This window comes from Onychostruthus taczanowskii, unplaced genomic scaffold, assembly GCF_017590055.1.
Source record: "Onychostruthus taczanowskii isolate IOZ18803 unplaced genomic scaffold, ASM1759005v1 scaffold131, whole genome shotgun sequence".
In the NCBI taxonomy this organism is placed as follows: domain Eukaryota; kingdom Metazoa; phylum Chordata; class Aves; order Passeriformes; family Passeridae; genus Onychostruthus; species Onychostruthus taczanowskii.
In genome coordinates, this window is record NW_024498474.1 from 290852 (window position 1) to 362940 (window position 72089).

General features: G+C 44.6%; 1 protein-coding gene across 1 annotated transcript; it reads left to right on the plus strand.

The window, feature by feature from the left end:
* Positions 1–2792: 2792 nt before the first annotated feature.
* LOC121331958 (bifunctional heparan sulfate N-deacetylase/N-sulfotransferase 4) lies at positions 2793–53566 on the plus strand. Its single transcript, XM_041396805.1, has 13 exons — positions 2793–3773; positions 22675–22762; positions 27142–27296; positions 33167–33352; positions 34270–34398; positions 45176–45358; positions 46263–46359; positions 46461–46584; positions 47458–47632; positions 48519–48689; positions 49752–49861; positions 52726–52828; positions 53044–53566. The coding sequence occupies exons 1-13, from the start codon at positions 2793–2795 to the stop codon at positions 53161–53163; spliced, it is 2622 nt and encodes an 873-aa protein (XP_041252739.1). The 3' UTR covers positions 53164–53566.
* The last annotated feature ends 18523 nt before the right edge of the window (positions 53567–72089 follow it).

Consider the following 72089-nt stretch of genomic DNA (forward strand, 5'->3'; position numbering starts at 1 on the left):
TTGGAGAAATGGCTAATTTAGCTGATTTATTTTCATAACCTTTAATTACTTCACACCATTTTTTTTTTTTACTCAACAGTGTAATCAGTTCAACAGAGCCCTTCAAAAACAATGTGCAGACTAAAAAAGGTCTGCTCCAATGCCAGGTTTCCTTATGAAGGTTTAAAATCTTTATCAATTTTATGTAATTATACATCTCAATAATTGGGAATACTTGCATTTAATTATAACATCTACATACAACAGATAGTAGCTAACATGCAATCTGATTATTATTATTTTATCTCGATAAGATTTTTCCAGTGTTATTGGGAGGAACCAGTTAGGGATGAACACATAGTTTTGTTTTGACTAGTATAAAGTCAGGAGCTTCTGCTGTTTTAATAACACAAGGTGTAATATTCGTGAAGTTTATTGTTTTGGCAGCTTGCAATACCAGCACCCAGGAGATCCAGCAGGGCCAAACACTGGGGGAAAACCGTGCCATTTTAGGTCTTCTCACAAGCTATTCCCTCGTGCCACAGGTGGAGGCTGAAACCTTTGCAAAGCATCCAGCGTGATCCAGCGGCACATTTCTTCCAGCAGAACTCCTGGCTTTTATTTAAATTTAAACATCGGAGGTTTAATTAAGGTGTTTTACGTGCCCTGGGGATTTCCGAAGCCTTCTGGCAGGGCCGTGGAGAGCGAGGGGAGAGCAGGTGCTGCCTCGCAAATGCAAGAAGCGATTGCCCTCTAGTGCCCAAAGCAAGCCGAGGATGCACAGCCCGGGAGGAGAAATTCAAGATTCTTTCCCAGTTACCTGGCTGGCTGGTGCTGAGCGAACAGGCTTTTTGCAGTCAGCTGTTTGGGGTGGGGGACACATCACCCAGCCCTGGAGGCTGCCCCTCCCAGGAAGAGCAGGAGTCCCGATCTGATAAACCCTCGGAGTCAGGCTGAGTGAGTCCTCAATGTCACCCAAACTCCAACACCGCCTTGCAGAGGATGCTTCACTTGATCCAGTGTTATCTTTTGAAGAAATCTTAATTGGAGGTTTAATAAGAAGTGAAATCCCAGCAAGCAGACAATTGCAGAACAAGGGAGGCACCAGAGCAGGTTAAATACTCTTAAGATTATCAGGATGACTTCAATTTCCTAATGGTAGCTTGTGATTCTTCTTACATTTGTTCTCTCACACATAAGAAATTAGTAAATGCAGAAGAGGTTTCTTATTTCTGTCCCTACCTCACTCCCCTCTTAGGCAGTTTTGTGACACAGCAGGGTCACTGCTGGAATAGCCCACGATCCAGGGATATCAATATCTCCTTCCAAGCTTCCAGCTGAGGAAGGTAAATCAGATAAGAGCTTGAACCTGCCAGAGTCACAAATGGTCTCAGAAAACAACTCCTCCTTTCTAAATGCATCTTACAAGCATTTTCCACTTTTAGGTGCAAACCTTAAGACGAATAAATAGTTTTCAGAACACAAGTCAAAAGTGTAATCTGAGTTAATGGAAGAGGACACGTCAGCTGGGAAGGATCTGCCTGGAAAAAGCATTTCTTCCCTGCAGTTCCAAAACCATTCATTGTTTACTGTCTCGCATTGTTCCAATAGACAAACAATATCAATAATTCACAAAGATGTTAATTCCTACTTAAATCCATAGAGCAGCATGGGCTATTTATTTAGTTAGCTTTAACTGCCTCTGAATCACAGGGTTTACTGTTACCACTGGCAATTTCTCATGAATTTAGTCAGAACTGCCAGGAATTGCACAAGGACTTGAGAGCAATGGGGTTTAAGCACCTCATACTTCATCCATACAGGAGCAGACCAGAGGCCGAGGGCTTCAGCCAGAGGTGTCATGGACCAGCACATCCCCCACCTACCTGCCCACCTAGCACTAAAACAGCTTCCTTGAGGTACTTCTCCTTCTACACAGCACCTCCCATTGATCCCTGATGGGGGCAGAGCCAAGCCCAGCTGCACCCCACAGTAGCAGCAGCCTGCTCATTCCCTTGGAAAATCCCCAGAGAATCTCTATAGTACTTAAACTGGATCATGAACTCAGGTGGTTCCAAGTGCAGAATAGAAACTGGAGAGAAAGCCCTACAAATCTCTCCTCAAACTCCTGTCGTGTCTTTCACTTTGGTCACAATAGTTTTCCAATCCAACACAGAATTTATGTCTTATGCAGTTTGAATTCGACACAGAACATAGTCCCAGATCTAACAAAGACTCACTTTGTCCACATTTTGCCCCTAAAATCTTCCATTGTTCACATTTGCAACAGCAACAATGCATTTTAGATAAGAGCAGCTGATAAGTAGATGCACACCCTCAACGAGTTTTTTTGTATCCTAAGAACACAGGGGAGCTGTTTAATGCAGCTTATCTTAATGCACCAAGAAAGCAAGTGACACTGAGTGCTCCTTGAACTACTCAGAAACTTCCCTCTTTACTCACATTACCAGTATCAATCACCGGCCTTATTAATGTGTGTTTTTAATTGCTTTATAGATTTTGTTTTACTTACTCTTCTTTTACTTCTTGTTGCAGATAATGTTAAGAGTCCTCATCATTGATTATTGGCAGCAGCTGCGCTCTGAGAAAACCTCTTTCAATTTGTCTTTCCGGATCCTTTGACTTCCCCCTCCGACAGCCTTACAACCTCCCTGAACACCTCATAAATGCACTGCAATGGTCACATGAACGCCTTGGAAGGGGAACCTCCACAACTCCTCGTTCCCATGGCACTTTAGGAGGAGCACCCAGAAGAGCTTCAAGTCCAGCAGGAGCTGGAGGCCCTGCGGAAGATGAATCTCATCGGGAAGCTCCGCAGAAGCTTCCGAACGCTGGTCATTCTCCTGGCCACCTTCTGCTTGGCAAGTATTGTCATCTCTGCCTATTTCCTCTACACTGGCTACAAGCAGGAGATGGCCCTCGTGGAAACCACTGGGCAAGCAGAGTGCGAGGACCTCAAACTTCTGCCCTACAGGTCTGCGGAGCTGAGAACACCTAAGCCAATTGATCCCTCTAGGACTGACCCCACTGTGCTCCTGTTCGTGGAAAGCCAGTACTCCCAGCTGGGGCAAGACATCATAGCCATCCTTGAGTCCAGCAAATTTCAGTACCACATGGTCATTGCACCAGCCAAGGGGGACATTCCCCCTCTCACAGACAACGGGAGAGGGAAGTACACGATTGTTATATACGAGAATATTTTAAAGTACGTGTCCATGGACTCGTGGAATAGAGACCTTCTGGAAAAATACTGTGTGGAATACAGTGTTAGCATAATTGGTTTTCATAAAGCCAACGAGAACAGCTCCCCGAGCACCAGGCTGAAAGGGCTGCCTTTACAGCTGTACAACAACGTGGCCCTCCGAGACTGCGTGGTGAACCCCCGCTCGCCCCTGCTGCGCATCACCAAAGCGCCCAGGGTGGAGCAGGGCCCGCTGCCCGGCGAGGACTGGACAGTGTTCCAGTTCAACCACTCCACCTTCCAGCCCGTGCTGCTGAGCGAGCTGCAGCCCGCCAGGCCCACCCCCGCCACGCTGCCCAGGGCCGCTCTCTATGCAACCGTCATCCAGGACCTGGGCCTGCACGACGGCATCCAGAGAGTCCTCTTTGGGAACAACCTGACCTTCTGGCTCCACAAGCTCATCTTCCTCGACGCCATCTCCTTCCTGTCGGGAAAGAAGCTGACGCTCTCCTTGGAGAGGTACATTCTGGTTGACATCGACGACATTTTTGTCGGGAAGGAGGGGACCAGGATGAACATCAACGATGTGAAGGTAAGGCAGGAACTGGGGGATACCATCCCAGATGTGTGTGTGTGTGCTAAGGGGTGTTTATAAGGAGGCAAAGCTTGAAAAAGCTGAGAAGCTTTTTTTCCTGGTAAGGGCTGGAAGTGCACAGGTGCAGCCAGCAGATAGATAAACCACAAGTTGAGATTAAAAGCCATTTTCCCCACATACATGCATTGATGGATGTTTATACATAGGGGCATACACATGTATGTTGCACATATATATATATATACCTTCTAGAGGCCTGTTCTGTATTATTTCTCTCACCATTGCTGTAAAGTGGCCAGAACAGCACAAGACTGATGCCTTTTTAAACATCACCATCACTGAATTTTAAAAAAACAAAAAGAGCAAAAGGAAAAAAAAAGAGCCTGAAGAAGTCACAGTCCCAGCATGACTTCTAAGAGGTAGCAGGAGAATTTTCATTACCAGACTAGCAGGTAAGCATTTAGAGTTACCAGTTACAGGGTGGAAACACAGCGTGCACTTGAGCAAGTGACATAACCATCTGAGAGAGTGAAAGGCCCACAGACTGCTCACTGGGGGCTCTTCTACACTTATTTTCCTGATTTGTTGTATCCAGGGACACCATTAAATTTGTTCAGAGTAATTTTCAAAGATGTGTGCAACTTGGAAAGAATAGACAGAGCTCAACAGCATGACAGTTATTTCTTGTCATTTTCCACATGTGGGAATCATAGTCAGAGATTAATTGAATCCCTAGGCATGCAATATCACAATCTCCAGCCTTTATTCTGGAGGGTTTTTCCTGTAAATACCCAATGCTTTCAGGAACAATAAGCAAGCCTTTTGTTTTTTAAAAGCAGATTTCTATTTAATTTCTAAACCCTTATTTCCATTTCTACAATTTCTATATTCATCTGCCTCCTCTACAGACCATTGGAATATCCAAATACCCAGCAAGAGCAGTAGCCTCACATACAATTGAAACAATTTTGCACATCAGAACACTTGGGGTAATTCCATTAGCCAAACCAGGTGTATGAATGCTCATCAGGGCTGATTCTGAGCACCAAGCATTTGGAGTGCCTGGTGCCTTTGAGATCTGAGCACTGTGCACAAGCCCAGCAATCAAGTGCTCTCTCTCTGGAAACACATGGGGAAATGCTCTGAGCAAGGGCACGTACACAGGAGGAAATTCACTCCAAAGGCACTTGTGAAACAAGTTTTTCAGCAATAGCTCCCTGCCTGCACCTTTTTGAGAGCGTCTGAGTGGCTTGCTGCACTAAGGAAGCCTGTCACTGTTCCACAGCAGCTCAAGGGCCCCCACTGCCAGCAGATCAGTGTCCACACAGGGTTGAGACTCAGAGCTGAGCTCTCACTGGAATCACCTCATTATGCAGAAAAAAACCAAAGCCACCCCCATTACTATCCAGCAGTCAACAGCACTGCTAGGCAAACTTCCCAGCTGTGCTTGGCACAGCAGCCACTCTTCCATGCTGATTATAGGAGACACAGCAGAAAACTCCACATCCAGGGGCTGCAGTAAGAGCTGGATGCTGTTAAAAGCATTAAGAATTATATTTATGTGCTGCATGCTTTTTTCTGTCTGAAAACCAACCAGTCCACACGGCTAAATATCTAGACAATAACATGAAAAAAAACATCTGCTGGGATTCAGACCTTTTTAATTTATTTTTTTTCAAGCAATGCATGGTGAGCCTTCTTTCAGTCAGCGTACAAAGGGAAGCACTCATTCTTCTCATATTGCTCCAGTTCCAAATTAGCAGCCAACTTTTCTCACAAAAACACCAAAAGTGCCACTCACAGCATAAATCCCCCCTTCAGCTCACACAAGTGATCATGCCACAAACACAAACCACAGGCAGAAATCTTCTGCAAGCACAGGCTCAGAGCCAACCTTCCCCTCAAGCTCTCTTTCAGGGACAATAAAAAGTTTATCTCCCCTTTTCAGGTGAATGTTTCACACAAATCCACCCTGCAACTTGAGCACCCATAGATTCTCTGTCCTCAACATTATGAATTTCATTTTGGATCAGTTACCTGGCACAGATTATCTCACAAACACTTGCTAGACAAATCAGCCTGTTCCTGCAGAGTGGACATTCCCAGCATACATTAACCCACAGAACAGAATCCTGCTAATGAACGTAACACCCAAAGCAGAGTGCACTGTGGTTAGTTTACAGAAAAGGTAATTACAGCCAGTTAGAGAACAATCTCCCAGGTCACTGGGGAAGGAGGCAATTAAAAACCAGCAGACCTGCCTTCACCCTTTAAAGCACAGCAGCTTTGCTTGAGAGGCAAAAATAACTACTTAGGAGGCTGATATTTCAGTGATGGCAAAGCCTTGCCCTGCCTTTGGGAGGAGGGACTGTGGCTGCTCACAGAGAGCAGAGATTTAGGGACTCTGCTAGGATCTCCAAAGGTGCCATGCCCACCCAAATCCCTCAGGAATGCTTTAATATACAGCCAGTCTCCTGATAGCAATATTGGCATGTAACACTAATCAAGCAAGTCAACCTGTGCCTGTGTAATTACTTCCTGCAACCCAAATGTTCTTATTCCTTCACAAAGCCATTTCTCAATTAGGTGCCTCAGGGAGATATATATACACACACTTTTATAAAGGGTGGCATCAGCTACAGGAGCAGAGATTAGAGAACAGGGTTATTATGGGCTCTGTTTACCACAGAAGATCTCCTAGTCCCTGGTGTTGAAGAAGTTGTGCAAGGTCATGTCTGGCTAAGTAATGAACAGGAACTCAGCAGAGCCACAGAAAGCTGTTTTTCCCAGCTTAGTGGAGTTCTATCTTGAGCCTAGCGAGCCTCTGCAAATTAATTTCTCCCTTTCCTGCCTGCCAATATATTCTCTCAGTGCTTGATTTTCAAAGGCAAAAGAATTCTTCAGCTAATTTGCAGAAACAGTGACTTTGTGTACTTGTCAATGATACTGGTTCCCAGCCACACGAGTCCGGTATCACTGGCATCAGTAATTTGCAAAAAAAACCATAGAAATGTCTTTTTATGCTGTCTCTGAGAGAGCCACACAGAAAAAATACAAACCTTTCACCTTTAAAGTTTGCCTTTAACTGAGCACAAAGAGGGCTGCGCTACCCAAACAAGGAGTAAGAACTTGCTGAAGTATTGCTATTTTTTCTGTTGCCATAGCATGAGCCAGTACAATATTTACTCACCCAGGAAGAGCTCAAGGCAGCCACCAGGGCTTTTCCAACACCTTTCACAAATACACATCCTATTGTCAGCTCAAAAGCCCTTCAAGCTAAGGCATTTATCTTTTCATAAATAAAACAAATAAAAAACCACTCCAAATGAAGCAAAAAGCTTTAGCCTTTCACTTTCTACCCTCCTCTCAGCTCTAGAATTTAGACTGGAACACACCACCTTCTGGGTGGACTCAGGAACCACCCATTCCCTTTTCTTCTCCCACTCTCCCAGCTGGAGCTGATAAGATAATCAAGGAGAAATTGCCTGTCCCAGCACCACCATATCCCAGAGCCCCCTTCTCTAAAACCTCCATTTCCCCTTTCTGTAATCCCTCTAACTGTCACTATAGGGATGGGAGGACCCAAAATCCTTGGACTTTCTGAGCTGCAGTGAAATGATGGAGTCATGCCTGGCAATGTCCTTTGTGTTAGTGCTGACTGCAGGCCTCCCTTCTCTGTCCACTTCCTGCAGTGGAAATAACAATTTGTCTCTGACACCCCCTCACTGCCACAGTCTGCACTTTGTTTTTGACCTTCACCATCATTAAAATGCCTGGAACACTTAAAGCCTGTGATTTCTGGCTCATTTTAGTGTTTTAAAGACAAGAATTCATGTTGGACTTGCATCTTTCCTGGCAATTCCAAATTAAAAAGTACTGGCACAGCAGGGAGCTGAGCTCAAGCACTCCATCTCTCCAGCATATGATTATCCCTGGCTTTTTGTGCAAGGACAGCTGCTTCCAGGTGGAACTACTGCAAGTGTCTGGGCCACATCATCAGGCATGGCAGAATGGTCAGTCCTGAGGTAACACAGTCACCCTGCTATCCTTTTATTCATAATAAGCCCCTTGCAGTAAATTAACCCTAGCCATGGCCAGCCCAGGGAGAAGCTGAGGCCAGGAGATATGTGAGCACAGGAGCCCAGAGCAGACAGCCAGGCATTAGTCACTGCAGGCTGGGGGGCACTTCTGTCACCTTTTGGAGCACTTGAGAGTGACAGTGAAGAACACAATGGAGTTCTGCAGCTCCCACGTTTGGACGGTCTTAAAGTCTTAAAAAATGAATTCAAAAAGCAGCTGAGAGGCATTACGTGAAAACTTCAATAATCTTTTTTTTTTAAAATGGGAGTGCCTGCTCCATTCTGCTTCATCAGAGATGACAGTTAATTCAATATTTTCCTTGTTCAGGTCTCTTGAATCACCCAGTTCTTTCTGTAATAATTTGAGTGTTGAATACCGCTCAAGTGCCTTGTCAAGACACATCAGACAGAAGGTTTCATACTTCTTTTGTTTCAACAGGGCCTGTTCTTTCATTCACAACTTCAGTAGCAGTATAGTTAAAAACCACAATTCCCTTGCCATTAGCAGAACTTGTATTCTCCTTGGCAGCCTGATGGATTGTCTATCCAAGGACCCTCCCTGAATTCTAATAGATGTGGGGTTCCCTCATCTGCCAGCTTCCCACTCCAAACTAGGTGGTCTTGACAGTGTTTCCAACAGTCTTGCCAGAAAACAGATTCTGGTGGCTCAAATTTTCTACCTCTTGAATTTATTGAACAATTATGTCCCTAGCAAGATTTTCCTCAATGTTTGAAAACTCGCTTGGTATTCTTCTGTCTCAGGCAACACACTGGTTTTTGGCCTGTAGGGTTCAATTTGGCATTGTTTGTACAAGCAATTAATCTCAGATATTAATCTCAGAATAATCTGTTAATCACAGAATTAATCTCAGATGTTTAGGGGTTTTTTCCCCCATGGAAAAAAGTCTAACATTCCACAAAAAAACAAATTAGTTATTGGGGAAAAAAAAAAAAAAAAGGGAGATAAATCATCCTTCATTCTGGCTATAAGAACTCAAGAGAACTTAATTTTGAAAAACATTTTAAAATTTGATGTTTTAAAAAGTGTCACAATACACTTTGTAGTATAGAAATAGCAGGTTTTCTAGATCAAATTCAGAGATTTCTAGGACTCACATCCTGTGCCAAGCTGACTTGTGGCACATTGCTTTTCTACACTTGCACTGATTTCCTGGATTTGTACTTATTTCTTGAATCCTTTCTCCAAGAGAATTCTCAAGTCACAGGTTATATCAAAATGGAATATATTTCCAGGATACATGTGGTACTCTATTTAATTTAGCCTCACTTAGGGAATGCATAGGAGCCAAAAAACACATCTGCTTAATATCAACCCCTCAAGAGACCTGCATTAACCTGAGCTTTAAAACAACACATATTAGTTAAAAAAGGAGCCCTAGCAGTTGCTTCCTGCACAGAAAACAACGCTCTGAGATGATGGAATAGCCTTGTAGAAGGGCCAGGCAGTGCAGAGTGCAAGAGCAGTCATAATTATTGCCTTAAAAGCACTTGAAGCAGCAATAAACACATTAACAGGAGCCCATCCATAATGCAGCTCCTTCAGGAGCAGCGTTCCTTAAGTGACTTTAAATAAGCCTTTGTCATCCAAATGGGAGCAGGAGGAACACTTAGAGCAAAAGCTCAATTTAGCACTCTTGGCATTATTCAAATGATGTGCAAGTGGCAGTGCCCAGGAAAAGGGTGGGTACAGGGAGGGATGGACAAACAGGTGAGGAACTGAGGAAATCTCCAAGAGAAAAGGAGAAATTTGAGACTTCAGTTGTTTAGCAATAATTAACCAGGCGTTTTCTGTCAACCTCTTTGTCACAATGAAGTATAAAGCCAAATATCTGACTAAGTCTGCCTTCAAATCCTTAGATATATTCACCTATCCATCCACCCCTATAGCTTTATATACATCTCCTCACAGAAATGACATCTTATGGTCTTTGTCTTTTCTGTGAACATGGCCAAAGATCCCTTCAATTACTGCTTTTAATTCCAGTGTTCTACACCTCCACCGGTCTTCTTTCCATCCAGGCAGAAAAAAAACCAACAAAGTACTAAAGAGCTTTTTCACCTCATGGGAAATTCTAACATAAGACTATTTAGCAATTTAATTTTTTTCATTTTGCATCAACAAAATTTCTAATGTTAAATATGGTAACTTATAACTTCAATAGTTACACTCATTTTATAGATAATATCTTAAGATATTAACTTAAGTTAGCTCAGAATTTCTCTCCAGAAATGTCAAGGAGAAAACAAAACAATTTTTATTTAATTCCATTAAGAATTTGATTTTCAAAATTTACCAGAAAATTAAAGGACAAGCTAATAACAATTTCCTATAAATCAGTGTATTAGTTCAAACACTTCATGGCCTTCTTTAGGAAATAAAGCCATGGATCAAGTATTCTTTTCCCCTTCAGAAGCACAAATTACAAATGTCCTTTACCAAGCCATGAAAATTTTCTCTAAATATTTGTAAGCCTTAGTCTTTTCTGTGTTTCTGTTCTTTCTGCTAATTACCAGCACTCTCTTAGTCTGCTGCTCCCATTTTTCATCCAGACAGCACCTGAACACAAGTGGGATCTCTGGCCTGGGACACAGCTCCTCTAGCACATCCCATCCCCGCTATTTTAACACTCCTGATTGGAAAAGGATGAATCCCTTATCTCAGAATTTAATTTTTTAAATTGATGTCATAATTTAATTGGCATTTTAGGATTTAGTTTTAAAAAGCCACAAAGTAAATCTATTGAATGCCACCTTCCCAATACTTTCTGACCAAGGCATGGAAAAATTCAAAGAGTTACAGGTTAGGATTTTCATTTTCCTTCCATCCTACTTGTTTAGCCATTTATCCTTATAAATGGTGGAAAATCTTCCAAAATGGCAAAGTGACAAGGCAGAGGAAAATGAAGTTTATATTCCTGTTACTTGATCAACCTGGTTTGCTCCAGTGAAGCAACTTCCTGTGGCCAAGTCTTGATTTATGAAAGGCAGAATGTTTCACTGGAATATGATTCAAACAAAATTGTGTTCTGCCAGCTCATCTGCTCTGGCAGTCTAAAGGAAAAGGGGGGGCAGATTGTAGAATATAAAAAAAAAAATAAATTCCAAAGATCATAATTAAATGTAGCTTTGGAATTGCTGATCTTCCAGAAATTAAAAAATGCAAGTAATTCACACTGCTGAGACACTCCTTTAATACAAGCATTTCCCAGGAAAAGGATATTGCAGGTTTTTGCTGCCTCTTCATTTTACTTAAAAGACAGAATTATTAATGTAGCTTTTACATTAGATATTAAATCTGAAATACCAACACTGAGGCAATTCCTAAAAGTTGTCTCAATATCCCACTTGAACTGCCTGGATTGAATCAGACTCAATTAAAGCCATGGGCTTCAGGACCTGTGTGTTTTTCACCCCAAACATCAGCCCTTCAAGTAAAAAATGGTATAGAAAAATGATGGAATTCACATTTTTGACAGGAGACTGTATTTGCCTGCCTGGCCCAAACCTCATGAAATATTGGCTCTTCAAGCTGTCAGTGATTCTTGATAGCACAAGTGCTTTTCTTGGTGGAGAACCAATTGTTTTTAGAGGGCAGCATGTACCTGGGGAAAAGCAGCATGGTGAAGAGCAGGACAAGGGAGACAGACTTGGGGAATGAGGATCCAAGTGCTTTGTCCATTTTCCAGTAATATTTAATCCCTGAGGGCCACAAGACTGGAGACCTCCTTTGTAATAATATTTATTGTAGGTTTTTCAACAAATTAGCACAAACGTTTGGGAATTAAGTGAATATGCATGTATAAATAAACATTAATCTACATGAATCTATAATTAATATAGATTAAATACTCCATAATCTTATTAATTTAGGAGTTCCAGGGACAATGTGAACTGCTGAGGCTATGCTCTGCATGGTTAATAGTAACAATAATAATAATAATGCATTACATTTAAAAAATAGGTTCAGCTGCAGAATGTGAATTCTTTAATAAAAAAGCTCTGCATGTCTCTTCCTAGTAACATATCTCAAGACTTATGTGCATCATAAACAAATATGTCTCTGGTATTATAAAGTGTAATTCCTCTGTATTTGTTATTAGGAAAGGGAATACTGTTTCCCATATGCTTCCTCTCTTATTTCTGCTGTAACTGGGCACAGGCTGCCAGTACATTATCAGGAAACAAAATCCACCCATCCCTGCTGTAAATATTGCAAGGTGAGTGTTAAAGACCAGAGGGAATTTTGGGCAGGAAACCTGTGCCTGAAAAGAGCCTGCTGCAGGATGCTTAAAACCACCCTTCTGCTCTTCAACTGCTCAAAGCCAGCTGAGATTCCACCTACAAAAATACTCTGGATTATTCATTTCACTGGTGACCTAACTCCCAGCAGAGGAGAGAGGGGCAAACAAGGGGGAGTGGACAACTCAAAGGGGAGCTTGAGGAATAAGGAAGGTTTTCCACAATGGAAAAAAGAGCACCCAGCTTTTAGCTCTCTCACCTTACAGCTGCAAATGATTTCCAGGATCTGGATGTACACCTTGCCAAACAGTCCTGTTGGACTAGCAGAGCATTACCCAAGCAAAACCTGTCACAGCAATTCAGTATTTGTGATTTCTAAACAGCTATTCCCATATAAAATAAAATTATGGCATTACCCTTCAGCTGTGAGAGTAATAGAATCTCTCACTTCAGAAATGAGTGGAAATTTAGTGTAACAACTATAATTAAGAGCTTGATAGTTTGTTGAACATATTTTTCCCAGTTTAATGATCCTGTGTTACATGAATTCATACTTTACACTGCAAGTAGCTACAGTTTTCAATGGGAATATTTAGAGGGAAAAGTGCTGCCTTTAATGATCAAGATCAAAAGCAACTAGATTTAAAAGTTAACTGCCTCAGTAATGCCACTTTCTGGCTGCCACCAAAATGCATATGAATGGTTCTGAAATAGCAATGTGCTTTAAGCAAAAACCAAACCTTTCTCCCCCAACCTTTCTGTGCTGCTTTTGTTTTTTAAGACAATGCTATGCAAGTATTCCATGTGCTGCTGAGAGCAGCTCTCCTCCCTGTTCCCAAGTGTTGGAGACCTATCACCACAAGGGCTCACAACCAGTGTGCTCCTGTATGTGAGAACAGAGAAAAGCCACGAGTTTCAGTTGTTATGAGACTTAGGAAAGGATCACAAACGCTGATTTTTCCCTGGAGTATTATTGCCATCAGCCATTATTACTCTTGGGAGACACACTGCTCCTGTAAGGTCTGCTCAGGGTGCTTGGGACCAGCTGCTTTGCTGTGGGCACTTACTCAAGGCTAGGCTGGAAAAGCCATGGAGAAGGGCTTCCTGTTAGCACAAGTTTCCTTCCGAGGAAGTTACTGCAAGGACTGAAAGATTTCATCACTTTTCCACACTTACATTGGACCACTTGAATTTCTCAAGGGTGCAGGTTTGAGTTTTTTCCAGGCTCTCTTCCAGAGTGATCTGAGGAAGAACAGTACTTTAGTTTGGCTCTGAGTGTAATTTTCCCACTTATGGGAAAGGTGTGGTGATACTTTTGAACCTGAAACATTTCCTTGGGCTGTTAAAAAGATTTGTTCTCAATTTTACCTGAAATTACCTAGTTCTATGAAGCAGTAGCCTACTGGAACTTCTGAAATTGTTCATCTCAAATGTGCCACCCTCAGTTGGTGGTCTGGATTGATTTCTGTGGGACAGCATACTGGCCTTTGATGTTTCTATTCAAGAGAACTGAGTAGAAATGTAAGATGGACATTGCCATTTTACTTTTGATCTTCCAGCCCCCTCCTCTGGACAGCTCACTACGCTGTCTTCATGCTGGGAAGGATAATAAAGCAGTGGTAGCAAGAGGATTTTCTGGGATGGAGGGATTTTAAGCCTGTCCTGGAGGACAATAAAGGTTCTAGCTCCCTCTGCTATGAACCTGAAGGAGCAGGGGGTGCAAGAAGCACTCTGATCTCTGGTGAAAGAGATGCAGTCTAAAGCAAGAACATTTGCCTTGAAATTCCCTTTTCACTCCACAGAAACATCCAATTGTAGTTATCAAAACACTGAAGCCAGCTCCCTGGATAATGGAAGACAGCATCATAAAGAAGGAAGAAAGGTCAGAGAAGTTAAGCTCTGCCAGACAAGTATCAAACATCTCAAAAATATTAAAAAGCAACACTCAGTCCTAGTGGTTTTTAAAGCACACCCTTAATCACCAAGATTTTGCCAACTGAAGGTTTCACAATAACCAAGGAAAACAGTTCTCCAGACTTCCCTGGTTTCTGATTTTTATGGAGAGGGTTGGCAATGGGCAGACTCACATAGGGGAAAAAAACCCCAAGCATATGGAGGCACTCTCATAAAGCCACCAGACAGATCCATCCTTGTTCCAACACGCCCATTCCGAGCCCTGAAGGACACACCTCAGTTCAGGATGAATCACCTGCCCCAATCTCTCCTTTATGATTGAATGTGTGCTGAAAAAAAAAAAAAAAAACCCTTAATTCCCCACCACAAAGCATATACAGCAGCTAGTTTCTAAGCAGTAAATTTAAGGCAGGGATTTGACATTGCTGGTAGGTGCTCAGGATTTGGAGATAAATGTACATGATGAGAACTTGAAGGAAGTTTTATTTTTGTGACAAGTTATCCAAGTGAATGATTTCCAAGGGCAGTGAAGGAACAGAAAACCACTCTGATTAAACCTCAGTAGGTCCAAGTCCATAAATTAAAGAAGATAAATAAGGTAGCCTCCATTAGTCTAGCCTTTAAATAATTTATAGCAACTGAGTACCCACTTATAACAGGTTGTAGAGTTTATTTGTATTTTTTTTTTTTTGCTAAAGAAACAAAATCTGAAGCACCAAAGCACAAGAAAGAATATACAACTCAACCAAAATGCAGTTGCTGCTGTTATTTGTCTTTTACCCTGTATTTGTATTGTGCCAAAGAGGGAGACACTTTGATCCTTTTTTTTGGCATGGCCTAAACATGGCCTGAGCTAACTAATGACCAGTGTGGGTTTTATGTCAGTGACATGCAGCACAGTGACTGACACCAGCACAGTTTCCTGCAACAGGACCACTATGGCCCAGCATGCACTTTTTTATTAACATACTACTTTAGACCTTGATGCTGTCCCTGTTAAGCCTCAAGATGGTTTTTCTGTTCAATTTGTATTTTAGGGATTAATTTTGTGATTGATCAGAGCTGACATGAGGGGTCTGTCCCTGCCTTTGGGGCCTCTTTCTTGGTAGCTCTACAGTGGAATTAGAGAGAGACAAGCCCCACCTGCCTCGTGCAGATTGGATATGGGGGAATAGAGCATCTCTTCTTTATCTCATGGGGCTGTTATGCTGGCCAGGCTGAACTGCAGCCACAGGGAGCAGAGCCACTGAAATTAAAACAAGCATTCCTGACCATGTTGTTTCAGAAACTCAACCAATAATCCTTGATCCCCCACTGGCAGATTGCCTTCCACTGATTCCCCTGCCTGAAGAGCCTTTCTTCAAGAGATTTCTTTAGCTGGAAACGCTTAAGCTTCTGAAAAGTCAGAACTGATAAGAAATAATCTCTAAGCCCCTTCGCTGCTCTGCTCCAAGTGCCACCAGCTCCTGTCCCTGCTGCATGAACCTGCAGGGAGGGATGCTGCTCAGCCCTGTGCCAGCAGGCTCCCCACAGCCCAGGGGATTGCCACCTGCTCTCAGCTTGGGCACAGGCTGGCTTTTCCCCTCCCAGGGCTTGTCAGCACATTTGGCTAGTATTCCTAGAAAATCCTTCAGAATCAGCAGTGATTGATAGTGGAGGCCCTCAGCACAGGCTGTAAATCTTCTCAGCAGGTAGGGCAGACACAGAGCAGCAATCACTGCTGGCAGGGAGCCACTGCAGCCACTCCCTGCTCCTGCAGCTCCTGTGGATGCTCCCAGCCAGGCCTAATGCCTTTGATCCTCCCCAGAACAGGAGCAACTCATCTGTGTGGCCCTGGTTAAAATAAACCCTGCTTTAGATTCATGCCCGCTATTTTCAATTCATACTTTTTTGCCCTTGCTCTTCATTTGAGCTTTTTGCTGCTAGATGGTCTAACAAGGCCAGGAATTCCTTTTTCCAAGAAGAGAGACTGGATAATTGCCATGGATATTTTCATGTATCTGTGCACTCACACTTGTGCAGTTGGTCAAGGTGCACTCACTGCTGGGCTGTCTGTGTCACACTCAGCAACATCTCTCTTATAATACTAAATCAAAAGCCACCTCCTGAGTTCTCAGGGATGTTATTCACCACTTAGTCATGAGTGAGTAGTAAATTTGGTGCAGTATCACCCCATTCATCTCCTTCAGCTGGAACTGGCTGAACCTCTTCTGGGACAGATGCTCTCCTCTGGGTCAAATTAAATGCAGGTAGGCTCCTGACAGTTTTCTGACTTTAGGACAGAGTTACAACAGAGCAGAAATAGATCTGATGAACGGGGTAGTCCATTCAGGAATGAAAAAAATAATTTTTCTGTTTCCAATAAACATACTACAGAAATATGTGCAAATCATCACCTTTTTTTTTTGCTTCAAAGAAACCCACCTTTCCTGTCAGACCTCACACAAAGGCAGCCAGCTCCAGGGAAATGCTGAACAGGCTCAAGTAATAGCTCTACAATAAAAAATAGATCTGCAGCCAGAGCTGGCTGCATTGAGCCTCAGCTGAGAGCTCCCTGTTAATTATTTATATGGCACTATGGATTAGCAGGCTGCTTCACAGAAATAAAAGCACGAGGAAATGCAGTCCCAGCCCTCAGGAAGGCAGGGCCAAAGCCCTGGCTGTGCCCAGCTCTGCAGCCAGCACTGGGAGTGGCACCTTTTGTAGGAAGGACTGGGTGAGAAATGTCTCCAGCTCTATGAGGTTTGGCAGTTTCCCTCTGATCCAGGCCCTGCTATTCCAGTCAGGTTTCACATAGGCCAAGTGATTTTAAAATCCCATTAGAGATTTCACTAACTCCAACCCCTAAACTGCTTTCAAATTCCAGCCACTAAGTCAATAATGTGGATTCTTCCTAATTCCTACACTCTGGTATTATCTGCTATAAGCATGGCAAGTGGGCTAAAATCCTCACCACACAGAAATCATCAACTCAGCATCCCTGGGTTTATAAATTCCTCAGCAAGCTGAGTTCTAACAAGTGCAGATACAGCTGAGTTGATTGTCCCCCTTATGACAGAAATTTATGCTCCAATCTGAAAGCTGAAAATAAGGAACTTAAAATCCCAGTCTTGCAGTGACCCCATCAGTAATGTCAGCCTAGACATCACTTTTTTACTGACAGCTTTCCTGTCAGAAAATAGCAGTGGCTAGTTATTTCACACCTTCCTTATAGTCATTACTATGATTTTAACTGCTGTGTGGTATTCCTATCAATTCCAATTCCACCAGCTTTGAAAATTGCCAAGACCACAGCAGGCTTAGTCAGATTTTTTTATCCTAGCATAGATTTCAGGGAGGGAGCAAGAGCAGGAAGAGGCAATCAAACAATGACATCCTGACAGCAGCTGCTTGCAGTGCAAAGAAACATTGCTGAAAGTACTCTTTGCTTTTTCTTTTTTCCTTCCAAAAAATTTCAGCTGGAAATTTAGAGTAAAAACTATTACTTTGTAGCCCTCTAACTTTGCACAGGCCACCAGCAAATTGCTGCACGGAACAGCTTGGGAATGAACCTCATGGCTATGAAGAAGCACAAGCATTAAGGACAGATGTTAGGGACTAAAATGAATAAATGCATTAAAATACTTCTTGGTATTAATAACAACTATGTGTCATAGAAGCCTGAAAAAGCTGTCAGGAAGTGAAAAACAATTTAGGTTGGAAGGAGTTTCTGGAGGTGATCTAATCTAAGCCCCAGCTCAAAGCAGAGGTAATGTTAAAGTTATATATGTGCAAATATTTGCACGTATTTTCTCTCCACAGTATATATAAATAAAAAGTATTGTGTATATAGTGAGCACATCCATATTTTATACACACACACCAAAGAGCAGACACCTGCAGCAGTGCAATCGCTACCCAGCACGAGGATCTGCTCCCAAATGAATAATGACTTTGAGTAATGGCAAGCCAGCCCATTTTTGACAAGATTCTCAGTCACATCCCTCAGAAGGTGATGGGACAGTGTAACCTTGGCCAGGCACCCCTGGGAAGCCAGGCCCTGGCACATCCTCCCATGCCACAAGCACTTCCTCAAACCAGTCTGTGCAAGCAAAATAACTCAAGATGACAGCAGATTAGATACACTGCAAAGCAGGGATATCTGACTTCCCCTCCTTGCCTAGATCTCCTTCCAGTCTGAGAGAAGAACTTTCCCACCTGCCCTACCCACTGTGCATCCCCACCAACAGGCTCTGCAGTAAATTGGGATGGGGTTTCCTTGGGCAGCTCTCCCTTGTGGAATGCCCCAGAGCATCACGACCTCACAGATCCTGCCATGGACACAGGGACCTCCAAGATCTGGAGCTTTTGCTGCTTCCCAAAGTTCACATTGACAGCGTTGCCTCTGGAAGGGCACATGTATGAGCAGGAGCCCTAAGGAAATGCCAGGCTGTCTGCTCCACACTGGGGAAATGTTAAGTCCTGTAAATCTTGTGTCCCTCCTGTGCTTTCCCTGATGCTCTCAGTTTCTGGCAATGTCCCTGAGACACCTCTAAGTGTCAGGAGTCGGGTTCTGATTTGCAGAAATATTCTTTAGAGGTGTCATAAAGATATTCTGACAGCTGCAGTTTTCAAACTACACAACGTCTATGTTTCAGAGGCTTTTAGGATTTTTCCTCCAAAACTAGACTAAGTTTTCACCAGCTGATCTCACAGACACTGATCCTTTCTTGTCTCTAATGCTGTTACCTGCTGTGGGAACAGAATGAAAGGCACACCAAACAACACTGCTTAACAGAATACTAGAAAAAGGACAAGGATCTGTGCATCAATTCCCATAACAAATCCTTTTTTGGTTTAACTGAAGTTTCAGGGTTCACCAGTCCCTGTGTGTGCACTTGCACACACACCAACCCACAGCTGCATATACATCTGTCTCCCTGCAAGCAGCCCCAGCACGGAGCCCCAATATTTGCCTTGCTTTCCCCAATAAGAAATATGAGATTCCATTATGTTGGCTCAATCCATGTGGCATCTGCCCTCCTCACCCCAAACACCATTACCCATGCAAGGAAGGGCTCGTGCTTTAGCAGATCTATTGATCCACACAGACCTTTGGGTGGGGAGGAAAGCCTCTTTAATTAATTTGGCTGACTTTCAGGTTCTGTTTTGCCTTAACAATGCCTTGAGAAATCCAGTACTGCATTTTAGCATTGTTACCACTTAACTTAGGTTTGGAATTTTGCTCCCCAGAGAGGCACTTTCTACCTCAGCCTGGCCAGCCCATGCTTGGCATCAAAATCAGGCAAAGTCATTCATTTGCCTTCTCTAAGGATTTGATAACCTCTACACTTCCCTCAGCCAGAGGTGTTTTGACCTTTAATTAAAAGGAAAATTTGTTGTCTTCCACTCAGAAGGCAGCAAATAATGAACTCATTAAAATGAGGTTACTGTTCAGGCCTTAGAGCAATAAGAGCCAAAGTCTCATTAGCAGCTAACAATCCAGAACGCAGCACATAAATAAACCTAATATGGCAGAGCAAGATGCCTTGGTGCATTACATTTGAGCAGAATCAAATGTTTACAGTCAATGATGTCTGGGGCATGAAGTTTTAATGTACTTAATGAAGGAAAGCAAATTGCTTCTTATTAGGCATGAAATGTTCCTGCAGAAATCGCCCCAAAAAGTTTATTATGTAAATGAGGGATAGAGTTATAATTAACGAGGACATAGCAGGGAAATATCAACTTCTTCCTGATAGATGCACCAATTATGAAGAATAAAGACACAGCAAGTTCAAATCTACAAAAGGTAATTATATGGATTAATGTAAAGAGCTACTGAATGCAATATAATGAAGAAACTGTATCTCATGAGTGTCAGAGAGAAGCTTCACTGACAAAGCAAAGAATCAATTAACAAAGTTAAATCCGTGAGTTTTGAGAGATTCCAGGCAATTAAGGGCATGCATTTGAAAGAACACCTTAGGTTACCTTAAAAAATGCCCCTGTCTTTACTTAGGCACGGAGGTGTGCCTGTTTTTTCCCTGCACAGAGTGCTCCATGATTCTTTCCTTGGCAAGGATAATCAGTAAGCATGATCCATTCAACTGCCCCAAAATAACCACCTGTGGGTTCAACAGGGAGTGCTGGTTGTATTTCCACAGGCATGCAGTGGGGACAGGGATGGGATGGAGATCACTGAGCCCCCAGGGAAGGAGGGATACCTGTGAAGCCAGGGACAGCAGGCAGAGTGGGAATAGCTGTGTGGCACCTGGCCTTGGGTAGGGAACAGCTTTCCAGCTGTTAAAATTCAATAGCCCTTCTCCACCCTGCAGAGCCTTCAGAATCAAATCATATAAATACCTTCTGCCTCCCACAGAACCTGTGCAGATCCCAGGAAGGTTCCTGGCCCTGGGTGCCAGGGATATGCAGCCTCTCCACCCTTTCATTAAAGGTAGGAAAGGCAGACCCTAATCACCTAAAAAGTAGTTCCATATTAAGGGAGTGGAAGATATTACTGCCCTTCCTCCAAACAGACAAGCAGTGACAAAATAAATTTGGACTGTCTTAGCTGACAATATCTTCTTAGCATTAAAAAGGAGGGAGGTCACGACAACAAAATTGAGCTGCATATTATATAAATTAATATGCATATATGGAAATTGCAATGGCAAGAAAAAAAGACTTTAGGACCAAGCCAAATCCAGTTTGAGTGACAGATTTGCCCTTTAGACAGAGGAAAACGCTTGACACACTGCAGGTACCAGGATTTACATCTTAATCCTCGCTCTGTATTTTTAATGAGGTCTCTCTGGGCTCCTGCCTTTCCTGCAGCTCTGTCATCTTCCTGAGATGTGAGGGGAGCAGCAGAGGAGCCCAGGTGATGGAATGATGTTTGTTCCCTGCCCCTTCTCGTACTGCGCGTTAAGTGATGATAATTTCTCAAGATGTTCTTCCCTCAAAGGAAAATTAAATTGATTTTGCTCAGGCCATCAGTCTTTCTCAACATATCTAAAATGCTCTAGATAGCTTGGGAAATTACATTCTAAAATATAACGGCTCCGATTCTATGCTTCTGACTTTAATGGTGTCAATTTAGTGGCAGTTTTTACCAGCTGGGGATTTTCCTCAATGTCTCAGCTAACAGTGGTGTTCATCTCCAAGATTTTACATTTTAGTGAACATTTACTTGTTATATATTATGTAAATATAGTCCCACATGTGAAATTGTCACAGGATTGAAATAATCAACTTACTAAATGGCTGGCAAGATTGGCTGGAAACCATACAACTACCTTAATATTTAATGCTAAAGCACAAGATTTACTGTCATAAGATTACTTCATTTCCTTTAGCAAGGCGAGGAATTTGCTTGGTGACTGTTGCAGCTGATAAACACTATCTCAATTTTACGTCTTCCTTGCCACCCTAAGTATGTTTCTATTTTAATAAAATCAAGGCAGATGCAGTCTCTTGTATTACACTCACACACCTCAGCTCTTAAACCCTGCTTTCAAATGTTTATCCTGCACTGGAAAGACTTTTGGTTTCTGGTGCCAAGTAGGGGCACTGGTCCTTGCTTAAATTAGACCACAAAACTATTTTCCTGCGAAGTTAAGTGAAATTATGACCATACAGAATGCAATTTTTTCAAATGAAGGACAACATTAGTTGGGCTGGGGGTGTGTGCAAACCAATGCAATCATTTTATCTTTGAACTCTGCAAGAACATGAAGGTCCAATCAATAGAAGTGTTATTAATAGATAATAGGAAAGGTTCTCAAGGGCCACATAATGGAGGCACAGAAAATTGATGAAAACAGAGTTTATAATCTATTCAGCACTGGCAAGGCCAATAGGGAGAGAAATGCACTCCCCATCTCACATGCAGCACACCCAAATTCCAGGGGCTGGGCACCCAAAGCAGATCTGTGCACAAGGACCAGCTCCAGGAGCAGTGCAGAGCTAACAACCAGTAGAAAACATCAAGTACAGCTCACACAGGCTTAGCCATCTTCTCTCTTTCCCCAGAAGCTGGAAATATGTCCAAAACCAAAAGTGGACAAGTGGCCAAGACTACCTATTTCTTCTATAAGCAGCAGCCTTTCCTTTCATTTCATTTCCAGTGGGCTTATTTTAGCTTGGAGGAGAGAATAAAAATAAACTTTAATTAAATTAAAAAGGCATTTATGACATGGACACAGCTTCTATCACAGGTCAAACCTGAAGCTTTGCTCATTCACACTTAATCCTGAATTTGCTATTCAAGCACAGCCCAAAATGGTCCTGCAGGTAAGTAAACCCCAATGCCTTCATGCCTAGATGCTGAGTAGTACTCCTAATTTTGTTTTGGGTTTTAAGCCCATTTTATCAAGCTTCACCAATAACCCAGAGCATGGGTGACCCAGTGATCCAGTATATTGCTGCCTCTGAGTGGCTGGATTTGAGTCTTGCCATGGAACACTGCCCCAAGGGATAATATCCTGGGCCAAGCCACTGAACCATCACCTCCTTGGATACTCAGGCACTCTCACTACCTTTTCTAGTCCATCCAACTCTCATGGAATAAGTTAAGCTCTCTGTAATAGTCCTATAAAAAAAAAAGATGAGCCCAAAATAATATTAACTTTTCTAAATCCATGTTAATTTCTTATTTATTTCAGGCTTTACTAGAGACTCAAAATTTACTGCGCACTCAGGTTGCAAATTTTACCTTCAACCTTGGATTTTCAGGAAAATTTTACCACACAGGTAAGAAGGAACTTGATGCAGTTAAATAGGTGACAGAATTTTAAATCTAGCTTGAACCATTCCCTTTCTAAATAATCAGTGGGAAATATGTGTTCCATCATTTCAGTGTCCAAAGGGGTAAAGACACACTGTGGATGAGCTGCTCAGGTACACAAGGATGCCCTTGATGTTTTCCTGAAAGATGTGTGGTGGTAAATCTTAGTGTTATAAAGGAGGCAAAGTAGTTGCAGAGATTGCTGTAAATTCCTCAGGAGACAGGCCAGCACAGAAGACAGAGTAAGGTTTTTCAGGTGTGATAGGTATGATGAAATATAAAAGATTGGGAAAATCATGTCTCAGAGCCTCTGAGGAGGCAGAAGCTTTTCAATGGGTTGCACCAGATTTTGTTATGCCTGTGAAGGAAATCTGTCTCAGTAATCTGGAAATCAGGAGGGATAATAAACGAAAACATGATGAAAAGAAATTTGTATTGAAACCTGTGCTTCTGTGGAAGATGAGGCACTTCCACACCTCCTCGTCCTTGTGATTCCTTTCTCCTTTTTGCTCCATTTCTTCACAGCACAATATCCCTTCTTAAAAACGTTATTTCTTTTCCTCCTCTTTTGTCTTCCCCTTTGCTGCACTGAGCTGTGCTGCTCCCTAGTGCTGCTGAGGCAAGAAGAGACTCCCTGCAAGGGAGAACCTCCTGTCCTTCTTTCCAAATCCCATAACCCTTCCCACCTGTGGAGACCAGCTCCCAAAGCCTCAGCTGTCAGCCCATTCAGCCACACTCACTGAGTGATGCCAGGGAAACTTATCTGGACCTTGGGAGAAGGCAGCAAAAGGATGGGAAGGGGAGTTTAAAACCTAGGAATGAGGCAGTCCCTGCCTTCCTAGACTGTGAGGCAGCTGGATGAGTAGAGAGAAGGCAAAATGATGTGTTTGTATCACTGTCACTAAGTCCAGCCTGTTCTCCCCTTGTGCAAGCACTTAATGCTGAGCAACTGCTGCCCAGGAAACCTCCTGGACTAAAGATCCAGGCTGGAGAGCCTGGGAAAAAATGAGAGGCAGACAGAGATGGGATGACTTGCTTGCAGTCATACAACAAGGCAGTGGCAGAGCTGTGGTCAGAGAGCAGCTCTGGAGACAGAACTAGGTGCACAGCACTTCACACTGCCCTGCCTGTGCAGCTGCTCCTGCTGGAGATGAGCTGGGCTCATGTGCAAGGAGCAAAACAAACAAAAGCAGCCCGAGGCTCTGCTGCTCCAAGGCAGGAAGCTGCTCACTTGTGGCCATCTCCAGAGAACAGCTGGTATTGAACATTGGTGTCCTTTGTGGAGAAAGGTGATCCATGGAGGAAGAGATGGTATTACTAATAATGTCATGACATAGTGGGCAGTGGCTGGCAGAGAATATGCATCCTTTGTGAGAACACCACTCCCTGACCTGCCTTTTCCTTCTTTCCTTCATCCCAACACCCTCCACAGGTTTGTCACAGATTTTCTGATACAATGCTGAGCAATTTCAGAGTTGCTAGTGCTGTAGAGAGAGAAAAGAGGAGGATATGCATGTGTGCCCATGTTCCTCAGCCTCTCCAGGCCCCTAAAAATAGCACAGAAATACTTCCCAAGCTGAAGCATGTCCCTGGCTCCATGAAGAGGTCTGAATGCAGCTGGGTTTTTAACAGAGCACTTCATTTACAGGGTGGGGATGGCCTTTTCTCATCTCAGCTTACTGGAAAGCTTGCAGCATATTCTCTATGCAATATACTCTTTATTGACTCATTATCAATAAAGCCTGGAAAGATGTTCTTTAATTACTGTGCACATGGCTTGCTGACCCACAGATGCTTTTACTAGCAGGTACTCAACTTCCTTAGTGTGGCATTGTGCTCTCCTTTCAAAACTTGGATCACTTTAAAACTACAGGAGGGAGATGAATGTGGTGATGTGTTGGCAGATAAAACTGTTACACGTTTTCCTGGAAAGAGGCTGCTGACAAATCAGATATTGCAGTAGATCAGGCCACATCAGCTGGTAAACTCTGCCCTGCATTAACAGCATTAGCAAAGAGAATGAGCACACCCTGTTAGTTCTGCAGCTTTAACAAACACTTCCTCCTCGCTCATGCTGCAGCATTGAAATTAAGACATTTTCAGGATTTGCATTTATGATGTACAAGATTATTGGTAGCAGCTTCCAGTCATATAACTACAGTTATAGTTTTAAAATACGGGGTGAAAAACTATGCACAAACTTTGAATTATTACCTGTGTAAAGTGCACTCAAAGCAGACACATGCTCACCCTGTTCATAGCTTTTATGCATTTTTCAGATTTCACATTTAAATAAAGACAATTACAGAAAGGATGTTGATTGTACAAGAAATTAAAACCTCAAGATCCCTTGTTTAGCCTCCAATACTCTGAATAAGGGATTGGGCAGAAATATTTAAACAATATAAGCACCCACCAAATGCTCCATTCAAACTTTGAATGAGATTTCTTCGGAACTAACACTAGCTAAGAATTCATAAAATCAAACAATATTCTTTTCTAAGGTTTGTGAGAATATTTAACCTCATAAGCAATGCCACTACCTAAGGTTAAACTTGCAACCTTTCTGCATCACCTCTGGCATTACAGGATGGGGTTCTTCTTCTTTAAAATGAAAAGCACTAGGCTTCATATCTTGTTTGGGTTTTGTTTTAGTAAAAGAAGTGCAAGGTTTTATCAGGTGTATATCTAAATTTACAAATAAATTAATGAGCAAAAGCAGGATTTATTTCAAGAACCACACTCTACTCCAGAAGTTAATAAGGCACTAAATTATACTTTGACCTACATCTACCATCCCTGATTGTAGTTCTTCATGTATTTCAAATTCCCACTTGTTTCCTCTCCATCCCTAACTTGGCCTTATCGAAGAGATCCTCAGCTGCCTCACAAACCCCATTTTCTCCCTGCTCTGTCCCACTTTGAAAGCCTTTGTTAAGTTTCTTCCCTTACCCATACCTGAGTGACTGAAAGTGAAGCACATCCCCCCAAAACCAAGCCAGCAGTCACTCCCAAAATGCAGGGCACAGAGGGAGCAGCCATCAGGCCTTTGTTTACACTATGGAATTCTCCAGTAAACAAAGTTGTTTTCTTTTTCCTGCAGCACTCCCATCAGCAGGAGCAGCTCCCTTAGAACTTGCAGAGTGCTGCAAAGAGGGGAGCAAAGGGATTCTGTGACTCTGGGAGAAAGTTTCAAAGTGCTGCTCTCCCTGTGTAGTGGCATTCTTCAAAAACCACAGCAGAAATGGAAAATAAAAGCCAAGAGCAGAAGTGCAGGCACTGAACAGGCATCTCTGGATGTTCCTGCCAAGTAAACAGTGACATTTGCTTCCAATGAGTTTTGCAAAACATTAAAGGGCCTGTAAGAAGACAGAATTTTTATGTTTGCATCAGGAGACTGATTTTGGCAATCATTTCTTAGACTGAAGCAGAGTAAAAGCATTCAAATGGCAAAGAACACGAAGGAAATGTGCTAAAAAGCAAATATTGTTGGGTAGCTTGAAGGTGAAGCTACTGGAATGTCACTTTGCCTTTCCAGGCTGGAAAAGCAGGGCAGATGTGTCTGCAGATGGTGGGAGCAGCATTGTGTCCTTTCTGAAATGGAAGGTTTTCTTTGTTACAGCCACATATCCTCACTTCTGCCTGAAGCAGACACCCCTCACTAACACAGGAGGTTTTATTGGGTTTACTTCAAGATTAAATCTGGCCAAAATTGAATACTGAACCCTAAGAAATATTTGGAAGCCTTTTGCCATTACAGCTTCATGCTTTCCACCTAATTGTATCTTAAAACTTGTTTCACACTCTACCAGAAATGATCAGATTTCAATTAACCAAGGGTAATAAAGTGGTAGTTACAAGGAAGATAGAGGGGAAGCATTGGTAAGATTTCATTTTTATCCATATGTTGCCTTTATGGAGTATTTTATATTTAACAGTGACATTATTATCAGGACAAAATGGAAAATAACTGATGCCTTTTCTTTAATACTGAACATCATCATTTGTCCAGCTTTCAAAAGTCCTGGAAAACAGCATTAATATTCCTGACACTGTTTTGTCACGTTAAATCCAAGCTGCCAAGTTATGGGGATGAAAAAGATAGTGTAGCATTCAAATAAAGCAAATAGAGAAAATGGGGAGGGGTGGATTTAAAATCATATATGCTAAAAAATAAGTCCTACTCTTTATATTTAATATTCCCATTGTTCATAAAAATAACAGGAACACAGTGAGACAGGCCAAGGACACCAGGGTTTTTGGCAGACTCTTTTGTGTTTAAAAAGCAATGATGGGCCTTTTTTGCTTTCTAGCATCTTTTTTTGTCCCTTTCTTCCCTCTGCAGGGACTGAGGAGGAGGATGAGGGCGACGACCTGCTGCTGAGATCTGTGGATGAGTTCTGGTGGTTTCCCCACATGTGGAGTCACATGCAGCCACACCTCTTCCACAATGAGTCCTCACTGGTGGAGCAGATGATCCTCAACAAAGAGTTTGCAATGGTGAGTGAGAGTTCCCAAGAGATTTACTGGGATGCCTTCATGACCATGGCCATGCCTTCACCACTGGTTTCATGCTTGTCTAAGCAATACCTATGTATTTACTCAGGCATGCAAACAGAGGCAGTGAGGTTAGAAATTCATCCCAAAGCCAGCCTGTTTGTGACTCAAACTGAATTTAGACTTAGCCTTTCCCATTGGCACAGGCTCTCTGCAGAGGGAGCAGCCCTGCCCCAAGTATCCTGGCAGGACCATAGGGATCAGAATCAGTGAAAACACAGCAGATAGCAGCTGGCCTTCTAAGCTTTAGGCAGCAGTTTGTACACAGGTTATCCTGCTAAAGTCTGCTGCAAACATCCTCAGTGAGGCAGGGAGGAAGTTGCAGTGAACCCTGAACCTGGTGTATGGTTTGGGAGAAATCTTGATGCTGACTGAGCTAACAAGAAAAGCTGCTGGGTTTCTCTGTGCCTTTTTAAATGACCTGCTTGAAAAATGCTCTTTATATAGCTAACCTCTTGCTCATATTGACAGATAATGATGCTTCCCTCTTCCTCATTTGTGCTCTGAACTTCCACAAGCCACCCTCCCCCTTTGCCCAGGCCTCACAGTACTTGCACTATTTACAGCCTTTTCAGGATAATTCTGCTGGCTTATTGCACACGACAAAGAGAACCTGAAATCTGTAAATGCTGGCTTTGGAAAGACACTGTGTGGTCTTTGGCCAGGCACAGGAATGCCAAGCAACCAGAGCTGCTCACAGGAGCTGAGGGACACAGTGGGGCTTTCTCAGCTGCTTTGGGAGCAGCAATTCCCCAACCCTCCCCAGCTCCAGAAGGCCAAGCCCCTTCCTCCCATCCCTCACATGAGCCAAGGCACATCAGGAAAAAGGCAGAGGCAAATGCCTGAACAAGCAGTTGGAAGCAATTTATTCCCTTGTTTATGGAAATATTTTCCCAACAACCTTTAAAGAAAATTAATTAAAAATGGCTTAACTGTTTACTCGTCATGCCAGACTTCTCCCCCTTCCCATCTCCTACTTGGCAGGCTGACTTCTTTTCCTTTCTACAGTCCTGCTTCCCTGTCAGCCTCATTCCTGGCACAGCCTCTTCATGCCTTTTGTGTAGCCTGGCCCAGAGACCCAAACAGAGCTGAGATCTTAAATGCAAGAGTAATTTTTTAAACAATCCATACCTCAAAAATATGCAGTCCCTTCATCTTTAAACCTAGGGGGAAATTCTCCTAGTATTTTCAGGAAGCATGGAGGCATCCAAGTCAAGCCACCTTTGGGAGTAAAACCTATAGCATAGCCTGAAAACAGAGCTGGTAATGGAATGTGTTTGCAACTTCCACTCCAGAAAGATAAAGCCAGTGTCCTGAAGGGTAGAGACTCCTTAGGGTGCCTATAAATAAGGAGCTGATGTCAGTGAAAAGCTGCTGTTATTACACTTTTATTTCCTGCTAACATTTCAACAGGGGTTGTATCAACCCCCTGACCTTGAATCTATATGAGCTGTACAATTTACTTATGAGAACATTTCTTTTCAAAAGGCTTCCTCGGAAATTCTCTCTTGTGGGAGAAATTCATCTTCCCTCTATGACAGCCTCCCTGATAGCTATCAGAGAGGTCCCAGCCATGACTTCAGAGTGCGTTTTATTCCTCCCTGTCTCATCCTCAGCATCGTGTCTCCTTTGAGAAACAAACTCCCTGTTCTGCAGCTGCACTGCTCTAAGCCCTCCAAGTCAAAGCAAACCTCTTCCCATTATTCTTTGATGTCACGAGGTGGATCCAAATTTAAATTAGACATCTGGAACAGTACGTAGAAAATTTGCTTGATGTTATATGTGTTTTATTTGTTGTCCACTATCTTGATTTAATATTATATACAGGAGAACACAGCTTGATGCTGGTGCCATTTTCTCTTGCATTTCTCATTTATTGACCATATCTCCCCACCTCCTGTTTTGGCTGCACATAGAAGTAACACTTTGTGTCAGCTTCTGCCAGGAAAGCTGCAGTAATTATTTGGAAGTGTGATCACATTAATTCTTCACCTAATGCACTATTTCTTTGTTCACTTTTTTAAACATGGCTAAGGAGGTAACAGGGTTTTCAGGAAGGGAGAGCACATCATTATATACAAGAACAATACTCAAGGTTGCTGAAGATCCCAAATAACACCTACAAATTCTGTTTATTAAGACCTTTTGTCTCCTCTGGCTGGTAGATAAAAGCCTTGGCTCTGTTTCACATGGCTTTATCCACACATCCTAACAAGGCTCTGTAAAATGGGAGTTTACAATGGCAGCCTGCCTCACACGGCTCTGTCACAGCACACAGATAGAAATCAGCTATCTAAACAGCTCTTTACAAACAGAACTAATTGCTAATTAGGTATCTAATTGCCTTGATCTCTGTGCAGATATGGACACCTCTGTGCATCTGCCTTCAAGGATTCCTTTCCATGCACATTGCTTGGGAACCAGGACACTACCTTCACCCAGAGCCCTCTAAATTGTTCCATGCATCCCTGAGATATTTATCATTTCCACTGCCTACATGGTGAGAGGAAGTAACTCTTTCACATCTTGCAATAAATGCCATTGCCCCATTGCTCTGGATCTGGCAGGCAGCAGGGGAAGTTTTGCCTGGCAAAATCCTTATCCACGTGTACCTGAGTGATGGGCCCCACAGCTGCACCATCCATAGCCCCATTCCCAAAGTCCTCACTGCCAAATCTCTCATCAAGCACAAGACCCTCAGCCCTAGAGAAACAAGAGACAGAGATTTTAACTGTGCTGAACTAAGTCACAGGCTACCCAAAGCTTTGCTATCCCAATGTCATCCTATTTATGGAAATATGGATGGTGTGTTCCACAGCCTGCCTAAGGAAGTGGGAAATTACTATTAATTTGATTTTCAGTTGGGTTTGAGTTGATCTTGTTTTGTGGTTTGGGTTTTTTCTCTATCAGAGGATCCCAAAACCCTTTAAGGACACTAATGAACAAAATCTCGGATTGAATTTTACAAACTGATAATTCCTCAAGTATTATTCTCCTTCTTTATAGGCAATGCAATGGATACATAGAGGCAAAAAATTGCTCAAGGGGAAGTCTCTGATATATTCTACAAATAAAACAAACCAAGCTTTCCCTGCCATCAACGACAAGCTATTCCTCCTCCCCCTTGGTACATCCTTATCTGACAAAAGCAAGTAGAATGTATCTAATCCAAAGCCTGTAGCTCTTTATTCCATCCCCTGGTTTGTTTGCTCAGTGATTATCTTCTGTGCTCATTTGTGAGTACAGAGCCCAAAGCACAGCAGAGACGGGACAAAAAACTGTCACTGGCTGTACAAAGCAGCTGTGAGCTGACAGGAAGAAGAAACAAAGATGTAGAACTAAACAAATCAATTGAGAACCTGCCTAGCAGCACTCCTTGGCTCCCACCTCCTGCTCACAACCAACTGCAGATGCACATTAGCACTTCCTCTGCCTGCACCTCTTGAGCTGCTCAAGCCACAAGTACACCAGGAGCTTTTAATACACCAATTAAATCCCAACAATACGAGGGGCCAGTGACCACACAGCCAAGGCAAAGCATCTACGTGTGATGAAAAGAGCCTAATTTGTCCCTTTATTAATATCTGCACTTAGTGTGGGGAGGGAGAGATGCCTACTGGAGATTGCTTCTAAAAATGGGCTGTGAATAAGGGATAACATCATTCTGTGCAGCAGGATGAGATTTATTCTGCCTCATCTTATTTTCTTCTGAAATACTCATTTGCTGTATCACCTGCTATCAGGCAAAGCCAAAAGGCTGGGCAAACTTAGCTGAGGTTCTATTTAGCTTTTTCACCTAATAAAAGCCTTCCCATCTGCACCTTGAGTGACTGCATGCAAAGACCTACAGTAGACATAAAATTATTAAATTAAAAATTTGTGTTCTTATTTTCTCTGACAATAGCAAATCATACCTACATTCCAAACTAAACCAACAAGCACAAGTCTTGACATTAAAAAAAAAAAAAAAAAAATGTACACTTTCAATGTAAAAATCAGGAAATTGCTCCTTAGAATACACATGAAAAATGCTCAGTACAGGTATTTCTCATATCTTGACACACCAGTATACTCCTCCTTTAACACATGAGTTTTCACTCCCAAAGTAAGTTTAATAACAAAATGAGAGGAAAAGAAGAAAAGTGCAACAGAAAAGCACTAAAAGGGACACACAGTATTTAACCTCACTAGGTAAACTGCAAATAGAACTGCACAAAGAAAACACAATTATGTGATACTTGTTTCTTCTTAACTCTGTATTTGTGCGACGAGCCACGTAGTGAGCAGGTTTTATTCAGAGGCTAACTTGTGTTTTATGTTGAGAACTCCTGCAAAACTGCCTGATTTTATTTGTGAATGGCAGATCACCATTTCAGCATTCTGTTGCTATGGCAATTCCAGGATCAAACAGTCAGGAGATAAACAGGACCTTAGACATATTCATCCAGATCCCTACTTTGGGATAAGTCATCCAGAGCGTGTTCATTGTCAGCCCCAGCACACATCTGCCTTACATCTGTTTCTGTGTACTCCCTACCCCCATTTGGTGAAGGTTTGTACACAAAAGCTGAGACAGGATAGTCAGGTTAACAGTTTGACAGTCTGAGCATCACAGGCCTCCCAGGCATAGAAAAAATGGCCAGATTCAAAGAATTCTTTTGATACAGCTTTTTCTTTTTCACATGTTCATGGCAAAAAAAAAAAAAAAAAATAGAGAAGAGGGTGATTTACCATCTGTCATTATAGAGCTGTCCCTCATCCCACCCTTAAACTGACTCATGCCTCTCAAGTAGGTAACAGCATTAATAAACTGAAATTACATTTAGTTCTCAGTAAATTACAAAATAGATAGTTTGGGTTTCTCTTTTACAGGACCGGTCTGTAACTGGCAGTCTCCACTATAAGGAATGGATAATTTAAAGTGGTTGCATTATGTGATGTAGGAATGAGTGTTCCCTACAGATTTAACTTAATTTTTGCCAATGAATCAAAACCCTTTCTTTGTTAAGTACTTGAAGATGCCCAGCAGAGCTTGCTGTTCCTGGAATTAAAGTAATCAATGGATAATGTGGGCAAGAGGAAGGACAAAAAACCCCATAAAATAATCATCTCATATTTGAGCCATTTCCCTCTGCAGATCAGTTTTAGAGCAGTAGAAAAGAGCTGTTGTCTCCGGTAGTATTGGGAGCAAGATGAATTTGTGTCTTTGGAAGAGATTTGCAAGATAACCTGTAGATTATATGATGAACACGCATGTATTTCCATATAGAAATGGAGCTAAATATAAGTATTGATAAAATGTAAAAGTAGTCCAAACTATTTTTTGTTATACCCTAATACCATGGAAAAAAATAAGGAGGTTCAGAATATATGTGGAATATTTATTTACTAAACTGGGGAGGAATGTTTCTCCTATGCCAGAACTAGGAAACAAAATCCTATGTATGCCACTGCAACATTTTTTTCCATCTGTTTACTAGCTTAGTAAATAAGCAGCAGTGGTTCACTAGATTGTCTTCAAAAAGAACCAGACAGGTAGGATGCATATCCAAATATGTAACAGAACAAGAGGCAAATCTCTTCCCTGCAACAGCAGTGGAACATGATCCAGGAGGATCACTCCCCACTGCAGTCCCCCAAGTGTAATTCCAGTTCCCTCCACCTGCCCTCATTTCCACCTCGTGCTGCACTAGGTACAGCTCTGTCTAGGGACAGCAGCTTCTCCAGTGCCAGCGTGTGCAGCTTTGATGAACGACATGGGGGGGGGATTTTCTGTGTGTCCCTAACTTGTCCATCCCTGTGGTGGCCTGCAGGAGCACGGCATCCCCACGGGCATGGGCTACGCGGTGGCCCCGCACCACTCCGGCGTGTACCCGGTGCACGTGCAGCTCTACGAGGCCTGGAAGAAGGTGTGGCACATCCGTGTGACCAGCACAGAGGAGTACCCGCACCTGAAGCCTGCACGGTACAGACGGGGCTTCATCCACAATGGCATCATGGTACACTGCATTTCCATGTTCATAGCAATACTACTGCAGGGACCCCAGAGGGGCTGCTCTCACTGCAGGCCTCACCTCTGCCAGCATCCTTAAAATTCCCTGCGATCCAGCAGCTGTAAGGATGCCCCAAGAGGGCATTTAAAAGAAAGGAAAAAACAAGTCACACAGACTCAGGCGACTGCAGAAGTATTCCTCAGAAACTAAATGTGCTCCTGGCCCCATCGACTACCAGCCGAGTCATGGCTGCACTCTGTGAAATCATTAAACTGCCCAAGACCTCTGTTCCCTGCTCTGCTTCATCTTTATGCATGAAAGGATTAGAAATCCATCACCTGGGAAGGTGAACAGGTGGCAGTAATCTCCTCCAGCACTTGTGCAGGGCTGAAGTTGCAGCTCTGCTCCTGAAATTCCCAGAGGCAGGACTGGGACACCTGCCTGCCTCTTACACCCTGTGCACTTTGCCAGGGGAGAGAAGGCTCTTCCCAGGCACTTAGAAGTGCACAGAGGACAGGAAAACTTAGCAAGCCCTTTGGCCTGTCCTACCAGCCAGCTGCAAACCTCTAGGCTGGGTGTGCTAAAGTCAGCTGACAAATATTCCAGGGGATGCTTTCAAGTCCCAAACGCTGCTCTGAATATTGCCTGTGCATACCAAGTCCAACTTGTCATCCCCTAAACAAGGCAGAGGGAGTGTCTCAAAAGCAAATTCCTGCAGAGCCAAATTACTGCTGGAACAGACTCAAAATCAGCAGTGTTTTTACACATGTACCCAAATGCTCTATAAATGCAGGTTTTGGTTGTTGTTTTAACTGAATAAAAAAATATAAAATACTGAACTGAATTAAGGGAAACAAAAGTCCTTGCCCAGGCTGATTATGGCACTGCAATACCTGTGTAAGCTGCTGTTCCTCTGTTCCCAGGTGCTCCCTCGACAGACCTGTGGCCTTTTCACTCACACTATTTTTTACAAGGAATATCCTGGTGGTCCTCAGGAGCTGGACAAAAGTATCCGAGGAGGTGAACTGTTCCTCACCATTCTCCTGAACCCCGTAGGTGCCTTCTTTTGCTGTTGTTTGGGTGTGCTAACAGGGAGGAGGGAGGGAAGGAGATCAGGTTGGGAAATAAGAACCAGGACCACTTGCTCAGAGGTATCAATCAGTTTAAGAAAGGAGGAAAATGTCTTCTGCCACTTTCCAGCTACAACCACACGTCAACAATTTCCTGGGGAATACATTAATTCCAGCTCCTTATTGTTTCCCGGCCTGAAGCCAGGTCCCCCTGAGAGACATGTCTGCAGCTGAAACTAACCTGTGAGGGCAAAAAAACTGATCTTGTTAATTTTTTTTCTTTTTTCCATGAACCTGGCTCCTCAGGCACTCCTCACACAACTCAATGGAAACCCCAGGGCTCAGGCCTGATATCATTCCTCCATCACCAGCTCCTAAAAAAAGGTTTTGAGCCACTAAAAAACTGCCTGGTACCATTTAAGACAGGAGCCTAGAGGTGCAAGGAGCAAGGGAAAGAGCCAAAACCCCCCAAGAGAGCAATTATTTTTTCTTGACATTGTCCTCTCTCCTTCCCATTCCACCCAAACAAGCTGCACTAGGCACAAGATGAATGTCCCTTGTCTTGCCAGGTGGCCTCATTTTCAGTGAGTTTAAACTGCAGTACTCATTGACTCCTCTGCAGAGCTAAAGAAACTTCAGGTGGAGTTGACTCTCAAATCCAGATCACTTTTATTTAAAGACCTAAATATAGATTTTTGGTGTTATACAGTCAGATGCTGGTGAGTGAACATTTGGCTGGGTGAGTTGGTGTCCGAGTCAGGTTCAGTGGTGTTGAAGAAATGGAACATTTCTATCAGGAATTTTTCTACACCATACACATGACACCTCATTTGAGAATAAAACACATCCCTCTTCTTGATCCTGTCTCCCCATTACTTGCAGTCTCCTCAAGCTGGCTTTTCTTCCCATGCTTTCCTGAAGTGTAGCTCGGAATTCACACTGAGCTTTATCATGCTTGCATGAATACCTGTGCATTTCTCACTTACGTGAAGATTTCCTCAGGTCTGGGCAGTGCAGCAGCCTGCAGCAGAGCATGTAGAGCTCCTTACCCCACGAGCAATGCTTAGAACAGCCCAAATTCCTCAGCCAACCAGTGCCCCAATACCTTGAGAGTGCCCCAGATATTGGGGGTGGGATTTGAAAAAACTGCAATGATCAACCTTTGATTAAACAGTTTTTCAAGAGGTTTATAGAAACTCTGTCCCTTCCTCAGGTCGTGGTTAGCAATTTCAGCAAATGTATTACAAATATCTATTAAGCTCGAATACCAAAAATGTTTGTACTTCCATGAAGCAATACCACACAGATGGTTAAATTAGAAAGTGCCCAAGGGACACTGCATTGGAATAAAGTTTGCAGAGAGATTGTCATGGGGATCTTCTGATGGAATTTTTTTTTAAATGCCTTCTGCTGAATACTCCGTAGCTCAGAGAGATATTTTCACTTTCTAATTTATGAGTCCTAAAGATGAGTCATGTCTGGCAGTGATGATTTAATAGTAGGCAGAGGAGGGATAAATTCCACCAAGACAGACAGAAATCAAACCAACTTCCTTGGAGTTTTAATGAGGCTTGCAAGAATCCCAGGCAGACCTTTCCAGAACCCAGCTAAGGCTGCTCAAATCTGCAGTTTGGGCTACTTACTCTTTGCATAAACACTTCAAAGCAAAGCTCATTACAGTCAGTAGGGAAGGCTCAGCAAACAGGCTGGGCTTGAAATAAACGCAAACAGCCAAACTCTTTCAAAGGTATCAATCCAGCCCCCCTCTGAAGGGTTTCCTTCATTTGGAGGCTAAGAGAAATAACAAGGAGCTTCAGATGTATGTATAAATAAGAAATACAAATACGGTTTGGGGCAGAAAATGAAATATTATCTTCTTGGACTTCTGCTTTACTATTTGATACAAGTAAGAAAAATTTCAGTTTAAAGTTTCTTATCTCCCTTGCCAGACCAAAGCTGGATGTTCAATCAGGGTTAAGTTACAATCATCTTTGATGTTATTTACTGTGTGGTTTGACAAACATCAAAACCCAGTTAGTCACTAAATCTTAATTAGGACAGGCCTCCCAAAAGCTGTAGCATCAGCACTTGCACAGCAGCAGTGAAAAGAGAGCAGCAAAACCACCACACTCGCTGGAAAGAAGGGAAGAGGAAAAAATTACATCTAAAACTACAACCGACCAAAATGTAAAAAAAGCTTTACAAAACCGGTTTTGTGCCCAATCTAATTTTGATAGCAAAATAAAACTTGTCCCAACACTAGGATTCTTGTGATAGCATAAGTATCTCTGTTAAGTGTAGTTAGATCTTAAGGCAAGAAAACACATTAATACTCAAAAAATACATTGCTACTCATGATGTATCTTCAAAGACAGGAGTGCAATACCAAAGAGCATCAGACAAGGAAATCACCATGTCCTCAACAGGAATTTAACACTACCCAGCTATGTAAATATGGTAGAAAATCCTCTGGTTCTGATCAGCATTGTGAAAAAATATTTAGGCTTTCTGCAGGTGTGCAGCATTCCACAGCTCCAGCAGCAGAAGCAAAGTCAGCCTGAAACTCTAAAAATTTATTTTCTGTTTAAAACCATGTTGAACAGCATCACATCATTTTTCTCTCTTCCTAAACCTTCCCAATTCTTTACAACTTTTTTTGCAGTGCTTTGAGATGTCTTTTTAACATTTGCTTCGTTGGGTTATATAAGATGAAAAAAAGCTTATGGCATTTCAAAGGAGTTCAACATTTCAGTTATTTTCAGCCTTTTTAAAATTCTACCTCTCATTATTTGCTTAGCTTAATTGTGCTTTAGAATAACTTTTTCTTCTCACAGAACACGTTCTTAAAATCTCCCTTCCTCACTGTTTATTTCACCAGTGCTGTGCCACATTGGTTTCCTTTTAAACCTCTTCCCATCAACTCTCCAGGCACTTCTGGTTTTGCCACACTCCATAGAGAAACACGAGGTAACCAGCAGTAAAACCAGCCTGCTTTAAGGTGCCTGCTTTTTTTTTTGGAAAGGGAGTTTTGTGTGGAAGCTGTGCTATTTTCCCAAGCTCCCATCATCTGCTATCATGACCAAACACAGAGCAGGAGGTGGAGAGAGCAAATGGGATGAAGAGAGCAAATTCCTTGCTTTGCTTCCAAATGTAACCCAGGGAAATTCAGAATTAAAAGCAACCCATTTGTAACTAAGTCCCCAGAACCGAAATGCTTTTAGCAGCAGGAAAAAAAAAAAAGTTTCTCATAGGAAAAGTTAGAGAACTCCATTGGAGTTGAAGTTTTCAGGGAGATTTTCCACATCCAAATGTCAGGCTCAAAACTGAGTGGGTTCTCTGACCCTGCCCTTCACTCAGTCTCCGGGGAAGAGCCTGACACGTTTAATGCTTTTACAAACTGTTCTATTTATCACCTCTTGAGCATCCACAAGGTCTCCCACTATCTGTTTCATGGCTCCTTCCCTTTCCTCCCCTGCTCCACAGGCCATAAACAACAGCCATAAACATTTAACAACCAAGATAAGCTAATAAATACAGCCCTAAATATTATTGCCTCTACAAACAACAGCGAGAGAGTCATTTCTCCTAAAAAAAAACACCTCTTAAAACCAGAGAGATTTTTATTAAGCCAGCAAGTGACAGCACAAAGGTACCTCAGTCGAGCACTACAGCAAGAATGAGTGCATGGGGCTTTGAGGAGAAGCAGCAGCACCCATGAGCCTGGTTGAGCAGTCAGTGAATTGGATTTATTTGCCAATGTGATGCACATTTTCCCCTTACCTGTTCACCTTGAAAAGCTTTTGGATAACCCAAAATCCTGGCACCCCTCTCCTGCAGCACCCTTCCTACTCTTCCTTTCTCTCCTTGTTACACAGGAACTCACCCGGGCTGACCCTTCCTTTCCCCTTCCTCTCACAGGGTGTTTTTACTCTTTCTCCCACTGACTCCTTTCCATAGTTCCACCATAAAAATGGGCACAAGTCTTTTTTTTTTCTGCCTATTTTTATACATCTATAACCCTGCCTACTCTAGATTTACACCTGCCTCACCACACAGGATCTAGAGTCAGGCATACCCCGCATGGCATTTGGCCCAGAAAGTCACCAAAGTATCACATATTTGCAACTGACAGATCAGGTTAAAAATGGAAAAGCAGCAGGAAAAGGGAGAAGTTAAACACTTCTTCAGGCTTCTCTTCCCACTTCAATCAAACAGCCCTAAGAAGCTTTAACCAGAGGTGAAACGTGGCAGATGAATTTCAGGAAGATTAGCTTTTCTTTGCAGGAATTTGGTTGTCGAGAGCGAAATCAGACCTGTGATTGAAAGGTAACTTTGAACTCCCCTCAGCAGAAGCTACAGGCAGCCCATAATAATGTACATTATTATTCCAACTCCCTGGGAAGTGGCATGGGACGCTTTTAATTCTGAGGGCCACTTAAAGGCATTTCCATTTTTAAACTCTCACCGTGACTAAAGGGCTCTTGCTCATTTCCAGCCTGTTACATCTGCATTCTCCACGTCCCGCATGTGCCACACTTGGCAGATTTTGTTCTTGTTCCCTGCTCTCTCTCCTCACAGAGACAGAGGAGAATCACACGTTATTGCTCTGCCATATTAAAAGTAAATGCTGAGAGGGGTTAATTTATACCTTCCACAAGAGATTTGGGAATGTTATTATGGAACATCTTGAGTGTTGGGAATGTTTTTCTTTTTATTTGCTTTGTTTCTCTGAGCATAGTGATAGAAAGAATAAAAAATAACCTTGGGCATTGTAGGAAGCGTGCTGCAACCCAAAAGTAATTCACAGCACAGTTTGAGCATCTCGGCACATTCTGGGGACAGGAAAAAGCAGGCAGGAAACCTCCCAATAAAAATTGTCAATATTTGTGGAGCTGCAGTTACCAGGGTGCAGCCCACAGGGACAGACACGTCCCTCTCCAACCTGAAGAGAGGGAAAGGTTGATTCCACCAAATTAAAAGGGAGTTTTGTTAACAAGTTACAGCAGAATTTAACTTAATGGTCATAAACACACAAATCAACCCTGACCTTCCTCGTGTTCCTGAATCTTTTTCCCCCCTTGGTAAATCATTATTTTTTCCCCTCATCCCACACGGCTGCACAGAGCTACTACAGGGAAATATTATCCCATGGAAACTCAAGCCTTCAGCAGCATATTTAGAAACTAATTAGCCTGAAACCCAGAGCATGAGGAAAACATTTCAAGGACAGCACATCTCCTTTCCTTCTTTCTGACATTTTCCTGCTTTATGAAAGCTGCTGCTCCACTCCACATGTTTTGATATTTTACCAGAAATCCTTCCCAGCAAGCTGGGTGATGGCAGAAATAGCAGTAAACAACTGCCTGTCAGCAAGGGGCTACTGGGGAAAGAGGGACAGAACCTGCTACCTTCATGCACACACCATGCAATCATTTATTCAGGTGTCAGGAGCAAGGCTTCCAGGAGAAAATCAGCTGACTCAGAACACTGATTATTGAAAATGAATCCTTAATAGAAGTAAATGGCCAAGAACTAAACTTCCTGGCTGTGTTGGCCATTCAAAATTAATTGGAAAGTGGCTGATTTGAGAATATTATATCCTCCAGTGAACTGAAAATGCTGCCTTTTTTTTTTTTTTCTCTGAAACCAAGAGTGGAGAATTAAATTAACTCTGAGGTTTGTTCGCTCAGAGTAGACCACCAAACTGGATTAATTAATCATCATTTATGAACACTCTATAACCCAGAGCAGGCAGAAATGTGCTAAGATAGCAACATGACAGTAGAACTGTTATAAAAACAAATTATAAATTTCCTGCATCCCCAACCTATAGCAACTTTCCAGGCATTTCTTTGCATTTCAGAACAAAATATCCTGGTGAAAATTCTTAGTGTCTATAGGAATGCTTAGAATAAGCAGATGGATTTACACTTGTTCCGTAACTTGGTGTGCTGGGCAGGGTCCTGGGCATGCCCAGTTCCATAGGGAATGCCAAGACTGCCTTTCCTTCCTCCACCTGGAGATGACAGAGCGTCATGTCAAGGGTAAAAGACCTAATTCTAACTGTGCTTGGGATGATGGGCTGAAGCACATCTCAATTTACCACATCTCTAAGGAGAAATGGCAGAGAAACTGTCATTTATGGGCACTTATCCAAACTCACCATCATTTGGGCTTCTTTTTGCCTGCATGTCCCTTGTCCTCCACAGCTCGTGTTCAGCTTGACCTAAACCAACAGTACCCCAAACCACTGCAATCTGCTTCATTTCCTTAATTTCAACTTGGGTTTGTTCTCAAGTCTGAACTGAGTAGATTTCTTTCTTTTTTTTAAGAGAGAGTTTATAGTCTAAGGAAGTCTTTTCAGTGAGAAAAAACAGATGGCAAGAAAACAAATTCCTGTATCATGAATTTCACCAGAAAATGGAAATAACAAGAGAATTGAATTGCTGTAGATTTCTGCAAAGGCTTGCTGGGGCCCACACATGTAAGTGGCAGCAGCGCATTTGGGCAGAATTCATTCAGCTCTGGCCACAATTAGCTGTGCTGCTGATGACTTACACAAGTGTGACAGATGAAAAGCCATAAAACATCCATTCAGATCTTCCACCCTCACGCAGCTACGCACCAATTGCACAAATTCATCAGAAGAGCAGGTTTTTTTTTCACAGCCTCTCAACGCATGTGCTGAGAGGAAAAAAAAAACCACAATTTTTTCTACTTGCAGGCTTTGAAAAAAAAAAAATATATTTACCTAATATATATAACTAATGGATTAGAACCTCCCACCCAGTTTTCTTCATCTGGGACCCCACGCACCTTGTGGTGTCACAAACGTGTATGACCAGGGGAGCAGTGGCTGTGGTGGAATGTGCTCATGATTTAGCCTTTACTTTAGAAGGAAAACTTGGAGAGATAACAGAAAAAAAATAAAATATCAAACCTAGCAACTGTATTCTCAGAGGGAAAGGAACAAGGCACAGGATTGTTCTGTCAATACTAAGGAATTCATTTAATCCTGCCAGCTAAACAATGGAAAAGCAGAAAGCGTTCCTGGGTAAATGAGAACCAATTTTGCTCTTCCAATAGGGAATTTTAAAACAACATAGAGGCTCTACAGCATTTGTACAGCTGTCCCATGGCCACTTCCCACCACTGATGGACAGCAGCTTCCACTCCCATCCTGGGAGCACTCGGGGTGGAGAGCAGACACAGTAATGAACATGGGCACAGGAAATAAAATGCCATTCAATGGTTTTTTTTCCTCTTCAATCAAAGACAAAAATGTTTCTGTCCAAACACTGACTTTGTTGCTTTCTTTAGAGACATTATATTTGGAAAATATTTGATTATCCTGTCAAGAGCATTAAAGTGTAAACAGATGTGCAGAGTGGAAAGAGAGCAAAAGTTAAAAAAAAAAAAGTGCGATTTTCAGGCATATAAATGATTTCACTTCAGCAGCAGAAGGGTCATGAATATGAATAGCGCTGAATTCCAGAGCAGCCATTTGTCACTATTAAAATTAGTGCTTTGTCAACACAAAAATCTCCCTCCCAGCTTCCCCCTAGCCCCCAGGCAGCTGTACCAGGGGATGCATTATCCCGCTCTGGCCCAGGAGGGACCAGGCTGTCATCCACAGCTGTGCTGGGACAGGGATGAGCTGTCCCAGACTGAGGGGCTGTGCCCCGGGGATGAGCCCACCTGGCAGCTCTGCCTTCCTCTGCTCTGCCATCCCACTGACACGGCCAGAAATCCAGGGGGCTGCCCTCCACATCCCCTTCGGAGCCCCTGCTGCTTGTGAGCGCGATGGAAAAGCAGAAATCGTTTGGGTGGGACAGGAACCGAGCAAAAAATGCACCTCCACAGCAAGAACACCATGGCTCTGCTATGCAAGGCCGAGCTACACCCCTTGCATCAATTCCTCCCTTCTGGCAAATCTTCTTAAAAAAGCTGCTAAAGGCACAGTAAATGTGCCTTTCCTCCCAGAACAGCAGAATTCCCACATGACACCCAGCTCTGGCTCCTGGGCTTTCCAGCAACGGGCCAAGCAGCAGGAGGAAAGGACCTAGAAGGGAGCATTGATCCTGTTTAATTGTGGAATGGCTGAGAGAATGAGGGGGAATGCATTTAAAGCTAAGTTTGCTAATGGATTTATTTCATTGCAAGTGCTTGATCGATGGATAGGGAGAGTTTCAGATATCAACAGAAAGCAATCAGCCAATATTTTATTCCCAACACTAGACTGCCATCCTTGAGATGGTGTTGCACTTCAGCTGTGCCCTCCAGAGGCAGGTGGCTAATTTTTGTCCCAAAACAAGTGCTTTTAGCTAAATCTGTGCTAAGTTTGGCAGTTAGAGAAGGAAAAAAGCTCTTTATTCTGCATCAATAGGGCTGTGCACCCAGAGCAAGCACACAAATTCTGAGTACAGAATGCAGTTTCAGGCACTGGTTTATATTCAAATAACTTTTTTTAAAAGCCCTTTGTTTCTCTCTAGTAACTACTGTAAACTCCGAGTACAGAATGCAGTTTCAAGGCCCTGGCTTATATTCAAATAACTTTTTTTAAAAACCCTTTGTTTCTCTCTAGTAACTACTGTAGGTTTCATTTTTTACAACACACAAGCCTGCATATACAAACATTCCATACAGAGAAAACACCGTATCCAAATTCTAGATCTAAGTGATGTGAAATAGCCCTAGAAACAAAAACCAGACAGTGAAATGGTGTGATGGTCCTGCCATTAGTGTGCAAACAATCTGATATCAGCCATGCTCTAAACACACTTAAAATCCATCACCTTTATCCCCAGTGATCTGGAGGTAGATAGCAAAGAATTAAATCCCATTTTACTCTGTGAATAATGCATCATATCTGGGGCTTTTTCACTTCCAAAAAGACCAACAGAGCAAAAGAAGTCAAAAGAGATGTCCAAGATCTTTTGACTCCATGAAGAGTGATAACAGGCTCTTTTAAATTGGTTTGCAGCATAATGAACCTCGTAGAATAAGCTAATACTCATCTCCTACAAGTACATTTTAACATTAAAAACAATCTCATCCATTTTCAAGCTTAAACAAAGCACAAAGATCACACAGATTTACTTGCATACTTCATTTGGTGCAATAACATTAAATGTCATTGGCAGACCCTTTAGCACTCAAACAAATGCTCCAGAAACAAGGTGATATTCTCCAGCAGCATCTCCTACAAGTGTTTTCATTTTCATCACTTTAAAACAGTTTGCAGGAAGAGCTTTTCACATTTGCAGGAGTTGAACTAGCAAGGATTTGTTTGTGTTGGCTGGGGTTTATTTTGTGAGGAGAGCATGATTTATTACCCTCCTTATAGTTTCTGGGGTAGTACACAGAGACACGCACCAAGTTCAGGGTAATTTTAAGACTTACTCTGTTTATGTCAAATACTCAGGGTCATAAAACACACGGGGAACTGGAATCCACCAAATCAATCCACAGAAAAAAAAAAACCAACTTGCACAGCTTCCAATCTTGCTTAGCCGAGGCCCAGAGCAGAATATAAGGGAAGAATAAATTACCTTTTGTGGCATAAAGTGTGCAGAATGCAAGCCCACTGCACAAGGGCCACGAGGGACACATTCTCCTAAGCTCCATCTGTCTCCCCCTTGGAGGAGGGCTAAAAGCCTTGTTAATAATTTAGCACTAATTAAACTAATGGACACGTTTTCGAGCACTGGGGGCTGTGGTTAAAGAAGCAGCACCTTGGCACAGCAGGAGGGTGAGAGTGGGAAGCTGGTGGCTTCCTGTGCTAAGGACAAGCCTGGGACAACAGGGCAGGAGCCTGCAGGAGGGAAAGCTTTCTCTGCAGGTGGATCACTGCTGAAAACCTTCCTGAGCCACACACAGAGGTATTTTAGAGCGTATCTCCAGCATGGCTGACCCACACCCCAGGCTCCAAAGGAGTGCTGACTAAACACTGTCCCCCAAGGCTGGGTTGGGCAAGGCTTCAACTCAAACCACATCCAGCAGCCCTACAGCACATCAAATCAATTCATTTTGAATTTAAAAACTCAAAATTCACTGACCTGAACATGACTCCTGTAGCAGCCTTCAAAGAAGGAAGGTGCAATACTCTCCAAAAACCTCTCCCCTACAATCTTGCACAGCTTTGCAATCTCCTCCCCATTTGTAATCATTTGAAGCCAGGCTTACCTGGACACAATTATCTCTGGGAACCAGGTGTCCTCACTGTTGATAGATAATTTATTCAGGATGAGGTGCTTCAGTCCCCCAAATCTGCCTGCAGCTGTAATCCAGTTTCACTATCAGTCCATCCCGGCTCAGGCCACTGCACTGACTAAAACAGCCAAGTGACAACATTCAGCTTGGTGCCATCTTCATAAAAGTAAATAATGACAATCTACAGGTAAAGCAGCCACAAAACTGAGTTTAATCACCTCATGGAAAGAAAATGCTGGGAAATACATTTGTCACATTGTTCTTACAAACTCTCTTTATCCCTCTGAAATAAATCAAGAGATCTACAAGGCAGTGGCCACGTAAAGGCAGATAAAAAGACAGAAGTTATATCGGCTTTAAGGAGAAAATAAAGACAGAGATACTTAGCTGAGATACCATCCTTCACAAAGCCTGGGAGCGTTTCTGTGTCAGAATTTATTCCCCTACTCACAGCCAGGCTATTCTAGGCAAAGCAGCCAGCACCGGGGGGAGACAGCAAACTGGATTTTTGGTGTGCCATGCCTGAGAGGCTCCTCTTGCCCCCCAGATCAGCATCTTCATGACCCACCTGTCCAACTACGGGAACGACCGCCTGGGCCTCTACACCTTTGCCAACCTTGCCAGCTTTGTCAAGAGCTGCACAAACCTGAGGCTGCAGACGCTGCCCCCCGTGCAGCTGGCTCAGAAGTACTTCCAGCTCTTCCCCGAGCAGACAGACCCCCTCTGGCAGGTAAAGTCACCTCCTCTTCCTCCTCCAGCTGCAACGTGCTCATTGGAACGAGCATCTTTTCCTCTAAAAAGCCTTTTTTGAGCATGGGAATGTGAGCTCAAGGCTGTAATTGAATGGTTACACGCACCTGCCTCTTCTCTTCACTGGAATACCATGGGCCACGCTGAGCTTGTGGCTAAAATCCAGGGGGGCACCAAGGAAACCTGTGCAGTTACTTAGGGCTTACACTGGTAGAAAATTTCCCCTATTATTTTTGGCCGAGCCACAAAGGAAGTATAAATCTATAATATTTCCAAGTACAAATCTATAATATTTCCACTGGGCTGCAGCAATCCGTTCAGTTGATGATTTTCTCTGTCACATTTTGTTAATTTGATTCACCAGCAAAGTGTATGCTCTGTTACCTATGCAAAAGCAGCATCTGTGTGATAACTGCTTTGAAGAGCAGCCAGTCCCAACCTCTTCTGCGGGGCCTTTTGTTCGCAGGTTTTTATTTTGCATTCATAGGTAGTAGAAAGATAAGGAGATGAATAATATCCCACATTTCTATTTTGTCCTTTCCTTTTGCATTCTCACGTAAATTAAAATTGGCACTAAGCCCCATGCATCCGAAACCATCCTGACAGCTCAGAAAGTAATGCCTCCAAGCTATTCAGGGGCTTCCATTTGAACCTCAAATGGAAACGTGATTAAATCAATGTTCCAATCTTTCTTTTCCCCCCCCCCCCTTCTTTTCCTTTTCTGTTAATGACTGAACCTTGTCCTCACTCACTCAAAACCGTTGTATGCACACTGTGGGATTTTGCTGCTCGGTGTAGGGCTCTGGCATTAGTGCTTAACACTGAGACCCTGCAAAGGTTTGGGATGCCCCACGTGCTGGCCACAACCACCTTTTGTCCTTCAGAACCCGTGTGACGATAAGAGACACAGGGATATTTGGTCCAGAGACAAAACTTGCAACCACCTGCCCAAATTCCTGGTGATAGGACCCCAGAAAACAGGTAAGGAGCACAAGGGGAGCTTTTTAAAAGTTTCTGCAAAGTCAAAGGTGCTTTTTAAATTTTTTAATATTTCCTAATGGCATCTCTTTGTGTTGTCATAGGAACGACAGCCCTTTATTTATTCCTTCTGATGCATCCTTCCATTATCAGCAATCTCCCCAGTCCAAAAACATTTGAGGAAGTTCAATTCTTCAACGGCAACAACTACCACAAGGGAATTGACTGGTAAGAAGAATGACAAAAATGAGGTGTTCATTCTTAATCCATGGAAAATCACAGTGGAGCAATTCCAGGAGTGGGTGTGGCATTTCCTTAATTACTGGATGAATTCGTTATGCTGGGAATTATCAGATGGAAAGAGAATCTAATTGGTAGTGATGGGACATTTAATCAAGCCCCTAATTTTGTTTAGACATTACAGTAAGAATTTTCTGAGTTTTCACACAAATGAGTGCAAGAGGCAGTTCTGTCATGAGTTCTGTCTTCATGCTGAATAACATCTCTGTCATGTCATAGCTGTAGCTTCACTGACACACACTCTGTTCCTTCCAAAGTGGCTTTTCATGAAGTAATGTTCCATTTATCTCTTCACGAGGATCCATCCAATCAATTTTAAATGGAAAAGACCATTCAAAGCCAAAATTCAAATCTTGCATTCTGAAAGCGTCCAAAGGCAAAGATATGTCAGCTCCAAAATGAAGTGCTTCAACAATGTTAAAATTAAACAGTTTGACATTTAAATGTTGACATTAAATGTTGACATTTTGAAGCTTTTCCCATTTTTTTCTGCAGCTAAAACTGAACTCACTCCAAACTGGTGAAAGATATCCCTTTGACACTGAAGTTATTAGCAAAAATCCCATCCATCACAGAAAAACCTAATTACCAGACTTCATGAGGGCTTTAGCTATTACCAGCACCACCTAACAGCCAAGATGCATTCCCATTACTCCAGTCTGGGCTGAGCTGAAAAATTCAATTTTGCTTCTTGAGAATTACGTCTGAAAATTCACCTTCTCACCCACCATGAAATGGGAAGCGCGGGGCCATGACCCTGTTGTGCTGCTGCTCATTCTCACGAGTCTCTTCCCCTCCAAGGTACATGGAATTCTTCCCCACCCCTTCCAACGCCAGCACCGACCTCCTCTTTGAGAAAAGTGCCAACTATTTCCACTCTGAGGAAGCTCCCAGGAGAGCTGCTTCCCTCATCCCCAAGGCCAAGATCATCACCATCCTCATCGACCCGTCCGACCGCGCCTACTCCTGGTACCAGGTAGGGAATTCTTTGCCCTGGGGAATGCACAGTGGAGCCGGTGGCTGGGGATGATGGCTGGCATCGCTGGGAATCCGTGTCCTTGAGCAAGTAATGGGGATAATGGCACAGCCTTGGCAGCCCGTGGAAGCAGGAGGGTGCTGGATGCCAGCTTTTGCAGTTGGCACCCGCGACACCGGTGTCAGGAATGATGAAAGTTCCCAGCACAGAGCTGCCACCAGCTGGAAGCAAACAGTTCAATCTCAATTACAGCTGGCAGGGCAGAGAGGGAGAGCAGCGCTCCGTGCCCTGGGAGGTGCACAGGGAAGAGGAGCGTGGCCCAGCCAGGGAATCAGAGCTCTTGATGCTGAGGGTCTGGCCCCACTTCTCTTCCCCCAGCGTGTAAGCTCATCAGCAGTGTGCAGCGGTGCACAGATGGACCCAGTGTCTCCTGGAGTTTCCAAGGAGGTAAAAAGAGCTGTGACTGGAGCCACTGGCTTTTTTTCTCTCCTTGGAAACAAAAGCAAGCCTGTTGTTTTCCCCAGGATGCTCTTCCTTGCCTTTTACTGAGCCCACACCCTTCCATAACAAACCCTGCACTATTTAAAAATTCTATTTTTAGGGAAATGTATACGCATGCTTGTGAAAAAATGGAAACATAAAGGAAACACTAAATTCAGTGTTAAAATAGACTGAGGTTAATAATGCTGGAATAGCATGAAATGCATCATTTCTGATCCTGCCAGGCAGTTCTGCAAGCAGCAGAGCACGGCCGGGGGCTGCAGCCTGCACCCGGCTGTATCTCACTGCCACCTTCCCAGCTGCCAAGGCAAAGCAGCAAAGCGGCCACTGCGAAGATTTCAGCCCGCAGCATCCCTGTGCCACGTGTTTCCCTGTCTCCCCGCAGCACCAGCGCTCCCACGAGGATCCCGCTGCCCTGAGGTTCAGCTTTTTCCAGGTGATCACCGGCGGGCCCCGGGCGCCGCCGGAGCTGCGGGCGCTGCAGCGGCGCTGCCTGAGCCCCGGCTGGTACGCGCTGCACATCCACAGGTGGCTCTCGCACTTCCCGCCCTCCCAGGTAAGAACCTGCCCAGCTCACCCAGCCCTGGCACTGCCCAAAGCGCTCCCGAGGCTCCTGCGGCCCGGCTGCAGCGCCAGATGTTGTGGGAAGGGCGGGAAAATTCATTTAGGAAATGGCAGAGACTGCCCTGGGTGGGACAGAGTGCTGCTGAAAGGAGGCAGAGCTGAGCTTTGTCAGGGACCTGGGGGAAAAAAAAATAACAAACAAACAACAAAAAGAACTAGAAGCTCTGCCTTCTTGCAAGCCTCGTTTTTCTTTTTACATAGCCTCAGCTGTACTATAGAGAAGAGAAGCAGGTCAATCCCGTTTCCAGGAGAAGGGAGAAAATCTCAGCCATTTACTTCCTTCTTTCCTCTCCAGCCTTTCTATTCTCATAAATGGGGAGAGAATCCTCCCAGAGATGTTGAGGTGGCAGCGAGGGCAGCATCAGGTCAATCCCATTTCCAGGAGAAGGGAGAAAATCTCAGTTAGTCATTTACTTCCTTCTTTCCTCTCTGGCCTTTCTATTCTCATGAATGGGGAGAGAATCCTCCCAGAGATGTTGAGGTGGCAGCGAGGGCAGCATTGCCCTGGGAGCAAGCAGGCCACGTCTCCTCCTTGCCCACCTCATCCCAACTTATTCCTCCAAAGGAGAGGGGCATGTCCTGGCAAACTCTGAGCATGCCCTGTTCCCTGGGCTGCTCCTCTGCCCTCACCTGGAGCTGCTGCCTTCTCCCCTCATAATTTCCCACAGACACATCACAAACCTCAGCAATGTTTTGCATCCTTTCCTCATCTCTTCTTCTCAGAATTGTCTGAGTGTCAGGTTTGGCTTGGGAGGTTTATCTCCTGCATTTGAACAAGGTGCACACGCAGAGTTACGAGGTGCCCACCTATGTAATTCCAACTCAATAAAGTGAAAAGCAAACCTAAAAAGGAGCTCATCCACGTGAATGCTTTTAGCACTGAACAAAGTCATTTAAAGCTAGTTTAAATCCAGGTTGTCACAGAAGTGAAGTAATGCCATTTTTTTGTCAATCTTAGCCCTGTTTCCAATCATTGCCATATTTACCCCTGCAGTTGCTCATTATTGATGGACAGCAGCTGAGAAGTGACCCTGCCACTGTGATGGATGAAGTGCAGAAGTTTCTGGGAGTCTCTCCTCACTACAATTACTCCGAAGCCCTAACGTGAGTGTATTCCTTTTCTCATCTGCTCTGTGGGATCCCAGGGTACATCCCCTCCCACCAGGATCCCTTCATTATTAACTACAAAGACATCAGGACAACAATAACTTTGAGAAGCTTGGGGTTCTCTTCCATGAGTCTCCAGGAGATGAAGCCTGGGTGTCAGGTGTGGGAAGCTTGGATTTCTCATTCCAAAGGAGCCTGATGGCAGAGGCTGGGTGAGAAGCACTCGTTCCCTAATCCCATTTTCCTGTCTGGATTTCCACACATGGCTGAGACTCCTGCAGGGGTGGGAGTGAGCTGAATTCCCCTCTTAGTCCAGCAGAAAATTGTAAGAAGCTTTTGCCCTGAGCCTCCCTGTGCGAGGAGCATCACCTCCTTACAGCCCCAGCCCTGGGATATCCATGAGCTGGGAAGCCTGGCACTGCTTTTCCAAGCCCTGAGCCAGCACATGGAGTGGGAAGCAGCAAAGCCTCTGCTTCACCTTCCCTGCAGGCTGGTCCTGAGGGAAACACAACCACAGACTTTGCAGCTGCCCCACACTGCTCCTCTCTGCTTGCAATTACCATTTCATGTTTCCTCCCTGGCAGGGTTTAGCTTATTTTTATCATAGTTTCAATGGAAGACTTCAGTGCTTAAGGAAGTTGCTCTGCCAAAACCTTTTTCTGGAGGAAGAAGTTTGGATTTCAGAAGGCAATTTTTTAAGTCACTGGTTTCCAAAGAGGATGGAGGGGAGGAGGAGTCTGATCACAGAGCTGAGCTATTGATGTTTGAACAACTCACAACTGCACATCTGCAGTGCCTTCTGCTGGGTTTTAAAAATCCACACCCACAGACATACATCTTCCTTGCTGGAACTAAATTAAAGTCAGTGGAGTCGCACAGCAGGAAGAAATTTGGCCTCTCCTACTGGTTTGGGCAGGAAAAATGGATTGTAAACAGATCCATAAAATTATGCGCTCCCTGTTTAGAGGCATCAAGAATGCAAATGTGCTGTGGAAGCACACACTCCTGCACGGATTTGGGATGGAAGGGGAAAATGCATTAAAGTGTGTGGCTGCTTTCTGGCAGGGCTTGTCAAAGGGGAAAAGATTGCACAGGATGGTTCCTAGTCATTACTGCCTAACAACTGCTCACCACACATTCTTAAAGGTGTCAGGAAGCAGCCTAAGGACCCAGTCCTGTGAACAGCACTGAGCAACAAGTCCATCACCCGGAGTCAGTGTGTGGAAGTCTTGCAGGAGAGTAAAATCAGCCCAGGCAGAAGGGAGCCATGGCAGGGGAGCAGAGGGGACACAGAGGCAGGGCTCAAGAAAAACACCAGATGAGAGAAAACACACCAGAGGAGGGTGCTGAGGAAAGCCTTCTGCCTTGGAGGGCTGCTACGTTCTGTCAGAGAGTGGGAGAAAGATCCTCACGGTGGCTTTGCTTGGCTCTGCATTCCCTGCCTCTGGCATCAGGTACTGCCTTCCCAAAAACCCTGCCTCTGCCCCAGGCTTACTCTGCAGGGAAGGGAAGACAAGCAGGCCTCCAAGGATTTCTGCTGACAGCTCTAAAATGCTCCCCTGTAGCTCTAGCCTTAGGGCTATCACTGTTTTTAAATAAATACCTCCACTGTGCCCAATTACGTTTGCAGAAGCCCCGAGAGCTCTGTGATTTCTGAACGCAGAGGGTTGAATTCAGCCCAAACTGCCTCACCCTCTTTTCCCCTTCCCAAATTTGCACATCCTTTTCATAATGTTCAGTAAGCTCCTTCTGAGGCAGAAGGATTGTTTGGGGCATAGTTTTGCAGTTCCCCTTTTACCCAGCACACGATGCTGCTGCTCCTCTTGGGAAATTAATGCAAGGCAGCTAAAGTGCTTCACCATGCAAGGAGCAGATGGGAAAGGCCAAAGCAGAAATTAATCTGTCATCAATATATCCATTTAATCAATGATTTATTTGTTTTTAATTGATACAGCTGCAGAGACAATTTAGGAAACAAAGGTCAGGCTGCATTAATAGGCTGGGCAAGGAAAATCCCATGGAGGAGGTTCACCCTTCTCCTGAAACTCACCCACTTCTGCACAGCAGCAAATTGCAGGTGCATCCGTGTCGTGGGGACAGAGCAGGGGCAGAAAGGTGGTGTGTAACTAATTAACTCTGTGTTCCAGCCAATTACCCTTCATCCTTCTCAAACATCTGCTGAGCAGCAGGAATGTGCAGCGTTGGGATGGTTTATGCCTGCTGCAAGTCCCGCAGCAATAAATTCCAAACTCAGCGCCACGCGCCGTTCGCTCCTCAGCGAAGCCTTCATCTGAACCTCTTCTATCTCTGCATTTCAGGCATCACAATCAAACTGCAGGTTTCAGATAAGGCTGCTAAGACAGTGTTTATGCTACAATGCCATCCTGGGAAGGAAAATGGTGTTTAGATGCAGTGATAGGGAGCAGCAGCTTCCTCTTCTTCTTCAGGCGGGTTAAATCACCAGCACCCAACCAGCGCTTCCTGAGGAGAGCTGCACATCACCCTGTGATGGGCTGGACAAGGACAACAAAAATTAGCCAGTGCAGGTAGAGCACAGTGGGGAAAACTTCTGCTTTTAGGCACTTCCAAGGCAGATTTGTGGGAAAAAATGAATTCCCAGAAATTACACAGGTTTCTCATTATGTCCTCACAATTCCAGTCATCTAGAGATGTGTGCAGCATAACTGTGGGCTAATAATTCCCAGAGTTTACACAGGAGAGGAAAGCTGTTTCTCACTTTGTCCTCACAATTCCAGTCATCTAGAGATGTGTGCAGCATAACTGTGGGCTAACACTGATGTCTCAGTAAGCCAGGAGATGTTTCTGAAGCAAGGTCTTTTAAAAGATCTGATCCTCCACAGGTTTGACCCTCAGAAAGGCTTCTGGTGCCAGTTATTGGAAGGAGGGAAAACAAAGTGCCTGGGGAAAAGCAAAGGTCGGAAATACCCGCCAATGGACCAAGAGGTAAGGGCTTTCCAGAAATTTTTGGGAGATGTTTTAACACTGACCCTAATTAAACACACTGATTTATTTTTTCTTTGTTGCATTTTCACTGGGCTGATGTTTTTAAAAATCAGAAAATTGAGCTTTGGAAGAGAGGGCATTGAGTGCCGCCTGTGAGAGCCCTCTGTGGGATGGGTTTCCTCTAACCTGATCTTGGCTCCTTTCTCCCCGCTCAGTCCCGAGCCTTTCTGTCGAGCTACTACCGGGAGCACAACGTGGAGCTGTCCAAGCTGCTGCACAGGCTGGGCCAGCCGCTGCCCTCCTGGCTGCGGCAGGAGCTGCAGAAGCTCAGCTAGCCCCGGGGGACCCGGCCAGGCGCCTTCCTGCCCGCCCAGAGCTCCTCCGGCTCCCTCGGCATCCTCAGGACAGCACCGCACGGACCCCGCTCTGCCCAGCCAAACCACACAAAGCGCAAGAGAAGAAATTGAAAAGCCCCAAACCCGAGCCCGACGAGTGTTGGCACGCCCGTGCTGCCGGCGGGGCGGCATCCAGCCCTTGTGCCCGCTCCCAGGGAAGCGCACGGCGGCGGCGGCACCCCCCGCATCCAGGCGGGAGCCGCGCCGAGCCGCGCTCCTCCCTTCTCCGGGAAGCACCGGGAGCTCTGCGCGGGACCCACGGACCCGCGCTGACAAACTGCGCTCGGTCAGGACACGGGCGAAGGATGGGAACGTCGCTCGCTGGACTGGGAGGTCGGTCATGAGCTGGGCTTTTCCCGCTTTTGTTTTCAAATCCTTTCAGGCTGCGGACAGGCAAATAGCCTGATATTGAAACCTGGCGTCTGAACGCAGAGCAGCGCTGTGGCTCTGAAGCCTCCAGACACCGGGTGGGTCATTTAGGGTCTCAGTCTGCAAGCTGGTGCAGAAAAATAACTTAAATTGCCTGTCTGAATGTTCTGGACACAAAACAGCCTGCTGAAGCACAAACTCTTCTTGTAGACTTTAAGGGAGTTGACAGGACAAACACATCCCCTGTATGTCACATACACCTGTGTGACACACATGTCTTCATTCCCGAATGGCTGCCTCGTGTATCTCTGCATCAGACACACACTCAGTTTTAAATATCTGCTTTTTGTGCCCACAGGGAAATGAAAGGGTGGCTTACCAAAAATATGACATGAGCTCTGCTTGGTTCTCAGAACTCTGCTTGGTTCTCAAGAGCTGTAGGGCAGAAACTCCTTACTTGTCCTGTGTGGAGGCCATTCCTCAGATCTGGAAGTGGTAAACACATGTATTTGTATGTCACATAGAAACTCACACTCCCTTATCGCAGAGCACTGGCAACACCACAGATGACTGGAGTAATGGGAGCTTTGGATAAGTAAGGCTTGGGCAGGGAGGAGTGTCTAAATGGAGCATTTGATAAAATTACAGCTGTTAAAATGCATTAAAATTGGCTCAGCTTTAATTAAAAGAGGACTGCCTCACTCCTGACTAAAAGCTGAATAAACATGACACTGGTTTCAGGAGCTTTTCAAGGAAATGAGGCAAACACTAGAGAATCCAGAAAATTATTTCTTTTCCTAGCTTTTTTATTTAGAAAGAAGCCTGTCTCTCTAACTCTCAGCTCTGTAATGGCACCATGTCCTGAAAATCCACCGAATATTTTTATTTTTATGTTATTTTTTAAGTTTGATTGGGCCTCACATTTCCGAGAGATCTCGTGTTCCATTGAGGACTGACATTTGAATTGAGTTCTTTATATGTCACAAAGATGCAATAACATTATTTCCAAATCTCACTCCCTCCACTTGTAACAGGAGCCATCAGCCCAGAATTTCTCTGGACCGCCGTGTGACAGAGCAGCCTTTGTGAACTGTCTGGAAATGATCTCCTTTGCTTTTTTATGCCTTTTTATGTCAGTGACCACATCATTGCTGGGATTCTAACAGACCAGCAAAAACGAAACAATTATTGATGGCAAGAAAGATCCTGCTGGTCCTTCTTTCCTGTTGGTAAGCCACAGGATTCCCGTCCTTCCTGTGCTGCAGGCTGTAATTCAGAGTTTCACACACTGCTGCAGGGGGGCTGCAGCTGCAGTTTGCTCCCATTCCCCTGGAAATGAGGGTTCCAGGATGTGGGAAGGGTTCCAGGCCAGGCACAGGAGTCAGGGCCGTGGCAGCAGAGTTGATGGTGAAAGCAGAGCCCTGGGAAAGCTGAGCTCCTGTCACTGAGGCTGTCTTTGAGCGAGGAGCAATCAGAACGGAATCCAAACCCCTCTAAATTATGCATTGACCTCTCAAGGTCTAAAACAAAGTTGTGGGATTAACTGCTCCAAGATGTTGTCTAATAAACCAAATTTCCTCTCTGACAGGGGAGCAGGCTGCAGAGAGTCCCCAAAAGAAATTAAAATGGCGGAATTAGAAATTCTTGTGGGAGGAAGCGGTTGTGTAACGAAGGCACTGATGGGTCCAGGCTCTCTGATGTGATAATAAGGCAGTGGGGATGTGCCCTGAATACAGAATCCAGAGCTGAGTGTTTTCTCCTCTTCCTTCCCCTCCCTCCCCATTCTGAGGCAGGGAGATGGGGGATCTTTCATCCATCCCCTCAACGATCGGGGTGTGGGGCTCTCATTTCCCCTCTGCTGGGCCTCCCAAAAGGGAGACATCATCCACTCATTTACCTCCCATCAGCAGCAAATTGTGTTTGCCACGGGCTTAAAATTGATGTTTCTAACAGGAAAATGAGTGTGTGCCATCCGTGCCAAACAGGTACAGCACAGGGACACAAATCAGCAGTGACCCCACGGCTGATTTTATTGTACTGAAATAAGGCTAAATTTGGGGCTTCTTTTACATAACTCCATGTTCATGGGACAGGAATTTCCCTGCCAGACAACGATTCTTACTCTGTCTTTATTTCTCTTTTTGTCCTTCCAGTTCATCCTTTTAGCGTGACTGCAAAGGTGTGGACCTGCCCACAGACTCAATTCCTCCATCACTCTCCTATCTAGAAAAGCTGCCAGAAAGAAATAAGGAATTGCAAGCGACACAGATTCTGAAGTGTTCAGTGCTCCAGAGACTGGATAACTTTTATAAGACTTACTATGATTTCTGTAATATTTCAGAACAAAGGACATCCTGCTGATAGAGCTGAGGAAAAACTTCACTGTCTTGCCCAAGCTCTTTTTTTTTTTTTAATTTTTCTTTCCTCTCCAATGTGACGACAGCAAATCCAGTTGAACAAATACTTGGTGTTGAAGCAGAAGGAATTCAAATAAATTTTGATCACTCAAAGTATTTTTGTTGGGGGGTGGGGATGGTGAAGGGAGGTCAAGGGCTGTACTTGCTGGAATAGTTTTAAATAATTGATGTGCACACAGCTGACTATCGGTTCTTCTCACTGCCACAGAATAAACACTTCTGATGGTGCATTACAGAGACAGCTTCACTGCTTTCCTTAAACCCTCCTTCCCATTTCCTGAGCCAAAATCTGCTCTTCAACAGCCTCAGCCGTGTACTTCAAACCATGCACCTTCCCAGCTCCTCCTGCCTCAGCATCTCCGCCCTCAGCACAGCAGCCCCAAAAACACAGTGGGATTTCCTGCCAGGGCCACTGACCTCCTCCTCCTCTTCCTCCTCCTCCTCCTCATCCAGGCAAGTCTGACCCTTCAATATTTGTTACACACATTTCTGGGCCTGCCCTCCCAAAGTTTGGCCTCCCTGCACCCCACAGGAGAAGGACATGCAGCCCCAAGCAAGCTCTTGCCCTAATTAAAAATAATTTCCTTCTGTTCCGTTTGAGGAATCTTAAAAGGCCCCAATTCCAGCTATTGCAAATTCCTCAAACTGTGCACTCAGAAGTATGAGACAGCTTTTTTCCCCTCCCTAAAATCTCATAATGCTTCTATTTTTTATTATAAAATATTCATTTGTTTTATTGATCTGTGTCACAATGAGGTTAAATCATATCAGAGTTGTGGATTCTTTCTACAAACCTTCCAGAATAGCAAACTCCACCCCCTTGAGCTTCTATCACTGAGCAAAGTAGAAATGACATTACAGATATCTCACCACAAATTTTGCCTTTTTTTTTCCAGGTCTGCCTGGTGCTTGCAGACAAATTTTCGAAGGTAACTAAATTTTCAAAGTATTTTAGGAGTCTACATCTGTTTAAAAAACAAAAAAAACAAAAAAACAAAAAAAAAAAAAAAAAAAAAAAAAACCCAAAAAAACCAAACTAAACAAGGGAACCCCTATACTTGTACACCCTAAAAATCACCTGGCTTTCCATCAGGTTTTCCAGGCAAGTTTCCTGCCTTAGTCTTATTTAACAAAACAACAGCAGAATTTTTCCAAAAGTTTACTGCTTCCAGAAAATTCACGAATCAGAGTATTCCCACCTGGAGACCTGAAAGCACCGAATGAGCTTGTGAGGTGATCTGTTTGTGTAAAGAGCTTTTCCTGTGTGCAGTGTGGGAGAGGAGAGGGAGAGGAGCTCTTTGTCAGGCCTGTAAATATCCAAATCCCAGTCAGCAACTGATTTATAGAATGGCAGGAAAGAATCCTGCATATAATTTATACTCCTATTTCCGCTCATGAGGAATTAAAGACTTCCCAGGAAACCAGATTGATTTTTGCATCTCAGGCAGCTGCAGCTGCTGGGTGGGGAGAAAAACATTTCAAACATTTCAATAAAGCCATATCTGCCACTTTGGGTTTGCAAAGCTGTTTGTCCTGCTGCAGCTCCCTCTAACCAGAGCCAGGCCAGTTTTATAGTGCTCCTATTTCTTTGGGAATGGGAACGTGGCATGTTAATACACAAATCTGTCTCCATTGCAGAAGGTCAGGGGGGTTTATGGGCTGGTAGCTGGGATCCTCCTGGGGTTTTCTCAGAGGTTATTTTCAGCCAGGGGAAGGTCAGCAGCTGGTGGAGTGGGATTTCTCAATCCAAGCTGCAGCTCCATAAAATGCTGTGGGGGCTGAAAAGCGTGCTGTATAATTTGGGAGATAATTGCTGCCATTCAATTGACTTTGTACTTGCCACTCCTCGGGGTCTGGTGGACGTTCTGCTGCCTGGCAGAACTTATCTGTAGCACACATCCCCTGTCAGGTAATTTAGCTTCCCTTCAGAGGAGGGGCTGAGCCACAAGGAAGAGCTGGATGTTGGAGGGAATGAGTTTTTCCAGAACTTGCTCTGAGGCAGATATTTATTTACAGTTTTCCTTTAACTCTCTGTGTGTGTTTCACTGTGCTTGCCCTGGCTGGGGAATCATCTCCGTATTAAATCTGCACGCCCTCCAAAGGCACACAATTCCCATCAGCATCAGTGACAATTAAATATTCTGGTGAAGGAGAGAATAAACCCACCGACAGAAAATGTTATTTCATGACATTGTAGCTGCAGCACACCTTCCTGCAGAGCCTTGTGTAATCACACCAAGTAAGCAAAGAGAAATTGTTCTGCAACGTGAAGCATTTAAAATTTCATAAGCCATCTGATCTAAAAAAAAAAGAAAGAAAAAAGAAAGAAAAGCACAAAATGACCTTTTGGGTACCTTTTTGTTTTAGGAGAAAGTTTTGTGTCTTAGATTTTGGGTTTTCTGCCTTCCTCCAAGGAAGAACTGTAGCCTGCTTCCCCTTTGTGCTTTCCTACTCACCCACACTCCTTGGGGCTACTTCTCACTTCAACATCTATTCACTCACCTGCAAATTTCAGTCCCAACTGAATTTCTTCCTTGGCTAACTTCTGCTCCCTGCTTCCAGAGAGGAAATCTGCACACCTCCCAGGGAAGCATTTTCCTAGACCATACATACACCATACAGGCTTCAATTAATTCAGTTAATTAAGACAATGTGTTCTAGGAGAGTGCTGAGGATCTGCTCTCTGATGTGGTTTTCCTGCATCATTCCCACAGTTTTCCCACTGTTCCAATGCAGGGAAGCTCCCTGGTCATAAAGCACAGCAGAGCTGGATGGCACCACTGCACACCTCCCAGGGAAGCATCACCTTTCATTTCCTAGACCATACATACACCATACAGGCTTCAATTAATTCAGTTAATTAAGACAATGTGTTCTAGGAGAGTGCTGAGGATCTGCCCTCTGATGTGGTTTTCCTGCATCATTCCCACAGTTTTCCCACTGTTCCAATGCAGGGAAGCTCCCTGGTCATAAAGCACAGCAGAGCTGGATGGCACCATGTATAAATCTGCCATCATTAGGCTGGGAGCTGCAGTTAAATTATAAATTGTCATCCTAAGTAGGAAGAACATTTTTATGGATCCTGGCTCACCCTCTGCAGGCTTCAGCTATTTCCAGTAACTGCCACACAGAGCACACCACAATTTGTCAGCTGCTTGGAAAAGGAGAGTTGAGCCTGGAGACTTAAATCCCTTCAAAGATATGATCCCATACCTGGGGATGAACGCCTCGGAAGGCACAGGGAGGCAATCCAAAGCAGCCAGGACAATCAGAAGGGACAAGCACCTCAGCACAGCACTAAAACTCATTTCTCCAAAGGTCAGAGGCACAGCCAGGAAGCCTCTTTCATTTCCCTCCGCGTTAGAGAAGTGGCAGAATGAGAAACATTTGGAGGCTTGCCTGGGTTGCTGTGGGAAGGTGTCGTGTCAAGGCTTTAACACAGACCACGTTGTCACATTCTTTCTAAAGCCCAGCTCATGACAAGCAATTTTTTCCCCCCTCCCACGGGGGACAAGCCGAGACATAAAATTTTGACAGACGTGTTTTATATTGGTGACATCCTGCGACGGGGCTTTGGCTCTGGTGTGCAAAACATCTGTAGAACAGAGGAATTTTATTGCCACAGGAGCCTGCTCGGCAGCTGAAGGTTTTAGTGTGGATCCTAAATCACCATTCCTGTAGTGCTGCAGATCCTTTTTTCCAAAATAGCTCCATATTTTCATAAACCCCAAGTGCTTTTACTTAAGGCTTGGCACGCTCACAGAACAGAGCCAACCAGTAATCAGGGAATGAGGGGAATTGTGCAGGGTGAGCCCATGAGTGGGCCCAGAACAGAGGAAGGAATCAGGAAAATACTGTAAATTAGGATGCTTGTTTATAGGGAATTCCCTAAGGAAGAGAACTGTGAGTCCTCTTGGAAATCTCAGCTGCGTTTAGAAAATTTACACCAAGGCTTCAGTGCTTTTACAGCTCTGACAGTCTGACAACTGCAGCTCTCAGAAATTGTCAGGAAAGCTCAGCCTGGCAATTCCTCACCCTTCCCTCCTCAGGCAGGTGCTGACACCTGCACATGGACCTGTCCAGGCTGTTTCCATCCATGGTCTTTTGGAAATGACAAAATCTTGGTTGCCCCCCCTTCACAAAGACCACCCTGGGGAATTTGGCTCTGAGGGAAGGGAAGGGAAGGGAAGGGAAGGGAAGCACTTCCCAGCAGCCCACTCAGTGTGGGATTTTTTTCATAAAACATTATTTGACAAAATACTGAGTGCTAAAGTAGAAATATCCCTCACAGACTTGACTTTGCCATGGACCTATTTAACACTGGCACATTAAACACATTTTTATTTTACACATTAAAGAATATTAATTCTGGACACTTAACAGTGACACAATGAAGACATTATAAAATTTAGCAATGTGCAATAAAACTACCTTCATAAGTGCCCAACCATAAGTACATTCATTTTCTGGTTTCCTTCCAGTATTAAGTTTTGCACTCTTGCACCTTCAATTACAGAGCTTAGTGCCCATTTAAAATTATTTTGTCCACAGATAATTCCCTTTCGTTTTGGCATCCTTTTCCATTTGCCACCTGTTGATTAATGGCCTCAGTAATTTATTCCTTCTCAGCTTTGTGCTTTTTCCAATAGAAGAGCTGCACTGTGGGGCAGACACCCACCCTCCTATGTAATAAAGGAGCAGAGGAAAACTCTGCAGCTCCTTGTGTTGGGATTACAGAGGGCTTTCCCATAAAGCAGGGGCTGGGCACTGCAGGGAAGTGTCTGCTGGCACCTGAAGGGAAAGCTGAAGGAGAATACGTTCCTTTGGAGGTTTTAGTATGGATCTGTGGAAAACAAAGTCGGGTTCCTAGCAAACCACCACAGGAAAACCAAGCCCAGGAGATGCTACAGCTGAAGGTTTTAGTATGGATCTGTGGAAAATAAAGTCGGGGTTCCTAGCAAACCACCACAGGAAAACCAAGCCCACGAGATGCTCTGTAGGGTCCCTTCCAAGCCAAACCCATCCGTGATTCCATGAATTGCTATATAAAATCCAGCTGACTGACCTGACACCTGTGGCATTTCCCAAATTAAGAAGCGTGCTCCAGTCTCTCCTCACAGCACACAGGTTTCATGAACTCTGTCACAGGGTTAAGCTGGTGTCTAATTTAAGAGGTGACTGCGATGTATCATTTTAGCAAGTGAGAGTAGGAGAAAATTGGCAGCGGCGCAAAGAGCGAGTCCTCATCCAAGGGAATTCAGTGGCACAGGGATTGGACATCCCACCTCAAGAGGTGCTTCTGCAGGGCCTGGAGCAGAGGAGCAATTACCAGGTTTAAATATTTGCTGTTACTAAAAGTTGGAGCAGTGCTGGAGGTGCTTTCAGACACAAGCCAGCTGCTGGAAGCCAAACCAGCCTGGCACGCCTCCGCCAGGAATTCCCAGCACTGTGGGAGCTCCTGGCGTCCACCACAGCATCACCCACGGACAGGGACAGCCCTGGAGGTGCTGACCCACCTGACAGCTCACAGAGGGGATTTTTTTTTGGCTGCAGACTCCCTGGGAAAGCCAAAGCTCCCCCTTTCCGGGCGCGGGGCCTACGCCGCGCGCGCCTCACCACAATTAGCGCGGCGAATCGCACCCTCGCTCGCCAGCTTCCCAAAATAATCAAAAGCCGTGGGAATCCAAATCTGATCTCAAAATGCTGCTCTGAAGCTGGAATTGTTGAGGGTTTAAAAGCATAATCCTATTATGGTGACAGAGTTTAAACACTTTTCTCATCCGCTGGAGCAAAGATGACAGCCAGCACCATAACCGGGCTAGGAACACTCAGGAGGAACCTCTGGAAAACCTGGGAGGAGCCTCTGGAAAACTGAGCCCCATGACTGTAGGTACAGCCAGGGCAGAGGAGGCTCATGGCCAGATCTGCACTTGTAGCACCACAGGAAGGAGAAAATAGGGATTGAAGGAGAAAACAGGGATCAAAGGGAAAAGCCGCGTTAATCTCAAAAATCCCAAATCGCCGCTTCAGGAATAAGAAGCATAAAGCCCTAAAATCCTTGGGCTGATCCCAAGAAGCCAGGGTGACTCAAGGGTCCTGAGTCATAGACCACGCAGGAAAACCTGCTCTGCTGAGTGGAGCTGCACAGAGCAGAGCTGAAATAAAGCCATTAGGGCTGGAAATCAGAGCAGGTGCTTGGAAAATTCCAACAAATTTTCTCAACTGCTGGAGCTGAAAGTTACCAGGAAAGTCAGAGTTGAATAACACAGACCTCAAAACCAGGCATTGTGCCTCAAAGCAGCTGCCAACTCAAAATTTAATAATCACATACATAGTGCCAAAAGCACATTTGCTTTATTTGTCTCTTTGCAGCATTTCCTGTTGGTGGGTAAGAATCCCAAATTCATTGCTACGATAAAATCATGGAATCAGAGAATCCTTAAGGTTGGAAGAGACCTTTAAGATTGTCAAGTCCAAACACTGCTATTAAAAGAAAAAAGGGGAGGTGGGGAAAGCTCTGCCAAGAAATTAGCTAAGGTTTAGCCAAATTTAGCTAGAAATTAGCACTGCATTCAACTTCTTTCCTCACACCTCTGAATATCTTGCAAATGTTTAACAGCGAATTCACAAAGTAACCTTTCCTTTTCTTGGACTCGAGAGGAGGATTTCTTTAGGCAAGGGGAGAATGAAGAGTGGGATAAATATGTGTCCATAGGTGCAGAGCATGACAGGTTAAAAAAAAGATCCCCCCATTGCAAAGTTCCCCGTGTCAGCCTTCATTTCCCTACCAGCCCAGCAGTGAAGGAGGCACTCTTAATTAAGTGCAAGATAAGTATGGAAAACTGAGTTGGAGAAACAAGGAGGAACAGGATTATTCTAATCCAATGTGACATAATTAAATGCAGGAATCAGAGGCTCTTAGTGGCACAGAACTTGTTAGAGCCTTGAAGTGGGTATTTGCGCTTTATTCTGACATGCTGCAGCCTCCTCACAAAAACAAAGCTTTTTCAGAAGGGATGAAATGGTGACAGAGGTGTTCATAAATCGCTTGGAAAAAAGAAAATAAGGAAAAAACCAACATTACAGCAAAAGGCTGTTCCTCAGAAATAGCCAGCAAAACAAAGGCAAAAAAAAAACCAACCCTGGCAGCACTGATGATAACATTATTTTCAGATCTTTTTTCCTAATTATATCTTAATAATAATAATAATCTTCCAAGCTACCAATATCAGCTACCAGAAGGAAATCTGCCCTCTGCAAAGAGCATTCCAGGGAATGCCTGGGGAACAGAGAATTTAAGGCAGAAATGAGCTCATGAACCAGCAGGTGTGTTTTGTGTCTGAGCTCCAGTTTTTGTTTGGGCAGTTTTGGTGGGTTTGGAGGAGGGGGGTGGAATGATCCTGCATTATCCTGCAGTGCTTGGTGGGGCTGGCTGCAGCTCAGGGATCTGCACTTCCCAGGGGATGATGCCTGGAGCTCACTAACTTCTCCCAGGCAGTTACTTTTTCCAGCACCACACCTCCCCACACTGACCACAATAACTACATTTAATTCCAGGTATCAGGCTGGAGTATTCCACTTGTTTCACTCACATCCTTCACTTCTCATGGAGCTTCCCCACATTATGAGAGGTGCCTGCTGATGGAGACAATTCCAGCTGCTGCAGGAGCTCAGGAGATAAACAGAGATGGGTGTCCTTGAGGGGCAGCCTTCCTGCCCAGAAGGAATTCTTCTAATTCCAGGATATGCTGAGCACACCTGGAATTCTGAGTGGGAAAAGTTGTGCCAAGGCAAGGTCTTGAGTGTTTGCAGGAGTAAGGTCAAAGCCCCCCCTGTGGAATACAGCTCCCACTTCCCATACCAATGAAAAGTAATGCAATTCATTTTTTCAGTAATTCAATACTAAACCAAATTCTGATTAGATTAATAGAAGGATGTCAGGAGTTGTCTTTTCAGGGTTGGGTTTTTTTTCTTGTTTTGGCATTCTTTCCCTTTTAGCTGTCATCCTTGTTTTCTCTGCTCCCAAGATAGGAAAAGAGGACAAAAGGTCAAAAAAGAAATACATTGGATTTCCCCACTCTCTAAAAGAATAAAAGAAGAGCCATCATCCCCAAGCCCTTGCCATGTTGTTTTGGGGTTCTTTTTCAGCTTCTCAGAAGAGAGAAATAGAGAATAAAACCAGGCCATTTCTTTCCTTTTAACAGGCTCGGAGACAGAGTGGGAACACACAAAAATTTATCCTCATCCCTGTGTGGGTAATCAATACACCTGAAGAAGTGTTTCCTATCGATCCCCCAGCTCCTGTATCCTTGTTCTGGCGTCAACACCACATCCAAGGATCCTGGGTGGTGCATAAATAGCAAATAAAAGGCAGCATGTCAGTTGTGATATATTGATTACCTGGCTGTAAAACCATTGGGAAGAGTTATCCGTGGGCGCCTGTCTTTTATTGCTGTCAGAGCCACAGTGCTTTGGTTGGAAGCCCCTTTGATACTCTCAGGGATCCAGCATTTAGGGCAGACAGAGCTCTGGGAATAAATACTATGTCTTGTTTTAGCTGCCTGAGTATCAAACAGATTTTTCCTGGCAGGCTTTGTTTGGAGTGTGAGGAATCGTCTGTCTCCTGCTGTGGAAAATCTCCTCTCCCCACACAGAAGCAGTGACAGGATCGCTGAGGCGCGTGCCTGTGCACTGGATGATGTGTCCAGGGTGACAATCCAGCCTGACAATCCCCCAGGCCTGGAGAGGAAGCCTCTCTCCCACTGCATCCCCACTAAAATAAATGTGGGGGTGACTCCAAGGCTGCCTGGACACGTGGATGTGGGCACAGGAGGGACCACGGCTGAATTCGGGTATTTAAAACTGCCCTCCCTCCTCTGAGCTGGCCCCAGACATGAGAAACCAGCAGGAACACACCCATGACTATTAGAAAAAAAGGAGGCAAATATGTTCTCAAAAGAGGATTTTCCTCCACTCCCCTCTCCTGGTAAAGCCAGTCCAGCTCTCCAGGCAGGCTGATGCAAAAGGATCATAACTCTTGTGTCCCACCTTGCAGAGCTTAAATCCTCTCAGCAGCAAGGAGCTGCGTCTTCTCCCCTAACTGAATTTACTCAGGCTCAGATGCACTTCCTTTTTTTTTATTTATTTTTTTTTTTTTTGATGAACTGAGTGTTTTAACTCCATCTCATGCAGGATGAGAAAGCAAAGCAGGGCTGAGGAGCCCCGTGCACCTTCTCCCCTCCCTGGCAGCCCGGGTGAGCAGCCCTGCAGTGCCACCTGGCTCATTCATTTGGCAGCAGCTCCAGGCAGGGCAGGGCTGCACCGTTTCCCTCCTGGCTCATGCACACACCACTCCCCATCACGTAAAAATGAATTCAAAAACCCCAAAAAAGTAAATCAAACCCACCCTGCTTCCCCCAAACGGCACTTTTCCACTATCCAGCCCTGGTGAAGACAAACTTCCCCATCCCAGCCCTGGGAATTGGCTTCCTGGGCAGTGTTCCCAGGATTACAAAGCTCTCTGGCGCTGCCACCCACCAGCTTTCCCCCTGCTGACCTGTGAGAGGAGAGGGCTCAAAATACCCACGGGACTCTCAGAGAGTTCCTGGGAGTAGCACTTCCACACTCCTAAAATAAACTAATGTTCCAGGGCAGAGCTGCCATGGGAAGTTTATGCCCTAAGATCTTAGCAGGAGCAGGCTCTGTGCCCTCTCCAGGTGTGAAATGTTCCTGTTTATGGACTTCCAGCTCCCTGCAGCCTTGGAAACCTCCTGCCAGCCTGCCCAAAAAGCCACCACCAGGCAGACACAGGTGCCACCCCTGGGGACAAACCTCACAGGAGCCACTGAAAGGCTGCTCACTCAGGTGTTGGCAGCGAGGACCAGCCTGAGGTTTCCCGAAAAAATCTGTTCCTGCTCCGGGGCCATGCGGATGCGCTCAGCAAAACCAACCTGAAGGGCACAAAAGATGAGCCCAAATGTTTCCTGCTGAAAGACTGCTCCTGGTGGGAATGTCACTTCCCCAGGGCAGTGCTAGGGAAGAGAGAGAACTTTTTAATGCCCTTTAAAAAAAAATTTCCACCAGCAGGAAAGCCATAAAATCCCAAAACTTGCTTAACAAAAGGCTGTTCCTGCATGACACAGCGTTAAATTGGTGAACTTTAGGATGGTTAAAGAATATTAATATACAACCTGAGGACCACAAATGTGTCTATGCACTCCTTACCTGCCCACAAATAAAGCAGCAAAGCTTGGGGAAAAAAAATCTGGAAGAAATTCAGAGAAATATTGTAGCTATGAGCTGCAATCCAAAGAAGATTCTTGGATAATGAATTAATTAGAATTAAATCACTGAATTTAGGTTTTTAGCTTTTTTTCCTTTAGTTCCTTAAGCTCAAAGCTGTCATAAAGCCTATGACACTGCAATGCCTGGAATACTTATAAGCTGCCAAGGAGAGAACCTGCCTTTATTTTTTATGGATTAATTACGTGGTGCTGGGTAGGAGGCTTGGCTCTTGTAGGGCCACCTGCTAATCTCATTATAAAATGTCTTGTACCGAGTCAGAAGCTGTGATAAACCACCCAGTGGTGCTGCACAGGTACAGGGAGTGTTTGCAGAGCTGGTGTCACACACAGTGAACCTCGTCCTGCTCTCCTTCCTCACCTCCCGACAGGCAGCGACGGGCACTCCATCAGTGTGAGGAAAACAGAGCCCCCTGAAAGCCTGCTCACACCCACAAATATCCACAAAACTGCATTTTTTATGGGGACCCTGCAGAGCCTTGTGACATCAGGGTGAGCTGGGATGGCTTCTGCCCTGCCCTGGGGAGAGGTTTGCCCAAACCCTCATCCATGCCAGGAGCCTGGAGCAGCACTGCTGGAACACACCCAGCCCCTGAGCCACCCTGCCTGCCCCGGCTCCTGCAGGCTGAGCAGACCCAGAACCTGCCATTACATCTCCCCTTTTGTCCTCCAGCAGTTGGCCAGAACCAAAACCAGCATTTAGCACACCCCTCCTCTCCCTGCACCGGCCCAGCAAGGACTTCCCCGGGTTTTGTTTGCTCTCTGATCCAGCAGAAATTGAAGAGGGGCTCTGAAAACAAAGCCACCTTTGTGGCAGCTGTCAGCAGAGTTTTATTATTGTTTCCATCCTGATGGCTGTCGAGATAAAAGGAGGAGATCTTTCAGATCACACAACGGGTGTAATTTAATAAGTGTTCAACGCAGTGGTGGTGAGCAAAGAACTCGTACTCTTCTTCCTCCTCCCTTCCCTCTGCAGTCAAACCATTTGTCTCCCATCCCTCACAATTCCCAGTGTTAATTCTTGCCTGGCCAGGGACCAAGCAGGAGGTGCTGGGCAGAGCCACATCCCCCACAGCATCCACAGTGGATGGTTTAATGCCTACCTGAATCAGGAGCTCTTCTGGAAAACAAAGACGATTTTCTGGAAGAAAACATTGAGGTCTGCACACTTATTTTCCTTCTAATTAGTTGTTATATCTCCTCCTTTATATATCTCTGCAATAAAAAACTGCAGTATCTGTGAGCAGGATGTCGTGACCTGGATTTTCAGCATCATCCGAGACCCTTCACCCTCAGAAAGGAGCCAAGAAACCCCATTTTAGCCTCCTTACAGAAGGAAGCCAAGGGCTGACAGGTCAGCTGTGCCTGTGAATTACAGGAGCAATCAGATGGAGACAAGCAGCAGATTTACAGCTGGAACAGCAGCATCCAGGGCTCCTGTTCTCCACCCCCATCCAAGCCCCATCTGCCTTTGCCAGAGCCTGGGAGAGCAAGGTGGGATCAGATGTGTTCCTCTGCATCCTGCCACCTCATAAATCACCCCTGAGAAAGAGCTCCCTGAATTTCCCACTGAGTCTCCTCATTTTGGGGGTTTCACAGCCCAGATTTACCTTATCCAAAGGTGCTTTTTTATCCATTAGCAGATCCAGCAGTAGGAAAGCGCTGCTGACATTCCAGAGTAACACTTGAGCACCGGGGAAGTCACAAAGGTCCAAACACAACTGAAGTATTCCCCAGCAAACCAGGGACTGCTCCAAAAGCTGAACTCCTGAGGAGCTGCAAATGTACCTGGGACAAAGAGCAGCTGAACACCAGCATTCCAAGGCAACAGGGAAGAGCCTCCCATCCCTGCAGGACAGCTGCTGGATGTGCCAGTATGGTGAGAGATGGGTAAATGGTTCCCTGAATAAAACCAGCTACATTGGCTCCTGGTGAGCAGACCTTGGGGAGGTCCCTCGTTCCCCACAGCCTCTGGCTGGGACCAGCTGGGCTTTCAGGTGGAACCTGCTGCCAAACCACAGAGTCCTGGAATGATTTGGGTTGGAAGGGGGTATCCCAACGGTGGAAGGTGCTGACAAAACACAGAGTCCTGGAATGATTTGGGTTGGAAGGGGTTGTCCCAACCCCCTGCCACAGGCAGGGACACCACCCATTACTGCAGGCTGCTCCATGCCCCATCCAACTTGGGGCACTTCCAGGGATCCAGGGGCAACCCCAGCTTCTCCTGTGCCAGGGGCTCCCCACGCTCACAGGGAGGAATGGAAACATGCAGCTCAGGATGGGGTTGGATCTCTGACTTGCCTTCCTTTCCCTCCTGCAGGGCCAGGCACAGCCAGGCTCCCCACAGGCTGTCCTGTGGCTCTGGGCTCCTAAGTGATCCCCTCGGGCCGCAGATGGTTCCCATTCACGGCAGTTTGCAGCAGGGCCAATTTTGGAATCACTCTGGGCACTGTAGCACTTTGTTCTGTAAATGTTTACCCGGCACACATCAGCCTGTCCACTCCCAGCAATCCACACGGGAATGAAAGGGAAATGCAGACAGGCTCTGCTCTACAGATGCTCACAGAATTGCCAGGGCTTTGGATGCAGACACTTGGAAGACATGGCATCATTCCCCTGATTTATCTCCTGTTGTTCCAGCCAGAGAAAATAAAACCTTAAATAATTCCATCACTTCTGATGCCCGGCCTTTTATGAATTCCAAGGGACATTTGTGGGAACGCTTCCCACTCAGCTTCTAATTTGATGGAGGTTATTTGAAACATGCTGAATATTTTTTCCTCCCTTTACAGATAAAACAGCCCCTCCAGGAGGACGTGGGAATAAATAGCAAGTGAGAGAGATGAGCAGGAACCCTTCACTCACAAGGTAAAGATGGGATTTTTGGCACACTACCATTTTTTTCCCCTATGGAATGACGAGTCCTGCAGCAGGTCTGAGTGCATGAGGAATACTCCCTGTTTGAACCCCTCTGTTAATTGAAGCATTCTCCACAGAAGAACGGAATAAACAAATTAGGGAGACGATTCCAATCCCTAATTCCCCAGAATCACTGGATGATAAGGGACTTGGTTTCCCTGAGCAGGTCCATTGTCTATGGACATGGAGGGCTTTGCTGCCACCCAGGAGGGTGCTGGCCACCACCTCAGCTCCCGTGGCTCCTCCCTGGCTTTGTCACCTCCCACACAGTGCTCCAAAGGTGGACAAAGCCCACACATGGAACCTCCCAGGGAGAATCTAAATATTACCTATATCCATGGGATTTATAATTATGCTGCTTCAGACAATGCACCAACAAGGTTACTCGTTCTTTCCACCAAAGTTCAACAATTTGGCCAAAATATGTGGTTTCAGGCAAATTTTCTGTAGCACAGCCCTCAGCACACTTGGTAGGAAACTTGCTTGGGACTGAATTCAAATGTAAAGATTGATTCAGGTTTAATCTTCAGGGCACACAGGAAAAGGGAAAAAGCAGTAACCTATGTTAAGACCTCATTATCCCTAGATTTGACTAAGTTGTTAACATATTTAGAGAGCAATGAAGGAACATTTTAACAGAATTTTTTCCATCTGCTCTACTGGCAAGCAACAGCAATTAATTTTGAAAATATTTATAAATTTTGCTTTGCAATTACTCTGTGTTTTGGAATTATTTGTAAGCTATTCATTTCTGTAAATATTTATTCTTAGAGATGGTGATTTGGCTATCCATTAGCAAAAAGTCATTACTTTTCCTCATTTGTGCAGCCACTCTTAAAAAGAAAATCTCTTCAGAGAGGGAATCCCAGGATGGTTCGTGTTGGAAGGGCCCTTCAAGACCATCCAGTTTCCAGCCCCTGCCATGGGCAGGGACACCTTCCACTCTCTCAGGTTGCTCCAAGCTCCATTCAGCCTGGCCTTGGACACATCCAGGGATGGGGCATAGAGGGAAAACAGAGGCAGCTTTTATTCCAGAGGGATGCTCTGCCAGGGTTTCACTGCCTCCCTGACAAGCCAAGAGGCTCTGAAGGGAGAGCAGCGGGAAGCATCCCGCAGCCCGAGCCGCTGGATCTCTCCGCTGTTCCCGTTTCCAGGCACGCTGAGACCCAGGCAATAAGGCAGACTGTCATCCTCCTGTCACTGCTCTCGCTGTCAGCTGCCCCCAGGGAGCGGGAATCAGACAGAGAGCACAGCTCCCACCGCCCTCCTCCTGCCTGACAGCAAATCCCCAGCTCTTCCACGATTATCCCGATGAGAGGTGTCCCTGTCGTGCAGGCAGCGATCCAGGGAGCAGGAGGGATGCGGTGACACTCCAGAGGATGGTGGCAGGCTGGGGAATGAGCTGTGGGTCAGTGCACGGGGCACATCTGTCCTCATTTGTACACAAGCTTTGACTTTGGGGTTTGGCCACTTAATTTCTCTGCAAATAAAGGCACTGATTGAGGGCACTCTCCAGGTGTCAATCCCGACTGTCCAACAGCTACTCCACAGTAACAATCCCAGCAGTGACCAGTGCTGTGGGCTTCAAGGACAGCCTGGATGAGGCTTGGAGCAACCTGGTCTAGTGGAAGGTGTCCCTGACCATGGCAGGGGTTGGAACAAGATGAGCTTTAAAACCCCTTCTAACCCAGACTATTCCAGGATTTTAGGATCTTACCTAAATAAAAAGCTTTAGACCCTGTTCCAGGAAGAACTGCAAATATGAGTTCAGGCATGTAAGTATTCCTCACAAAGGCACGCACCTCCTGATGTTTTCACCCATCCTCCCCAAAAACATCAGGCACTTTGCCCCAAACAGGCTATGAGGTCACCAGACACCCCTGGAGCCCATGGACTGGCTGTGGAATGTGCTAAAGCAGCAGGAAAATAGCTGCAATATCTGAAATTTCGGTCATCTTGGGAGAAGTGCTCTGGCTCTGAGCTCCTGCCTCATCCATCGGGAAGGCCTTGTCTACAAGGCAGCCCCTGTGGCAGAGAAAAATCCCTGTCGGTGTTTTACTTTCCAGAGTACCATCCATCCTGAGCACATGAACCTTGTTCCTAGAATCCATCTGCTCTGGCTCCAGGACGTGGCAGAACACTTTGTAACATGGGATGTGACCAAAACGATCTCCCACGGGCAAACTCCCTCATTCCCTTGGCCACAAACACCCCCAAGGCTCCCCTTCCTGGAGCAGCATGAGATCTGTGTTTGGATTTATTTATTTATGTGCCAACTGTTCTTCCTGGTACATCTTGTGAGGGAGGAAGAGCGATTGGAATGACTGCTGAAATTGAGGAGCGCAGTCCCTTCTACTTCTCTGCTATAATCTGGAATTCTGACAAACCCTTTCTCCCCAAGCTTCTGGCTGGTAAAATGACTTAAGGCATGGGGATTTCAGTCAGGCAGGGTAAGAAAGGCTTTTTTCCCCAGCCCAGAGCGATGGCCAGTACAGCCCCTCTGCATTGCTGTTTATTATACCCCATTTACTCTGATCTACAGCTAATACTGAACCCAAGTTCAAAATCTGTGAAAGTCCCATTTCCCTACAGAGGCAAGACAAATTTGGCTTGCCAGAAGCACGTCTTTCACCCCTATCCAGCATCATTGCATCTGGACTATCCTTGCCTCCCTTCCCTTGAAACTTTGGGTCTTGTACTATCTCTTCTCCAGCCTACAGACCAAAAGACTTGGAGCAGGGCATTTCATGTATTTATCCTTCCTGAAGATGAAGAAGTGGCACCATTCCCTGCACCACTTGGGTAACACCCAGATTTCTCCAAGGCTTTTCTCCAACCACACCATCTCCCGCATTCTTCA

Bases quoted from the DNA above. Each gene is read 5' to 3' on its own strand.
- LOC121331958 (XM_041396805.1), top strand. From the start codon at position 2,793: ATGAATCTCATCGGGAAGCTCCGCAGAAGCTTCCGAACGCTGGTCATT. The intron at 46,360-46,460 runs GTAAGGAGCACA...GTGTTGTCATAG, and splicing joins GATAGGACCCCAGAAAACAG to GAACGACAGCCCTTTATTTA. The intron at 49,862-52,725 runs GTGAGTGTATTC...GATCCTCCACAG, and splicing joins AATTACTCCGAAGCCCTAAC to GTTTGACCCTCAGAAAGGCT.